General features: G+C 37.0%; 2 protein-coding genes and 1 long non-coding RNA gene across 5 annotated transcripts; 2 read left to right on the top strand and 1 right to left on the bottom strand.

The window, feature by feature from the left end:
- Positions 1–5713: 5713 nt before the first annotated feature.
- Positions 5714–18666, top strand: LOC113096013 (zinc finger protein 501-like). The gene is made up of 2 exons (XM_026261389.1): positions 5714–6267; positions 16580–18666. The coding sequence occupies exons 1-2, from the start codon at positions 5940–5942 to the stop codon at positions 17650–17652; spliced, it is 1401 nt and encodes a 466-aa protein (XP_026117174.1). The 5' UTR covers positions 5714–5939; the 3' UTR covers positions 17653–18666.
- A 4964-nt stretch (positions 18667–23630) lies between these two features.
- On the top strand, positions 23631–27738 carry LOC113096014 (zinc finger protein OZF-like). Its single transcript, XM_026261390.1, has 2 exons — positions 23631–24066; positions 26507–27738. The coding sequence occupies exons 1-2, from the start codon at positions 23721–23723 to the stop codon at positions 27547–27549; spliced, it is 1389 nt and encodes a 462-aa protein (XP_026117175.1). The 5' UTR covers positions 23631–23720; the 3' UTR covers positions 27550–27738.
- A 39833-nt stretch (positions 27739–67571) lies between these two features.
- Positions 67572–71284, bottom strand: LOC113096022 (uncharacterized). Of its 3 annotated transcripts, none has more exons than XR_003288441.1 (6): positions 71200–71284; positions 70639–70752; positions 70086–70226; positions 69530–69700; positions 69075–69171; positions 67572–68685 (listed from the first exon to the last, which is right to left on the bottom strand). It is a non-coding gene; the product is annotated as an uncharacterized LOC113096022 (long non-coding RNA). The 3 variants fall into 3 exon arrangements; XR_003288442.1 differs by having other exon boundaries at positions 69354–69700; XR_003288443.1 differs by lacking the exon at positions 70086–70226.
- Between the last annotated feature and the right edge of the window lie 805 nt (positions 71285–72089).

Here is a 72089-nt window from a genome sequence, read left to right on the forward strand (position 1 = left end):
AGTTTGTGCTAGATTTGTGCCGTTGAAAGAAACACAGCAACTAGATCCCCTCTTAAACGTAAAAAAAAAAAAAAAAAAATTACACACCCCACCCAATGCAAAACGTCAGCAAAATTGCCTCAATTGTTTGTGCTGCTTTGTGCTGTAAATATTTTTGTTTGTGCGTCACTCAACCACACACATACTCCATTTACCCAAAATCTTCTTTGATTGTGCTATGTTTGTGCTGGTAATATTTAGTTTTTTCCTAGTCAACTAGTCCCATGTTTATATTAAATAGATTAATATAATAACCTATTAAACCATCCTTTAATAAATAGGCATTTATAGCCTATTCCACGCTCACGCGCACATAAAGCTTGCCGCAAAGCACTGGAAAGTAGGCCTATTGACTGCGAAGGGGGAAAAGAAGGTTGGCAACACTGGGGTGTGACTGAGGCGGAGATGGAAGGAAGTTTCGTTGAATCAGGAAGTGATCCGAAAATGGATGGTATGGATGGCGGTGAATTAAAAAAGTTCGGCAAGTAATTGGAAATTAGTGGAAAATCGCAAAGAAAGAAAACGTGGTATCAAACATCTGGATCAGAAAATGAAATAGATCAACAGCAGTTTAGAAAACCGAAAGTAGAATTCAAAGTACCGTATTTTTCGGACTATAAGTCGCACCTGAGTATAAGTTGCATCAGTCCAAAAATACGTCATGATGAGGAAAAAAACATATATAAGTCGCACTGGACTATAAATCGCATTTATTTAGAACCAAGAGAAGACATTACCGTCTACAGCCGCGAGACAGCGCTCTATGTCTTCAGTGTAGACTACAGGAGCACTGAGCAGCATAGAGTGCCATCTCGCGGCTGTAGACGGTAATGTTTTCTCTTGGTTCATTTCTCTTGGTTCATGTCAAATTAATTTTGATAATTAAGTCACACCTGACTAAGTCGCAGGACCAGCCAAACTATGAAAAAAAGTGCGACTTATAGTCCGGAAAATACGGTAATGCTAAAATTGTTGTATAAACCCAGTTAAAATAACAAAGGCATTGAAAGAAGTGATTGGAAAAATTGTAAGTGCAAAAATGACAAGAGATGGAAGACTACTGACATTTTGTAAAGACAAGAATCAACAGAAAGCAGCTGTGGGATTAAAAACATTACTAGGAATAAAAGTATCATGTTCAGTAATGGAAGATAAGAAATGGGTAAAAGGAGTGATTTCAGGGGTTTCGACAGATATGTCAGTTGAAACATTTAAGGAAAACTTGTCAGGGGCAAGTGTGATTGATGTGAGGAGACTGAAATATGTAAAAGATAAACAAAAGATGGATAGCTTGTCAGTTATGATTCAGTTTGATGAGGAATAGTTGCCTGGTAAAGTGTTTATTGGGTATGTAAGTTACAGAGTTCGGCCATATGTACCACCACCAGTTAGATGCTTCAAGTGTAAAAGATTTGGTCATATTGCTGAAAGCTGTAAGGGAAAACATCGCTGTGCAAGGTGTGGAGATGATCATGAATACGGGAAATGTGGACATGGAGTTCTTCCAAAATGCTGCAACTGTTTAAGTAATCATAGTGCAGGATATGGGGGTTGTAAGGTAAGGAAAGATGCTGAGAAAGTTCAATGTCTAAGAGTATTTGAAGGAATTTCATATGCAGATGCATTAAAGCGAGTCCAGAAAAGCACAAAGACGTGTAACGTTACTGAAAACACAATCCCGCTGGAAGATCCATCGGTAGGGGTAGTACCACATGCAAACAGTAGTAAAAAAAATTAAAATACCTTGTTGGTTGATAAGATGTCTTTTATTGCATTTATAGCAGAAGAGGTTAATTGCTCAGCGCAAACAGAAAGGCGTATAGAAAAATCAGAATAATTCTAAGGGCAGCTGAAAAATACTTAAACGTAGAAGAAGTAACAATGGATCAAATAAATGAGAAATTAAAGGTAAAGGTAACAAATTCTCAGACAACATGTGGTGGATCTTAATGGTGTTAGCTATTCTTCAAAGGAATGCCAGAAGTTTGATATCAAATGGTCTAGAATTTAAGAAATTTGTGGAAGATATTAGTGATAAACCTCATGTAATTTGTATTCAAGAGTCATGGCTTGTGCCACATTTAAAATTTGAGTTAAACAGGTACTCCGCAGTTAGAAGGGATAGGGAAATTGGTACTGGTGGTGGAGTGATAGCGTTTATAAAATCTGATCAATCCATGTAAAAGATTAAATAATGAAGCTTTGACTAAAATAGTGGGATGACACAAGTCTAATCAGGTGTGGTGTGGAGATTTTAACGCACACAATACATCATGGGGTAGTATACAAACAGATAATAATGGAAGGGAAGTGGAGAAATTTTTGGAAACAAATAATTTGGTATGTATAAATTAATTTTCTGAAATAATTGTTAAATCTAAAACTGAATATTTCATTTGGGTAGTGATCATTTTCCAATTAATTGTAAAATTGATTTATGAATATCTAAAATGGATATTGGAATGATTTTCTAGATGGAAATTTAAATCAGCTGATTGGGACATATTTCAAGAAAAAAGTGAAAGGAATTAAATTAACTTAAGTTGTTTAATAGAAGATATAGAGCAATATAACAATAAAATCTGTGAAAGTCTTTGTAAAGTTGCAGAAGAAATAGGAAAAGTATAGGTAGATTAAAGTAGAAAAATGTACCTTGGTGGACTGTTGAGTGTAGTGAGGTAATTAAAATAAGGAATAGATTTTTAAAGAAAGTAAGGAAATCATATTAATTTGATGTTTTTATATTGTATAAAAGAGCACAGGCTATAGTAAGGAAAGTGTGCAGCTAAAAGAAAGTACTGGAAAGAATATTGTGACAAAATAGGTAAAAATATAAACATTAGCGAGATATGGGGAATGATTAGGAAAATGGGGGGGGAATACAAAAATCTAATAGAATTCCAGTTTTGATAAGAGAATATAATCAAATCATTAGTACTAAAGAAAAGGCTGAGGTGTTGGCAGAAGCATTTGTAAAGGTGCATAGCAATAGCAATATTTCAGATAATATGAGGGAATTAAGAGAAAAAATGGTAAGAGATAATCAAAAAATGTTAGATAAAAAAGAATTAACAGAGGGTACTATGGATGCTGTTTTTACATTATATGAGCTCAAGCAGGCCTTGGAAGGAGTTAAACATATGTCACCAATGAAAGGTGAAGTATGTTATGAAATGATTAAACATCTTTCAGATAATGGATTAAATGTTATTTTAAGACTTTATAATGAAATATGGAGGCAAGGGAGACTCCCTAGCTCATGGAAATGAGGTATAGTGGTGCCAATAGCAAAACCTGGGAAAGATAATAGGGTTCCAGCTAATTATAGACCAATAGCGTTAACATCTAACAGATCAGAGTGGGTTTAGGAAAGGACGTATAGCACCATAGATGCAGTAATTTGCTTAGAAAATGAAATAGGAAAGCTCAAGTAAGAAAAGAAATGGTTCTAGGAGTATTTTTTTATATCGAGAAAGCTTATGGCATGGTATGGAAGAAAGGGTTTTTAATTAAATTAGGTCAAATGGGCATTGATGGGAAGTTGTTTAATTGGATTATGGATTTCTTAAAAGAACGGAAAATACATGTAAGGGTAGGTAAAGGATACTCTGATACCTATGTAATTGATAACGGAACTCCTCAAGGTAGCGTTTGCAGTCCTGTACTTTTTAATATTATGATAAATGGTATATTTGAGGCAATAGGATCAGAAATAGGAAGGTCATTATATGCAGATGATGGAGCCTTATGGGGAAGAGGAAGAAATTTAAGATATTTAGAGAAGAAAATGCAGAAAAAGCAATAGATACTGTTGAAAGCTGGACTAACCAGTGGGGATTTCGTCTTTCAGTAGCAAAAACTCAAGTAATTGGTCCTCAAAAAAGAGGAAATCCCCTGAAGTTAAATTAAAGTTATATGAGCAAACTTTAGAGCAAGTGTCTATTATTAGATATTTGGGAGTATGGATGGACTCAAAGCTAATATTTGGAGCAAATATTCAAAAGGTAATCGATAAATGTAAGAAAGGAGTTAATGTGTTGAGATGTTTGGCAGGACTGGACTGGGGTGCCACAAGACACTCACTAAAGAAAGTATATTGTGCATTAATTAGATCATCGATTGATTAAGGAAGAATAATTTATGGATCAGCATCAAATACTTTGCAAAAAAAAAAACATTGATACAATTCAAAGTCAAGCATTAAGGGTTTGCTGTGGAGCTGTTAGAACTAGAAATGGGAGAGATGCCATTGGATCTACGTGAGCTACAGTTAGTAAAACTGGTCTACTGGACAAATATTAAAGATCATTTTTTAAACCATCCAGTTAAATATGTTTTGGGAAACTGCTGGGAATATGAACAATCACAGGTTAAAAGCTTTGGATGGATAATAGAAAAGCAAACTCAGTAAATAGGTATTAATAATGTTAATATTAGTCCTACAGTAGCATTGCCAGTATCTCCACCTTGGTTTTTCTCAATGCCTTCTGTGGATCTCCAGATATTTAAAAATATAAAGGATGAACAAAATCAAGTTCCTAAAGTGATAGTAGTACAGTAGCATTTTGAGAGTGAATATTTCAGTTTTTTACAAATATACATAGATGGTTCCAAAGACCCAGTAACTGGAAGACCAGCTGCAGCTATGTATATCCCTCTTTCTAAATATAAAGCTGCAAAAAGAATCACTAATTATATATCTGTATATACTGCAGAGATGGTGGCTATTTTGATAGCATTGAAATGGATTGAAGAAGTTAAACCATCTGCAGTAGTAATTTGCTCGGATTCATTTTCAGTTCTTACTAGTTTAATAAGTGGGAAATCAGATTCAAGACAAGATTTATTAATAGAAGTTTTACAAATTCTATATAGATTGTGTCAATTAAGACTTTCAGCAGTATTTTTATGGGTGCCAGCTCATGTTGGTGTGGAGGGTAATGAGGAAGTGGACAAGATAGCCAAACAGGCCCTTAAACACAATGCTATTGATTTAGAAATACCTTTGGGTAAATCTGAAATTAAAAGTTTAATTAAAAACGCTATTAAAAATATGTGGCAGGAGAGGTGGGATAAAGGAAATAAAGGTTTGACATCTGTATAAAATACAAAAACAAGTTGGTTTAGTTAGAATTAGTTATGACAACAGAAAGGAAGATACAGAGAAATGCTCTTCTAAGAATTGGTCATTCCGCCCTCTACAAATCACTTCAAATGATAGGAAAACATTGTTCTGTTCAGTGCAATAAATGTGGATTTCCAGAAACTGTAGAGCATGTAATAATCAATTATATAGCAAATGAACGGGAAAGAATTAAATAAAAAAACAATTTAATTATTGTTGGCATCAATTCTTTAACTTTGCCGAATATACTTAATAGTTCTTTCAAAAGATATGAAGCTCTTGTTTTGTTTTTGAAAGCAACTAATTTATATAAGAGAATATAGAAAGGTAGGGTATGTTTTTTTCTTCTCCTGTTTACGTCTGATATCAATGCCTCACACTCCATCCCAGTAGGTGGCGGAATATGCAACAAAGCTGGTTTGCTAACCGCCATTAAACATTAAAGAAGAAGAAGAAGACGTCATTTTCCCAGTATTTCCCATATTTCCCTCCTCTAACCACTTCTCTCTCTCCAGTCCAGCGTGTGGCGCTAAAACACATTCGTGTGTTTATCAAACATCATCAATCCTCAGAGGAAGAAGATTCGTTTCACCGCGCTCTCTGTTGTTTTAATGTGGTGCTGGGTTAATACAAACTTTTAGAAAATTATTTTAAGTAAACCAGTAAAATACAGTTTTTGAATCAGGTCAGTAAATACATGTAATATTCTCATCATCATAGTCGTTACTAAGTGTTGAAGCAAAGAGAAATATATAGGGAAGAATATCAGCTGAAGATGGTGTTTGTTGAAGAGGAGATTGAGGAGAACACGAGTGAAATAAAAGAAGAGGAACCAGAAACGTGGAAAATAAAAGAAGAGAAACCAGAAACTTGGAAAATAAAAGAAGAGAAACCAGAAACTTGGAAAATAAAAGAAGAGGAGCCAGAAACCTGGAAAATAAAAGAGGAACCAGAAACCTGGAAAATAAAAGAGGAACCAGAAACCTGGAAAATAAAAGAAGAGGAACCGGAAACCTGGAAAATAAAGGAAGAGGAATCAGAAACCTGGATAAAAAAACGAGAGGAACCAGAAACCTGGAGAATAAAACAAGAAGAACAAGGAGGTTGGTCTTTATTCATATTTAATGACTGTGTGTGGTACATTAGTCTTATGAAGCATTAATCCTCTGGGTCTGAGGGGGTTTGGTGGTCCTGGAGAAGTTTTGAAATGGCCTGGACAATTGTCCTCTTTCAGTATCTTAAAAAAAAAAAATGACTAAAATTTGATTACACTCTAATCAGCAGAAACTGTGATACAATAATATGTGAGCAGCATAAATGTAGCCTTCATGTGTTTTTGATAAAATGACATAGTGAAAAACTAAAACTTTTAAGTCACTAAAATAAGAACATAAAACACACTTTTGTTCACAGGACGTTTGAGAGTTTTTGCTAGGGCTGCTCGATCACGGCCATATGTCCAAAACTTTCTACGAGTGATTTACTTGAAGACAGAGGTGTGTTTGTGTTTGTGTGTATTGTTGGTTTAATTTAAAGTTTGAATTTGAAATTATTGCAATATAAAAGTAGGGTAAACATAACTATTATGCTCACCAAAATCTAGATTAAAACATTCTCAGAGCACAATATATTACAATACAATGTTTATTTATATAGCACATTTAAATCAAAGTCAACCAAAGTGCTACACAGAGAATGCAAAACAGACCAGTCAACAACATGGTAATAAACAATAAAACACAAACTAAAAAACACACACTGTAAAATGGATGAGTGTTTACTAACGGATCATTGCACAGTAAGTAAAAAATATATATATAAAATATGTAATGCCAAGGAGAAGGAATACGTTTTAAGAGTAGACTTAAAAACCGTTAGAGATGAGGAAATCCTGATAGGAACTGGGAGACTATTCCACAACTTAGGGCCAACAACAGAAAAAGCACGATCACCTCTGTTTTTGAGACGTTCCCTGGGAACTTGCAATAAACCAGAATCAGCAGATCTGAGTGCTCTTGCCTTAGTATATGGATGTAACAAATCGGATTGGTACTGTGGAGCTTGATTATGAGGACATTTATAGACAAACAGTAAGATTTTAAAATCAATTCTATATTTGACTGGCAGCCAATGCAATGTAATCAAAACTGCTGTAATAGACTCATATTTGTGTTTCCAATTAGGAAGCCGAGTCGCTTCATTCTGAACCAACTTTAGATGAGAAACGCATGAATGAGAAGCCCCGATATACAACGAGTTGCAGTAATCCAATCGTGATGTTACAAAAAAATGCATAACTATTTCAAACTTCTTTAAAGACAAAAAAATTTTTTCACCCTCATCAGAAGACGAAGATGACAAAAACAAGCACTTATCTGCCTATTAAATTTAAGATTATTATCGAACTAAACAACTAAGTTTCTTGCATATGAAGTTCTATATGGAGTAAGAAGTTCAGATTCAAAATCATGCATACAGTGGTCATTTGGGCCAAACAAAATAAATTAAGTTTTATTTTCATTGAGGCTTCCTAAAGGAAGCATATAAAGAGAAAACGGTACTGGACCAAGAATTGAGCCCTGAGGGACACCAGACTTTAAATACGTCTCAGATGAGGATTGGTTTCCAATACTAACAACATACCTCCTGTTGGTGAGATATGAACAAAACCACTGCAACACCGTGCCACAAACGCCAACACAAGTTTCAAGTATTGTATTCTGTATTGTATTGTAATATATTAAAATAGAAAAAGTTTAAAGATTAACATTTTATTTTAAATGACAAAAGCACTTCATTTAAGATATACATCATTAAATGCAAAAAGTCCGGCTGTGCTTAATGGTACATTTTACACCCCTGTTCCCATTAAGCTCACATCATGTTTTATTAAAAAATCTTGTTTATTTTAAACAAACTTTTTTATGTAAAAAAAAAAAGTTTTGACATGCCCTGGACATTTCTGCTTTTTCAGTATCTTAAAATACTAATGATTAAAGTTTCATTACACTACACATTACATTAAATAATTCTAAAACAGAATCCCTCTTGAGGAAAGTCTCTTCACTCGGCGGCCATATTTGTACATATTTGCAAGCTGGGGCCAGTTACATTTAGACTTTATTGTTGTCATATAATTTTTTGCACTGCAGGCATTAACATGCAAAATACCATGTTTATAACCATTCAACAAAGTATTTGCATTTTATATTTATTTTTGTATATTTGCATTACATATTCAGTATCAGTCAAAGCAGTTAGTAAGCAGATAAGTGCTTGTTTTTGTCATCTTCGTCTTCTGACGAGGGTGAAACCATTTTTTTGTCTTTAAGGAAGTTTGAAATAGATATCCATGTTTTTGTAACATCACGATTGGATTACTGCAACTCGTTGTATATCGGGGCTTCTCATTCCTGCGTTTCTGACTGAAGTTTGTCCAGGTACAGAAACCGAATAATTAAATGTAAAATAGCACTGTAAAAATTAAGCATACAGTCAAAACAAAATTTATTCAGACACCTTCAAGATTCCTCACATTATCAGTTTATATGCTATAGTTTAGAAAATGGTAATAAAATATGACAAGAACTCAGAGTTAAACTGTCAGAACAAATTAATCTTGATAATTTCAGATAACTTTGATTTGTAATCCATTACATGTCTTTCTATCAAACAAAACTTAAGACAACAGTCAATACTTTCTTGGCCAATTACCAAGCAATGATTAACTGTGTTAAGTCTGTGGTGTGAAAAGGTTGCATTAGCAATTCCGCAAATGAGAGCCCAGTTCAGTGTTACCGTCTGTGAGATGTGGCTCTCTCTCTCGTGCGCACCGAGCACAGAGCGAGTAACCAGCTGCTCATTTCAGCTTTTCCACGTCTTGTGTTTGAATGCTTTAAAGTTTTTTGAATGGTTAAATTGGCAAGTGGCAAGGCTTAATAACACATGAAAATGATACTATGAAAATGGTAGTATGTTTTTTAGGGGGAAGTATTAACAGGATAAAAAAAACGAAATAACTGACATGGGAAAATTAAGTCGGGTAGAGGTTCTGAATTTCAGTTTCGATTACATTTAGATTAATCATCAAGCCCAATATGACGCTAGTTTTACTCCAATCAAACGGTCAAATGCTCATGAAGTGACTGTCAGGGCAGTTCTGGAGATGTTGTTCATGTGTTCACGTCCTTATTTAGTGAGACAGCAGACGCCTAAATCACCGGAAACTCGTTCCAAACCCGTAAGACCGCCGTTCATCTTTGGAACACAGTTTAAGATATTTTAGATTTAGTCCAAGAGCTTTCTGTCCCTCCACTGAAACTGTCTGTACGGTATACGGTCCATGTCCAGAAAGGTAAGAAAAACATCATCAAAGTAGTCCACATTTGAAGCATCAAAAATACATTTTGATCCAAATATAGAAAAAACTACGACTTTATTCGGCATTGTCTTCTTTTCAAGGTCTGTGAGATTTCAAAACACAGCAGTTTAGTGATATCCGGTTCGTGAATGAATCACTCGATGTAACTGGATCTTCTATCTTCTACTCGATGTAACCAGTTCACCTAATCGAATTATTAACAAAATTCAGGAGGAGCACGATCAGATAATCATCCAATTTGGCACAAGTGCATCTCGTTTAGCTAATCATCTTAACTAGCACACAAGCATATACAGTCGTGGCCAAAAGTTTTTAAAATTACATCAATATTAGTTTTCAAAAAGTTTGCTGCTAAACTGCTTTTAGATCTTTGTTTCAGTTGTTTCTGTAATGTACTGAAATATAATTACAAGCACTTCATACGTTCAAAAGGCTTTTATCGACAATTACATGACATTTATGCAAAGAGCCAGTATTTGTAGTGTTGGTCCTTCTTTTTCTGGACCTCTGCAATTTGACTGGGCATGCTCTCAATCAACTTCTGGGCCAAACCTGACTGATAGCAACCCATTCTTTCATAATCACTCCTTGGAGTTTGTCAGAATTAGTGGGTTTTTGTTTGTCCACCTGCCTCTTGGGGATTGACCACAAGTCCTCAATGGGATTAAGATCTGGGGAGTTTCCAGGCCATGGACCCAAAATTTCAACATTCTGGTCCCCGAGCTACTTAGTTATCGCTTTTGCCTTAAGGCACGGTGCTCCATCGTGCTGGAAAATGCATTGTTCTTCACCAAACTGTTGTTGGATTGTTGGAAGAAGTTGCTGTTGGAGGGTGTTTTGGTACCATTCTTTATTCATGGCTGTAATTTTGGGCAGAATTGTGGGTAAACCCAATCCCTTGGATGAGAAGCAACCCCACACATGAATGGTGTCAGGATGCTTTACTTTTGGCATGACACAGGACTAGGGATGGGTACCAAAACCCGGCATTAAAATGGCCCCGGGGCTAAATTATGGAAGACCGTAGTATCAGTAAGATCTGATGGTATCGGTTCTGCTTTCGGTACTGAAGGTGAAAAATTAATGTACTATGTATTTTTGCTTAATAATGTTATCGTGCACATTTTATCTCACCAAACATTTCTAATGTGCGATCATATTAAGACGTTTGTCTGTGAGATCTGCGAGATCTCTCATGTGTGCTGCGGAGGCTGTCAGTCACACACACCGACACACACACACACCACAACGAGAGTGGCGCATGCACAGACATTACCGTATGAAAACTCCCGCTTGATAATAAAGAGTGACGATGGCGAAGAGATTTGCTTAATAATGTTATCGTGCACATTTTATCTAACCAAACAGTTCTAATTTGTTATATTATTAAGACGTTTGTCTGTGAAATCTGCGAGTTCTCTCATGCGCGCCGCGGAGGCTGTCTGTGTCATACACACAAAACAAGAACAAGCACGGCACGCACACACACGCATAAGGGGCCATTCACATATCATGTCTTTTGCGCGCTCAAGTCCGTTATGTCAAATGTAGGCGCGCGTTATGCGCGCTCATAATGGAAGCGTTGCGACGCGCACGCGGTGTGACGCACTCGTTTTTTCCAGGCGCATCCGCACCGCATCGAGTTAAAAACATCTAAACTTTTCAGAATGCCGCAAGCGCATCGCAGGTCATGTAACTTCCTCACCTTTTCCGTAACAACGTTGAAAGCTCAGCCAAGATGAAGGAACAGCTGATAGCTGTATGTGGATTTTTAAATTAATTTTGTAGCAGTGCTACTGCAAGCAGATTTTAGTGCTGCATAATCCATTTATCTATTGCTGAAATTTCCGCGTCTTCATGGAGAGATCAGGTCATGGTTGCTTAGAAACGGCAGACTCCTCGGGAGCGCAGGTGGCCGAAGGCTTTGGGGGAAAAAAAAAATCGTTTTTAGACGCGATATGTGAATGGCCACTTACAGCACGAAAACTCCTGCTTAATAAAAAAGAGTGACGATGGGCGGAAACAACAAAACGTTCCAAAGTGTGGTTATACTTTACTAGAGTTGATGCAGACAACACTGGTTGTCATAAGTGCAACAAAATCTTTGCATGTAAGGGCGGAAACACAAGCAAACTGTCAAAGCATCTTTCAAAAGTGCATTATGTGCAGACAGAGAAATGCAAAGTTTTCGACTGCCTAACACAACGCAAAGTACCGATAAGAATACCGTTAAAGTACCGGACCGTTAAGCAATATCGGTAAGAGTAGTAATACCGTTAAAACCTTGACTATACCCATCCCTACACAGGACTGATGGTAGCGCTCACATTTTTATTCTCCAGACAAGCCTTTTTCCAGATGCCCCAAACAATCGGAAAGGGGCTTCATTGGAGAATATGACTTTGCCCCAGTCCTCAGCAGTCCATTCACTATACTTTCTGCAGAATATCAATCTGTCCCTGATGTATTTTTTTGGAGAGAAGTGGCTTCTTTGCTGCCCTTTTTGACACCAGGCCATCTTCCAAAAGTCTTCGCCTCACTGTGCGTGCAGATGCACTCACACCTTCCTGCTGCCATTCCTGAGCTAGCTCTGCAGTGGTGGCGCTCCGATCCCGCAGCTGAATCCTCTTTAGGAGACGATCCTGGTGCTTGCTGGACTTCCTTGGACTCCCTGAAGCCTTCTTTACAAGAATTGAACCTCTTTCCTTGAAGTTCTTGATGATCCTATAAATTGTTGACTTAGGTGCTTAGTAGCCACAATATCCTTGCCTGTGAAGCCATTTTTATGCAACGCAATGATGGCTGCACACATTTCTTTGCAGGTCACCATGGTTAACAATGGAAGAACAATCATTTCAAGCATCACCCTCCTTTTAAACATGTCAAGTCTGCCATTCTAACCAAATCAGCCTGACATAATGATCTCCAGCCTTGTGCTCGTCAACATTCTCACCTGAGTTAACAAGACGATTACTGAAATGATCTCAGCAGGTGCTTTAATGACAGCTTTAATCACAGCAATGAAATGCAGTGGAAAGGTTTTTTTGGGATTAAGTTAATTTTTTGGTTGGTCAGATCGATTGTGCAATTGATTTTTGAACTGAAAGTGACAGCCCTATCCAAGAGAGCCGATTATTATTGCCTTGGTTATCAAAATATGTGTTGACTGGGAAAAACAGTATACTTTATACCATCATATAAATGCAAAAATGCAGCACTTGGTGTTCATGTATATTCATGTAAACTTTCATCAGTTATGTTTTAAATGAGAGTAAACAGTTAAGAATGAAGATTCAACTGTAACAGAAACTTTAATCTGTGAGGCTCTTAAAGTGGCAATAAGTAATATTCCTTTTGCTGTTTCTGTGCTTAATATGAGTCAAACAATAGACACAGACAAAATCACTCAATTCTATTGAATGAAGAAACCATTTTTGATTCTTACATTGAAGACTCTTACATTACACCCCCCACCCCCCAACTATAGTTATGATTTTTGCCATAATCAAGCAGACCTAACAAAAACATCTTTCTGGACATGGGCTCATCCTCTTTCAGCAGGACATACTTATGGAGCGCTAAAACAGTGGGCTCCCCAGTAACGGCTTTACACAAAGCAGTGCTGAGCTCATGAACACTACTTTACGACATATAGTGAAAATGACATCAAACCTTTTTTGAAGACGGTTTCTTCAAAGATACTTTCATATAAATCACCCACGTCATTTTATGATTTTAAAACATGTCGAGCTCATGTTTATTCAACAATGTCAAACTTTAAAAGCCTTTAGTGGTAAGACACCACAAATAAATCAGTGTATAAGAAACACTGATAATGTATATTGTAATATCGTAAAAACAGATTTCTGTTCAATCTGGTTTAAAGGGCCGTTTTAGTCCAATACTAGACTTGATCTCTGTCCGGGAACTTCCTCTCAGCACGCCGCCTACTTAAAACTAACTGTATCTGAGATTAACCTGTTTTTTGAGGTGACGTGGGCATTTACATATAATAATAATTTGTCACATTGGTAAAACTTTCTTTGAAGCCTGTATTTATGAAACATTATAAGGGAATTCTTAAGGTATTATAATGAATGCATAATGCATTATAAAATATGTATGACATTTTATATAAACTCATGAATAATCATAACGTCAATTATAATATGTCATAATACTAATGTATTTGTGCTTATAAGTTAGAGTATGATTATTTATAACACTCAGTGAACACCATAATAAATCTACTTCATTTATAGTATAATGGACTGTATCATATCTTGATATTTAATATCAGTACAGTATCTTACTACAGCTTGTGAGTGGTTAGATGTTGAGTGTTATTTGAGTGTTTCTTCGGAGCTAATGTTAACTAATTGATGTGAGCTTAACACCTCAACTGAAAAAAATTCAATGTTTTATATGGTTACATTTTATTTTGATGGTCCCCTTAATCAGTTGACTAAAAGCAATTTTGCAACTACATGCCAACTAACTCTATCATTAGAGTATCAGTGTGCTCAAGAATTGTTGAATCTAGTATTGTAAGCTAACATACTGGCAAAGACACTTATACTCATTTTATCTCTTGGTTGACCATCAAAATAAAGTGTTAGCATATATTTAGAATACTAATACTCTAATGACCGCTAGGTGATATGTAATTGCAGAGTTATTTATTAACAGCTGTCTAAAGGGTATCATCAAAATAAATTGTTCAAAGCAAATGTGTCATATCACACATTAATTTGATATCTGATCTTATGGCTGTTAAGAGGAAAAAAATGTAAGTAATTACTACTTACAAGTGGTCTTTGACTGCTTTAAGTAAAGTGGCATCAGAAAAATGGCAAGAAATGGGACTTTTCATACATTTATAACTATGAGAAATACAGGTGCTGGTCATATAATTAGAATATCATCAAAAAGTTAATTTCATTAATTCCATTCAAAATGTGAAACTTGTATATTCTTTTCATTGATTACACACAGCCTGATATATTTTTTTTAATTTTGATAATTATAACTGACAACTAAGGAGAATTCCAAATTCAGTGTCTCAGAAAATTAAAACATTGTGAAAAGGTTCAATATTGATGACACCTGGTGCCACACTCTAATCAGCTAATTAACTCAAAACACCTGCAAAGCCTTTAAATGGTCTCTCAGTCTAGTTCTGTAGGCTACACAATCATGGGGAAGACTGCTGACTTGACAGTTGTCCACAAGACGACCATTGACACCTTGCACAAGGAGGGCGAGACACAAAAGATCATTGCAAAAGAGGCTGGCTGTTCACAGAGCTCTGTGTCCAAGTACATTAATAGAGAGGCGAAGGGAAGGAAAAGATGTGGTTGGAAAAAAGTGTACAAGCAATAGGGATAACCGCACCCTAGAGAGGATTATCAAAAAATAAAAAATGTGGGGGAGATTCACAAAGAGTGGACTCCAGCTGGAGTCAGTGCTTCAAGAACCACTACGCACATATGCAAGACATGGGTTTCAGCTGTCGCATTCCTTGTGTCAAGCCACTCTTGAACAACAGACAGCATCAGAAGTGGCTTGCTTCAAAAAGGACTGCACTGCTGAAGAGTGGTCCGAAGTTATGTTCTCTGATTAAAGTAAATTTAGCAATTCCTTTGGAAATCAGGTCCCAGAGTCAGGAGGAAGAGAGGAGAGTCACACAATCCACGTTGCTTGAGGTCCAGTGTAAAGTTTCCACAGTCAGTGATGGTTTGGGGTGCCATGTCATCTGCTGGTGTTGGTCCACTGTGTTTTCTGAGGTCCAAGGTCAACACAGCCGTATACCAGGAAGTTTTAGAGCACTTCATGCTTCCTTCTCCTTACCAACTTTATGGAGATGAAAATTTCATTTTCCAACAGGACTTGGCACCTGCACACAGTTCCAAAGCTACCAGTACCTGGTTTAAGGACCATGGTATCCCTGTTCTTAATTGACCAGCAAACTCACCTGAGTTTTGAAATATATGAAACATTTGAAATATATCAGTCTGTGTGTAATGAATAAATACAATATACAGGTTTCACTTTTTGAATGGAATTTGTGAAATCAACTTTTTGATGATATTTTAATTATGACCAGCACCTGTATAATACATTGTAAGTAGATGCAACCTGTTCATTGTGTTATAAATCATCATACTCTTAAAAGCTATAAACTCAAATAAGTAAATATTATAATATGTAGTATCATCTCATGAATATTCATAGTTTTTTTTTTTTTTTTGAATGCACTATGCAATGATTATAATGACTTAAGAATACATTTATAATGTATTATAAATACAGGCTTCATAGAAAGTGTTACAGTTACATTTATATAGTGCTTTTCTGGGTACTCAAAGCGCTTTACATGAAAGGGGGAATCTCCTTGTCCACCACCAGTGTCCAGCGTCCACCTGGATGATGCGACAGAAGCCATATTGCAGTAGAACGCCCAAATACACACCAGCTTATTGGTGGAGAGGAGAAAGAGTGAAACCAATCAATGTATGGGGATGATTAGGAGGCCATGATGGTCAGATGCCAATGGGGAAATTTGGGATTTTTAACCTGTTAGCCAGCACCCCCCATTATGGGTCTCACAAATGAAAGTGCTCTACCTAACTTATAATTGTAACAGTTTCCTACTTTAGTGTGTTACAAACATAATTTTGGTGTCTTTGGAAAGAAGACCCTTTGGGCTTTACTTTTTAATCAACCAGATTTGATGGTGCTCAAAAATATTAAAAGTTATAGACACTGATATACATTAAAAGTTATACACACTTACATTTTTTTTATTTGATATAAAAATACATGAAATGAGTTGAATCTAGAAAAGTAATGGGTTGAAAGCCACATGTCTCATGATTTTCTTTTTCAAATCTGAATAAATAAATAGTCTCAAAAATAAGTTTTAAAAATGATATTTTTTATTTTTGCAGGAAGGTTTAGTTTATACAATTGTATCAGAAAGAACAAACTTTTTCAAGTTACTGACAAGTGAACTGTTTTTGCTTTTATTTCAGAGTTTATTGAAGAAAGTGAGGAGAACAAAAAATGGAGTGAAGTTGAGGATAAACCTTTCACCTGCACTCAGTGTGGAAAGAGTTTGACAAGCAAATATAATCTTGATTTTCACATGAGATGTCATACTGGAGAGAAACCGTTCACTTGTGATCAGTTTGAGAAGTGTTCCACACGCTTATCACATCTTAAGGATCACTTGAACATCCAAGCTGGAGAGAAACTGTGCTCATGTGTTAAATGTGATAAAACATTTTTGAGCGCTTCAGACCTGAAAAAACACCAGACAGTTCATACAAAGGAGAAGTCGTATTCATGTTATTCGTGTGGAAGGAGTTTTTCATGTTTTTCAATTTTGAATGTACATCAGAAAATACATACTGCTGTGAAGGAGTACAAGTGCTCAGAGTGTGAAAAAACTTTCACTTCAACGGACAGTTTAAAACGGCACGAGAGGATCCACACTGGAGAAAAACCCTTTGAGTGTTCACACTGTGACAAGAGATTCAATAGGTCAACAGACCTGAAAACACATGAGAGGATCCACACTGGAGATAAACCTTTTAAGTGTTCACATTGTGACAAGAGATTCAATAGGTCAACAGACATGAAAAAACATGAGAGGATCCACACTGGAGAGAAACCTTACGAGTGCTCACTTTGTGACAAGAGATTCAAACAGTCGTCACATCTAAAAACACATGAGAAGATCCACACTGGAGAGAAACCTTTTAAGTGTTCACATTGTGACAAGAGATTCAATAGGTCAGCAGACCTGAAAACACATGAGAGGATCCACACTGGAGAGAAACCTTATAAGTGTTCACGCTGTGACAAGAGATTCAATAATTCATCAAGTCTGAAAATACATGAGAGGTTCCACACTGGAGAGAAACTGTACACATGTAATCAGTGTGAGAAGTGTTTCACACGCTCAGCACACCTTAAGGATCACATGAACATCCACACTGGAGAGAAACCTTATAAGTGTTCACGCTGTGACAAGAGATTCAATAATTCATCAAGTCTTAAAATACATGAGAGGTTCCACACTGGAGAGAAACTGTACACGTAATTAGTGCGAGAAGTGTTTCACACACTCATCACAACTTAAGGATCACATGAACATCCACCGTGTTTCCACTATCGAGCTTAAACTGGGCGTGCTAGTGCATGCCAGGGCCAGTCGCGTTTCCACTGTCACTTCCGGGGCTTGATCGTGCCTCGCCGGGGCATCCTCGGGGCCAACGGCCAGGGTTTTTAGGCCCGACGAAAACTTTGGGCCAAAGCGGGCCAGTTTTTTTATTTGTTTTATTATTAGATTTGTTCATTACATTTATTGAATGTTCCTTTTCCTGTTAAGTAAACCTTTTGTACCTGAAAATAAGCCATTATTTGGTTTATTAGTAGTTGTAATGTGTATCTGTGATGGGTGCGTAGCCCACCTCACGTTTAGCTTCTACCATCATTTATTTGGTTATTGCTATATTTAAATTTACTTTGTTTAATGGTTAATGTTTGATTTAGTAATTTGTTATTTTTAAATTCCCTTATTTCTGATTAAAAAAAAACACACACACACACAAACACAGTAAAGATTATTTAATAGTTTATTAAACATAGAAGGGTGCACACTTCTTTTCTTTGTTTGTACCTTACCAAGAGTCCTAGAGTCTCTGGCCATGGAGTGAACTGTCACATTCCATGTGTCACCAACATTTAAGTAAATGTTAAAAAGCATTTTTTGTTGTGAATCTTTTTGTTATTTGGGATTTCTGTTAAGGTGTTATCTGATTGATTTCTTTTTAATTTTGTTTGGTAGAAGCTACATGGGTATATTTAGAGGTTGTTGGTACTACCCAGTCAGTCGGTTTATCATCTGAGCTGATTTCAGTTCTTACATTGTATTGTTACTCTGCTAGCAGGGCAGATTTATTCTTTTTGTAGGCCTGTTTAAGTTCAGTTATTTTTTCTTTGTTTTTGTTGAGTTTGCAGGAATTATGTTGAACTGGACTTTTGATATATCTGCTTCTGTGGATTTTTGTTATTGTTTAGATGGAAGAATAAATCAAAAATATTTTTCCCACAACTGTCCTGCTTGTTCTTGGCTACCACCACAGTATCTTTGTTCTTAATTTTTAACACACCGTTCACACGGCTTTTTGAAATCCTTGAAAGTTTGTTAATCTGAAAAATAAAAATTCAAGGCCCTGGAAAGTTTTTGAAAATAAACATCCATAGATACAGTTTCTTGAAAGTTCTTGAATTTTCCTGGAAAAAAAAATCTATATTCCCTCTGGTCCACTAATGTGTTATTTCACCAACACTTTGTGTGCTTAGACTCCCTGACTGCGGGTGTCGCTGTTGGACAGTGTTTTCTCTACTTCCTGTTGGCCTTCTGTAGCTAATCGTAGCTCCGTGTAGCTGTTTTTATTTTATTTTATTTTATTTTTTCGCTAGAATCTTTATCTTACTATCACTGTTTTTTAAGTGATAAATATAACTTAATTTATACCATATTTCTGATACTTTCGATCAATCTTTTTAGATTAATTTTGATCGTTCACTTTTATTTTATATCCATGAGTGCAGTACACCTGCATTGCATTAGCACTCATTAGCTTGTCATTAGCGTTTTCATTCGAACCTATCCCTGTTTTCTCCTCTCTCTCGCTCCAGTTTTTCACAAGTTCATCAAACAATTGCAGTAAGAATATTTCATCAAGCACGGTGAGTAATGGCTTCTCCTGGTATTGTTATTTGCACCTCTTGCCACATGTACAGTTTATCTCTCTCTCTCTCGCAGATGAGGGATTCACATGTGATAAATGCAGGGAAATAGTTAGGCGGACAAAGAAGATTTCAGAATTAGACACACGCATCCAAACTTTAATTGAGGACAGTAAGAATGTTAGGGCTCTGGTGATTCTATTGTACGGAACGTGAATATAGAGACACCAGCCATCATAGTCAAATGTTTACCGGGAGCCAGAGCGTCTGACATTTTGGCAAATTTAAAAGTGCTGGCTAATGCTAAACGTAAATACAGTAAGATTGTTATTCATGCTGGCGCTAATGATGTTCGACTTCGCCAGTCGGAGATCACTAAAAATAACATTAAAGAGGTGTGTGAACTTGCAAGCACGGTGTCAGACACTGTAATATGCTCTGGTCCCCTCCCTGCTTACCGTGGTGACGAGATGCATAGCAGATTGTCATCACTCAATGGCTGGATGTCTAAGTGGTGCCCACAGAATAACATAGGTTTCATAGACAATTGGACGAGCTTTTGGGGCAGACCTCACCTGTTTAAAAGAGATTGTCTTCATCCCTCCTGGGGTGGCGCCACTGTTCTCTCTAGAAATATGCCAAATAGTCTTAGTGTTTATACTTGACTAACTGGGGCCCAGGTCAGGAAGCAGACAGACTGGCTAAACCGACCGTCTGCTAGCTGCCACACGTCACAGAGGTCAGTTAATTCTCAGCACATAGAGACTCTTTCACCTAGATATCACACTATAGAGACTGTGTCTGTTCCCCGAACTAGAAAATACAAAAAACGTCCAAACCAAGTTAAGGCTAACAATTTAATTGAGGTTCAACAAATAAAAAACAAATGCACTATGGATAAACAAATGATAAAGCTTGGCTTATTGAATATCAGATCCCTTTCTACGAAAACACTTTTTGTAAATAATATCATAATCTAGATGTGCTCTTTTTGACAGAAACCTGGCTAAAACCTGATGATAACTTTATTTTATATGAGTCCACCCCCCAAGATTACTGTTATAAACATGAGCCGCGTCTAAAAGGCAAAGGAGGAGGTGTTGCTTCAATTTATAACAATGTTTTCAGGATTTATCAGAGGGCAGGCTTCAAGTATAACTCGTTTGAAGTAATGAACTCGTAAGAAACAAATGTTAATGATAAATCCCCTGTCATGTTTGTCCTGACTACTGTATACAGGCCACCAGGGCACCATACAGACTTTATTAAAGAGTTTGGTGATTTTACATCTGAGTTAGTTCTGGCTGCAGATAAAGTTTTAATAGTTGGTGAATTTAATATCCATGTTGATAATGAAAAAGATGCATTGGGATCAGCATTTATAGACATTCTGAACTCTATTGGTGTTAGACAACATGTTTCAGGATCTACTCATTGTCGAAATCATACTCTAGATTTAATACTGTCACATGGAATTGATGTTGATAGTGTTAAAACTAGGCAGCCAAGTGATAATATCTCAGATCATTATTTAGTTTCGTGCAAACTTCATATAGCCAAAATTGTAAATTCTACTTCTTGTTACAAGTATGGTAGAACCATCACTTCTACCAAAAAAGACTGCTTTTTAAGTTATCTTCCTGATTTATCCAAATTCCTTAGCATATCCAAAACCTCAGAACAACTTGATGATGTAACAGAAACTATGGACTCTCTCTTTTCTAGCACTTTAAATACAGTTGCTCCTTTATGCCTAAGGAAGGTTAAGGAAAACAGTTTGACACCATGGTATAATAAGCATACTCGCACCCTAAAGAGAGCAGCTCGAAAAATGGAGCACAGCTGGAGGAAAACAAAATTAGAGGTATTTCGTATTGCTTGGCGGGAAAGTAACCTATCCTACAGAAAGGCATTAAAAACTGCTAGATTCAATTACTTTTCTTCTCTTTTAGAAGAAAACAAACATAACCCCAGGTATTTATTCAATACAGTGGCTAAATTAACAAAAATAAAGCCTGAACAAGTGTTGACATTTCCCAACACCACAGCAGTATTGACTATATGAACTACTTTACTTCTAAAATCGATACTATTAGAGATAAAATTGCAACCACTCAGCCATCAGCTACAGTATCGCATCAGACAGTGCACTATAGACCCCCTGAGGAACAGTTCCATTCATTCTCTACTATAGGAGAGGAATAATTGTATAAACTTGTTAAATCATCTAAACCAACATGTATGTTAGACCCTATACCATCTAAGCTCCTAAAAGAAGTGCTTCCAGAAGTCATAAATCCTCTTCTGACTATTAATTCCTCATTGTCATTAGGATATGTACCCAAAACCTTCAAACTGGCTGTTATTAAGCCTCTCATCAAAAAACCACAACTTGACCCCAAAGAACTAGTTAATTATAGACCAATCTCGAATCTTCCTTTTCTGTCCAAGATACTAGAAAAGGTGGTATCCTTACAATTATTTACCTTCTTAGAGAAGGTATACGTGAGGACTTCCAGTCAGTATCATAGTACTGAGACTGCTCTCCTTAGGGTTACAAATGATCTGCTTTTATCATCTGATCGTGGGTGTATCTCTCTATTAGTTTTATTGGATCTTAGTGCTGCGTTTGACACAATTGACCACAACGTTCTTTTGCATAGACTTGAACACTTTGTTGGCATTAATAGAAGTGCATTAGCATGGTTTAAATCGTACTTATATGACCGCCATCAGTTCGTAGCAGGGAATGAAGATGTATCATATCGATCACAAGTGCAGTATGGAGTACCTCAAGGCTCAGTACTAGGGCCGCTACTATTCATGCTTTATATGTTACACTTGGGAGATATCATCAGGAAACATGGTGTTAGCTTTCACTGTTATGCTGATGTTACTCAGCTCACCAATTTAAAAAACTAATGGAATGCATAGTCGATATAAAAAACTGGATGACGAGTAATTTCTTATTGCTAAATTCTGAAAAACAGAGGTGGATAAGAGTCCTGCACGGGTTCGGGTACTTACGGGTGACCCGCAAATCGGGTCGGACACAGCAAAACACGTGCAAACGTAAAAATAGGCCAACGTTCCACTTTTTTAAAAAAATCACCACGGCGCGAACGGCTGCATGAGTCATTAGTTAACAGACGTTAAGATCAGTTAAGATCAGCCTGCTATACAGAATCTGAATTAAAATGTGTTTGATTGAAGCCTATTTCAAAATTTGTGTCATAAAATTATATTGCGCATACAGCTCAACTAACGCGATCGTTATAAAGGTGTTTAAACAACAATACACACATATATATATATATATATATATATATATATATATATATATATATATATATATATATACATATTTGCTTCTTCTACATTGTGCAGTAACTTGTACTTTTACTTTCAATACTTAAGTAAATTTAAGATAAAAACAAATACTTTTGTACTCGAGTACAATAAATATCACATACTTTAAGACTTTTACTCAAGTAATATTCTAAACCGTGGCTTCAACTTCTACCAAAGTCTACCTTACTCTGGTAAGATATTTGTACTTTTACTTGAGTATGACTTTCAGGTACTTTATACACCACTACATACAGCACCTTTAACTGATGGTCATTGTTCATGCTAATCAGCATCTGGGTTAAGTGTGAAAGTGATGCCTGTAGGTGTGACCTTCACTGATCTCTGTGATAATGAGTGTTATAGTTATGCTGATTGGATTACAGTTGGTGAACTAAATCTGCATACTTTATCTTCTAATGACAGCCTCCTGAAATCTGTATAAAACTACAGTGATGTAGTGCTTTAGTCAGTCTTGATGACTGCAGCGTCACACAGAACCATCTCAATCAAAACCTGATGAAGATTCACTCCGTCTCCTGATCCTCAATCTTGAGTTTACTACAGGCGTATTTGGATATTAAAGGTAAATATTTGTGTACTTTATTATACCATGTGAAGGATCTACTTCTACACTTTAAAAGTCTCTTTAAGTCTGCTTAATGCGTCTTATTTAGAAACTGGATATTGTTCACTTCTAACAATGATAGATGTAACACCTGAGTATGCTGTCATATTTTTGCTGGTTGATCAAACTGAACATGTACAGCTTCAATCAGTGAACCATGTTTCTTGCTTATGAAAAAAAGCTCATATAAAGATACGCATTTCTTAACTAAATACCACAAATGTTCCGGAATTAATAGTGAATTGATAGCACTTAACATTTGCTTATGTAAGATATTAGATCTGTGTTATTGCTAACTTTAGGAATCTGATTCATTTAGGAATCACAGATCCACGTGACACTTTTTTTAAAGATGCTGTTTTTTTAAAGAAGAAAGTAAAGACACAAAGATTGAAGCATTCTTGGTCAAATGTGAAGATACTGAAGAACAAACCAAGATGAAGTTTATTAAAGAGGAGAGTAAAAACATAAAGATTGAAGAAACATTCAGAGTCAAACATGAAAATACTGAGGAAAAAACAAAGATGGAGTTTATCAAAGAGGAGAGAAAAGACATAAAGACTGAAGAAACATTCAGAGTCAAACATGAAGATACTGAGGAACAAACAAAGATGGAGTTTATTAAAGAGGAGAGAAAAGACATAAAGATTGAAGAAACATTCAGAGTCAAACATGAAGATACTGAGGAACAAACAAAGATGGAGTTTATTAAAGAGGAGAGTAAAGACATAAAGATTGAAGAAACATTTAGAGTCAAACATGAAGATACTGAGACACGAACAGGTTGGTTTTCATTCTCAAAGGTTAACTCAACTGATCTTTATTAAAATGCATAACTCTACAGACTATAATATGTTTGAAGAATATCATATAAGTTTGAAATTAAAAATGTTTTAATTTATATGAAGTGGGTCCACTGATCTGGACAGATATGTTGAGATCACATCAAGGTTTGCCTTGGACATTACTGTGCACAAAAGAACAGGGCAACCCCAGGCGGGGCCACAGTTTCATGCCATCTAAACACTTTATTTATAGCTTTAGGTAACCAACATATTCATAATTTCTTAATTCCTAAACAGAGTTTTTTATGCTTGTAGGGAATGTGTTACAGATAATTAAACAATTGTGATTTTCTGAGCCAAAATTTATATCATTTTAATGTTAAGTAAATTGGACCCAGGATGATTCTAAAATAAATTCTACTGTTGTTGTATAGAGAAACTTTAATGTGCACCTGATTGACAGATAAACCGTATGCTCTTTTTTTCAGTTGTTATTCATTTGATATTTCAGCTAACTTTGTACATTCAGTTTAACAACATTTAGTTAAAGTCTGCTGTGATCCAATCACGTTATAACTGTCCCAGATTATTGTTACTGTACATAATGACTTCATCCTAGGTTGGAAGATTGTGTGTAGGTGTATCTTTCAGCACAGCATTCGTCTTTCTGTCGTATGATTAATATAGTGTTAATTTTGTCAGCTATTTTTAATTTAGTCTTAGTCCTGTCAAATGCTTTATATATATATTTCGTCTTACTGTAAAATGGTTAAAATGATGATGACAATGATTGATATCTGGCAACCGCAAATATGAATGCTCACATAATAGTCTTGTGCAGCACTCTGAAATGTTTTGGTTCCACCTTTTTCAACAATAATAAAAAGGTTTTAATAAAGTTTTTGTTATTTTAGCTACATTTAATCTAATCTTTTTTCGTCAATGATATTGCATGTTAATTTAATCTCAGTTATCGTTTAATGACCTTATTATCATCTCTTCATCTTCTCGCTTTCGTCAGGGGAAAAAAACATTGATGAACATTTTTGACATAGATTTCCTTAATGAAATTATCACTAATATAGAGAGCTAATAATATCCATAGATAGGGCTGTGTAAAAAAACAAAAAACTAATTTGATTTTCATGCGCATCGCGTCAGTAAAAGGCACTCCAGTGCACTTATGTCTCCGGCACATCTGTTCAGATCAGGGTTGCTAGGTATTCACAACAAAACCTGACCAAACTAGCCCAATAGCATTTCAAGGGCATTCCCCGATTAAAATTTGCTTTCAGAGGGATAAAATACACATATTTTGGTGGGGTTCACTTGGTAAAATTTGCATTTTAGGGGCTAAATTGCTTTCAAAATAGGCAATGAATTGCTGATTTTGTGTAGCTTTCCAGTGAACTATGGCTCTCTGTTGTAAATGTTGCAGATGTTTTTCATGTCCGCGGGTTGAAGTGACCCCAATAACGTGATATTTAGCCCTTAAAATGCTAATTTTACCAAGTCAACCCAGCCAAACACCATGTATGTAATCCCCTGGAACGTAATTTTTATCGGGCAACCCCTTCAAAACGTGATTGGGCTAGTTTTGAGAAGCAATTGGGCAGGTTTTGTTTTGAAAACCTGGAACCCTGATCTGATGCACATGCTGGAGATTTACTACTAATCACAGGAGTGCCTTTACTGACAAGATGCGCATAAAAATCACATTTGATTTTTTAGCACAGCCTTTTCCATAGATCACACTTTCTTTTTCTGTTTGCTGTTTTGTCAAACACAGTATTTCAAACTCATCATTACAACTTAATTAAATTCCTAAAGGGAACTTTTCTTTTAAATGTTTGACTGCCATTTTGAACTAAATGCGATAGGCAATAGAGTTGTTGTAAATGTGGTGCTTTTCGTCTGGTGAGCGACTGCCTTACGTTTTTACTCTGTCCATGTATTAAATGTATGTTCTTAAAAGTGTGCGGTTTTCTAGCGTATTTACTTAAAATTTGTGGGTAACTTCAATAGTATGAAACATTTCAGATTAATCCAAAATTACAAAAACATATACATATATTTAATTGTTTGACCAAAATGTATAGTTTCCAAAGGGACAGTTTGGTAATTACTGGATATTGGTAGGGACATGACCCTAGCATCACCTCCTAATTGTACACCCCATGGATCACATCCATAACCTCAAAAATGACCATTGAAACACGTGAAGCTATAATTATACAATACACATTGCTCTTTTTATTCATCATCAATTTTAATAGAGTTTTTTTTTTCATCATCAATTTGAATATATGGGAGTTTTTTGAGATTACATTTAATACCTCCTTTAATAGTGTATACGATATACATGTTGTTGGTTTTGGTGTTTGTTCTTTGTGCCATTAAAAATTTTGTTAATTTTGGATTTGTACTTTTTGCAATAGACCTGATGACACTGAAAGAGAAGAGTCAAGAATTCAGTAAAAAGGAAGATAATGTTCACCTTGAGAAATATGGTTCAATGACTGGAGAAAAATCATTTAGCTGCTCACATACTGAAAAGAATTCACGAAAAAAAGCTCAAAAGACAGCAAACAGAAGTTACTTCCCATGCCAACAGTGTGGGAAAAGTTTCAACAAAAAGGGAAATTTTGAAGTCCACATGAGAGTTCACACTGGAGAAATGCCTTACACCAACAAACTGTGTAGAAAGAGTTTCATTCGAAGAGCAAACTTTAAAAATCATGTGAGAGGTCACACTGAAGAGAAACCTTTTGTCTGCCAACAATGTGGAAAAAGATTTACTGAAATAGGGTACCTTAATCTTCACATGAAAATTCACACTGGAGAGAAGCCTTTCACCTGCCAACAATGTGGAAAGAGCTTTGTTCGAAAATATAATCTTAAAAACCACATCAGAGTTCACAGTGGAGAGAAGCCTTACACCTGCCAGCAGTGTGGAAAAAGTTTTACACATAAACAACAACTTGATGGCCACATAAGAATTCATACCGGAGAGAAGCCTTTTACCTGCCAACAATGTGGAAGGAGATTTGCTCAAAAAGGAAACCTTAGAGACCACATGAGAATTCATACTGGAGAGAAACCTTACACATGCCAGCAGTGTGGAAAAAGTTTCAGTAAAAGTGGAACCCTTCAGAGGCACATTAGAATTCACACTGGGGAGAAACCTTACACCTGCAAACAGTGTGGAAAGAGCTTCATTAGAAAATCAAACCATAAACACCACATGATAATTCATACTGGAGAGAAACCTTTTATCTGCCAACAATGTGGAAAGAGATTCGCTCGTAAAGGAAACCTTACAGACCACATGAGAATCCATACTGGAGAGAAACCTTTCACTTGCCAGTGTGGAAAGAGATTCACTCAAAGAGGAAACTTTAGAAAACACATGAAAGTTCACACTGGAGAGAAGCAGTTTACATGTGATCAGAGTTTCGGATGTGAAGTAGCACCAGTGTGATTGCTCTTACTGGTAGCAATATCCTTGCCTGTGAAATCCTTTTTTTTTTTGATGACAATGATGACTGTTAATCATGGTTACAAAAATGCAAAATGACAGTTAAAGGCAGTTCATCACTGAATTCATAAGACATGAGACCACCGAGCCATAAACTAATCCACTGCTCTAAATCCCGGTTTAGTGAGGAAAGTAAGGGTCTACCGAACGATATATCTCATTGAGCATGTTCAGTCCAAGAAAGAAATAACGTTGTAAAATGGATCATAATTCCTTTGTTCAGGGACAGAATTGTTTGTGTGCGTTATGGAATAGCTCACATTCAGAAAACTGCGTATTGATAGTAAAAAAACAGCTTATGGTTTTGTAGCGTACAGTGTCACGACCAGATTGAGATGATCCACAAAAAAAAAGTGAAAGATAGGCATAAGATTGTTTATTTGAATTCTGGCGCCCTCTCCAGACACACCTGATTGAGGTGGAACTCTTCGATCTGCTTTTTATTTCTTTCTTTTTTTTTTTTTTATTACATTTCAACATTTTTCATATATGTGTGAGTGTGTTTTATGTTGAATGTGGCTGTATCTGCATGATTACTATCTGTTTGAGTGCAAATCAGCTCGCTATTACTGTGTAATCACAACTACCAATGTGAACGCCATCTATATTAATCGAGAGTGATTATTGACTTTATGGCACATTTATATGATTACCATCTCTATAACTGGCCATCAGCAATCTCAGAATGTACTGTAGTTGGCACACATTAAGTATTTTTTATTTTTCTTATTTATTTTTTATTACTCAAATGATTCTTATTGTTTTTTCTAGTACTCAAATCAGCTATATGATGTAAAAGTTTGTCTATTGGTTTGTAATTGACAAACAATGCAGTGGTATGTTTAATGACTAAAATAGTTTGTAGAAGTCTTCAATACAGTTGTTAAATATTTTTAATATATGGGGAAGTAGGGGAGCTAACAACTCTAAAAAAAATAGGTTGCAGGAATTTAATTTTTCATGGTATCTTCTTCGGATTTGAAATGGAAACTCGTGAGACGTGACTTTCACACCATTACTTTTCTAGATTGTTCCAGGACTGATTTCATGATATTTTTATATCAAATAAAAAAATTTCAATGCACTTCAGTGTCTATAACTTTTCATATTTTTGAGGAAAATATTAAAAAGTAAAGTCCAAAGGGTCTTCTTTCGAAAGACACCAAAATTATTTGTGTAACAAACATAAGGAACTGTTCCAATTTTAAATTAGGTAGGGCACTTTCAATTGTGAGTCCCATAATGGGTGGTCTGGTTAACAGGTTAATGCAGCCTAAAAATCCTTTAACAGATTTGGATGTTAGAAGTGTATTAGTGTGTTATTTTTAAGCCAGGTTAATGTGATGAGTCTTTAATCTAGATGTAAACTGCAAGAATGTGTCTGCCTCCCGAACAATGTTAGGTAGGTTATTCCCGAGTTTAGGCGCCAAATAGGATGTAATAGGAACTAATTCAAATACTGAAGTGCTAACCCATTTAGGGCTTTATAAGTAATAAGCAATATTTTAAAATCTATACGATGTTTGATAGGGAGCCAGTGCAGTGTGGACAGGACCGGGCTAATATGGTCATACTTCCTGGTTCTAGTAAGAACTCTTGCTGCTGCATTTTGGACTAGCTGTAGTTTGTTTACTAAGCGTGCAGAACAACCACCCAATAAAGCATTACAATAATCTAACCTTGAGGTCATAAATGCATGGATTAACATTTCTGCATTGGACATTGAGAGAATAGTCTTAATTTAGATATATTTTGAGATGGAAAAATGCAGTTTTACAAATGCTAGAAACATGACTTTCTGAGGAAAGATTGCTATCAAATAGCACACTTAGGATGTATTGGCAATAGCAAGTCTGCTGCAGCAGTGTAGCAGATCTATTCCAAACACGTTAACATTGTCATGTACATTACCATGCCAATCACTCTAAAAGTTATCATGACGTAATTACAATTAATCCAATTTATTAGAAATAATTTATCTCAGCTGCCAGTAGTAACACTAGCATAATTAATATAACCAACAACTAATCCATTCGTCCAGCAAACATTGAGTGTAATTTCATATAAACCCTATTAATTAAATTTTCATGGCCACAGCAAATACATTTTTTACAGGACTACTGCATTAAAGCATGTTAAAATAAGGATTTGAGTGAGCCAATGAGGAAGGTTATCTTTGGAGGGAACTTTTATGACTCTTTGTCTTCAAGAATGTTATTTTGCATATGCAATTGGATTGATAAAAAGGGGTGACTTGTGGCCTAGTATGGTGACCCATAATCGGAATTTGAGCTCTGCATTTAACCCATCCAAGGTCGTAGACGCACACATACACACACATACACACACACACACAGACTCAGGTCTCAACTGCCCCCTACAAGTTCAATTGACCCTTCGCAGGGAGACATTTCGTTGATGCCGATACAGGATGGCTGCCTCTGTGATGTGCTCTGCAGTTGTTTTTGTGTTTTTGTTAGTTTGTCCTGTCTTTAGTTATATTCCTGCAATCAGTTTCACCAGGTTAACGTGTTTGGAATAGATCTGCTACACTGCTCACTTGACCTCACTGACTGGAGTATTTTTGAAGCTGCTGCCACCGATCTGGATGAACTCACAGAGACCGTAACATCATATATCAGCTTTCTGTGATATATGCATTCCTACCAGGACTCAACTAATGACAAACCGTGGTTTACTGCAAAACTCAGACAGCTCCGTCAGCCCAAAGAAGATGCTTACGTGAAGGGGGACAATGTCTTGTATAAACAGGCTAAATACACATTGGAAAAGGAGATCAAAATGGCAAAGAGGAATTATTCTGGAAAAAAAAGGACTCAGTTTACTTCGAACGACTCCGCATCAGTGTGGAAAAGTCTAAAGAAGATCACCAATTACAAGAAACCACCCCCCAGCACTGTGGAGAATCAACGACTGGCAGACGATCTGAACGAGTTTTACTGCAGGTTTGAAAGAACACCTATCACCTGCCCTGAACGCCTCCCCCAACAACCATTCACACCCTTCACAACTCCTGCAACCCATCCTGTACACCTCTCCAAACAAACGTTCACACCATTAACAGCTCCTGCAACCCATCCTGAACACCTCTCCAATCAAGCACTCTCACCATTCACACCTCCTGCATCCCCCCTCTCCCCACACCTGCAATTCAGATCAGCGAGGATTTGGTGCGCCAGGTCTTCCGGAAGCAGGAAAGGAAAAAAGCAACAGGCCCAGATTGTGTTACACCAGCCTGTCTGAAATCCTGTGCTGACCAGCTGGCCCCCATCTTCACAAAGATCTTCAACAGATTGCTGGAGCTGTGCGAAGTCCCTTCATGCTTTTATTCCATTTTGTGTTTTTTGTTCTGTCACTGTCATTTTGTTGCAGTGTGGAGCTTCTGTCACGAAAACAAATTCCTCGTATGTGTGAACATACCTGGCAATAAAGCTCATTCAGATTCTGATTCTGAGCTGATCAGTCATAACATTGAATTCAGACAAGAGAGTAGATTAACATGGGTGGCTTAAACTTGACAAATGGTGTGTATTTATGTCTTTTTGTTGTTGAAATAAAATGCCTTATGATGTTTTTTTTGTGTTTATTTCATGCTTTATATGAAAACATGTTTGGTTCATGTACCAGTTAAACTGAGGCACTAGTGACCTGTCACCACACATTAACACTAGCACTACCGGAATTCTATAACTACTAGAACTGCCAATAGCGGTCATTTTGACTGTTCATACCAGACAGCAGTGAATGTCATTTTTGTCATGTTATATTTACTTCAAAGCTTCTATGGTCATGTTTTATGAAAAATGTGGGGTAATTTAAGCATACATAATATAATATGTTCGTGATATTATTGTGTAAGAGCTACTAGATCTCCCACAAAAGTGCATGCCGAAATTTGCTTTCCGCAATTTGCATCCGGCAAGCTGGAGATCTAAGTTTTTCACCGCAGTTAAAATGTTGTTTTTGAAAGTCAAAATTTCAACAAATATAAAATGAAGCAGAATATTTCGTTAGATAAAAACATATTGTGAATTTTGGAAATGATTACTTCTGTCTTTATTCAATACATTTGGCTTTTGGAGTTTACAATGCTTTAGCATTATCGGAAATGTTTGGACCACACGAATCGGAACCTCAGTGACAGTCATTTTCTTTCTTGTTGCCAGTTTTAGCTTAGCAAAAGCATACAAAACTGCCAGAAAAAGGTTGCTAGGCAACAGCTACGCACATCTTTAACGGTGGGAAAAAGCGCTGAGGAGATACAACGCCTGTAAATATGTGCGGTCAAATTGACCGCTATGGCCATTTAAGGTAGAAATACTCAGAACTCTTTTGTGTTTTGTAATTTTAATAAAATAACAATGTTAAAAAAAAATGTACATTAAATTAAGAAAAGTCATGGAACTGTAGTTATATGGGTTTTATTTCAACAAAGTTATTACATTGCAAATCTTTAAAACAGTCAAAATGACTGACTTGGTAGTTCTAGTGTTAAAGAGCCACAAAGGGGTATTTGTTGTTTGAATTTCTTTAAAAAATAACAAAATGTGAAGGCTGAGACTTTGTTTCATACAAGAAGTAACCTGCTCTTTCCTCTCTGTCAGCACTCTGTCAGTAGCAGTTTCCACCCAGAGTTGGGAATTGAACCTATGTGCAAAATTTAAATATTGCACAAAACATTTGCGAACAAGCACTGTTTCCATCCAATGAGTCAAAGAGAATTAAATCGTCACTTACTGATAAACTGGCACAATAAGCACTAAGAAAATTGGAAAAAGCCACTGGATATAATCATTTTTCCTGTACAGGTGGTGGTCATATGATTATAATATCATCAAAAAGTTGACTTATTTCACTAATTCCATTCAAAAAGTGAAACTTGTATATTATATTCATTCATTATAAACAGACTGATATATTTCAAATGTTTATTTCTTTTAATTTTGATGATTATAATTGACAACTAAGGAAAATCCCAAATTCAGTATCTCAGAAAATTAAGGATATTACTTAGGGTTTTTAGAAATCTTGGCCAACTGAAAAGTATGAACATGAAAAGTATGAGCATGTACAGCACTCAAAACTTAGTTGGGGCTCCTTTTGCCTGAATTACTGCAGCAATGCGGCGTGGCATGGAGTCGATCAGTCTGTGGCACTGCTCAGGTGTTATGAGAGTCCAGGTTGCTCTGATAGTGGCCTTCAGCTCTTCTGCATTCTTGGGTCTGGCATATTGCATCTTCCTCTTCACAATATCCCATAGATTTTCTATGGGGTTAAGGTCAGGTGAGTTTGCTGGCCAATTAAACACAGGGATACCATGGTCCTTAAACCAGGTACTGGTAGCTTTGGCACTGTGTGCAGGTGCCAAGTCCTGTTGGAAAATGAAATCTGCATCTCCATAAAGTTGGTCAGCAGCAGGAAGCATGTAGTGCTCTAAAACTTCCTGGTATATGTCTGTGTTGACCTTGGACCTCAGAAAACACAGTGGACCAACACTAGCAGATGACATGGCACCCCAAACCATCCTGTGCCTCTCCTCTCTTCCTTCTCTTCATTAGAGAACATAACTCTGGATCACTCAGCAGCAGTCCAGTCCTTTTTGAAGTTAGATGCTTTTGACGCTGTCTGTTGTTCAAGAGTGGCTTTACACAAGGAATGCGACAGCTGAAACCCATGTCTTTCATACATCTGTGCATAGTGATTCTTGAAGCACTGACTCCAGATGCAGTCCACTCTGCATTTTTATCGATTTTTATCATGATTATTTGTTATTTTGGTTTTACTATTTTACAAGTTGTCTGAGCATGACAGCCAAACTAATTTCCCTATTATAAAGACAAAGTCTTTCAAGGTAAAAAAAAGAAAAGAAAAAAGAATGGCACATATTTAGGACACAGAGGGTGAAGACAAATATCTTTGTACTTATTTTTTAATAACAAAGATTAAAGAATGACAAATATAAACATTACAACAACACATAATATACAAATAAAACAAACAGTGCTTTATTTTCCGGTACAGTAAGTGTATTTAACAGGAGCATTCAAATTGAATGAATAAATATTAAAATAAAACACCATATAAACTGATTCCTAAAGCAACTGTATTAAATTTCATCAGTCAAGAGCAGTGAATGATGTTTCTCTTTTTGTTGTTTTATTAATTTCAAATAGTTCTCCTAAAAATAAAACTTCTGTCAGCTGTCATTTCTGTCATAGTGTTTTGTTTTTATACCTCCATTTACCCATTAAAAAGTGGTTTTAAACCTGAATAAGTTTCTTTCTTCTTCTGAAAATAAATGCTATTTTGAGGAACGTGGAAAACCAAACAGTTGCTGGTCCGTCCACAGTAGCAGCTTTTCTACTGTCGGGCCAATGCGAGCCAGGGCTTAAAACGGGCCGGACGGGGCTAATAGCCTTTGGCCAGTAGCACCGAGGCCAGAATAGCGCAGCATTTCCACAGCAGACACCTGAGTCCAATTAACAGTGCAATTATTGTGATGAAGGGACTAGGCTTTGTGGGAATTGTAGTGCCTGCAGTGAGGTGCCTATGGGGAAGTGAGCCCAACAGTGGAGACTCAGGGAAACAGAGACCAGAGAGCATGACACAAATGACCTCTTGCTGCTTCTGTCCAGTGAAGTGCGGCACGGTACAGCTCTCGGTCATTGTTGCTAATCAGCATCTGGGTTAAGTGTGAAAGTGATGCATGTAGGTGTGACCTTCCCTGATCTCTGTGATAATGAGTGATGAATAAGAGTTGTTGAAAATCTGAGCTAAATCCTTTACCGGCTTACATCATTTGCATACTCTATCTTCTAATGACAGACTCCTGAACTCTGTATAAAACTACAGTGATGTAGTGCTTTAGTCAGTCTTGATGACTGCAGCGTCACACAGAACCATCTCAATCAAGAACCTGATGAAGATTCACTCCGTCTCCTGATCCTCAATCTTGAGTTATTTGGATATCGCAGGTATTTTGTCTCAAAACTATAACTTCACTTATATAATAAAATCTATTTGTACTTTTTAATACCTAATGAAGGATATACTTTTACAGTTTGTGTTTTTAATAAACTTTTTTAATTATATTCTTCTTAATCTTGTATTTATAAACTGGACATCATAACAATGATGCCATAGTTTTGCTGGTTGATGAAAGCAAACATGTACAACTTAAATCAGCGAACCATATTTCTTCTGAAAATATCACAAATGTATGGAGCCCCTCTGGTCCCACTTTGTCAAAAAACTATCTCATGTGTAATATAGTTTGCTGCAGTTCTGCTTCTATTTATTTACTAGTACTGTTCATCACAATAAATTCAATTCTGTTAATACAGTAATGTAAATCTTGTAGGCTGCATATCCATATTTCTTTATAATTCTATATCTTATAAAGGCCACAAGGAACTGAAGATAAACTTTAAACAACGTAATTGAGGTCTAAGCAAGCTTTATTTTTGTACAAATTTTTCTCAAGATGTGTTTTACATTTTCACATTTCCCAAGTTCCTGTTTATATTATCTCTAAGGCAAAGTAGGAACTGATGTTAAGTTTAAATAACATAATTGGGCTAAAAGCACACTTTATTTTTAGTTTTTGTCATTTTTTTCCCAAGATGTGTTTTACATGTTCACATTTCCAATGTTCCTGTTAATAAGAGGCACATAGTTTGAAAGGCCCTCTTTGTTATTCCAGTAAAAGGATTCTACCCCAATTTGTCATGTGTGTTGATAAAAAATATATTTGTACACATTATATACAAAGCTTTCCTTTTTTGTATGTCTTTCCCATTGCAATTTTGGAACATGTTGTTGTGGGACAATTAAACCATTCCCTTGTTAAAACAACTATCTTCACTACTGACTGGTAGAATACAAATCTCAAATGTTAACTCTTCAATAAACACATTTTTTTTGGTTATGTGGCTCTAACTCACTGTTAATTAGCTCCCTAAGTGTTATATGTACAAGTCCACTGCAGCAAACACATCAATTTTAAGGTTCAAATCATGCTCTGACATAAGATGAACGTGTTAAATATGTCTTCATCGCATGGAATGTCCTTTAAAACACAATCTTCTAAACAGACTTGAACCCTCTCTAGATGCACTGGATGCATGTGGTCTGTGGCTCCATATAGATGAGATACCACATACATGATGGATGGTCGGCCATGTGGTGACTGTGAGTTGTGGACAGGCCATATTCTGTTATTGTTCCAATCTAAGAAAATCTCATCAAGCTCTTCCTGTAAGGAAACGTATTGAAACATAGTAGATGTCTGGGAATCTATGTGTCTAGCAGGAGCATGCATCATGGATCCAGGGTATTCAAATCACAGAAAATGTGCAATGAATAGAATTTGTATAAATTAGACATTTTTGGTATGCATAATAAAAGTTATTAAATTATAAAATAAAAAATACACTGAGGAGGCGCATTAATAAAAGAGGTGAACCAAGTTACTATTCCATGTTAGAATATAGGTGACATCTGGTGGACAGACAACATTTTGTGACATTTGCTCATATCGAATGGATGGACCGAATGTTATTTTACTTTTGATCTGACCTATTTCAGTTTATAATAACTAACTATAGTTAATTCTGCCCTTAAACACCAGGTTTATGCTATAGTTAAATCTAATAAAGTGTATTGAATATGATCAGGTTTTTGTTTGTTTGTGTGTGAGTGTGTGTTTTGAAGCCCTGTGTGGACAAAATCTCAAAGCCTTGCTCCATTCAGATTAAAGTAAAAAATGTTTTCAGATAAACACTTGCTATTTTTTCTTGTGTTAATCAGCTATATATTTTCAGTTCTCATAATCGAAGGAACAAAATGTGTAAATTATTGTTGGTTTAAACCACCTACACAGTATTCCTTTTTCAGTAAACATATTAAGAAAACTTTTGTAACTTTTAATGCCTAGACAAATAACTTTGAATACAGACATTATAAATTATGTCTCTGTCCACAAGTGGGTGAAATACTGAATATCAACAATAGATTCACAATATAGATTCACAATCCTGCCTGATTTAACGACGCTGATTTTGAAACACGGACTGAAAGAACGGAGCAAAGCGGCTAGTTGACAGACTAGCTAGCAAGCGGCTGGGGTAACGACGCTACCTCGAAGCGTCCGAAGAAGGCATTGACAGCCGAGGAGGGTGACGACATTAAAAAATCTTTGGACTTGTCTGAGGAGATTTCTGTTGTGAAACTGCAGCAAAAAGCCATCATGGACCTGGTGGAGGAGGTAAAGGCACTCAGGATCCAGAACGCGGAGAAGGACCGGTGTCTGGTGTACCTGGAGAGTCGAGTGGCGGAGCTGGAGCAGTACACCCGGATAAATGATGTGATTGTGACCTGTCTCCGGATTAAACCCTGGTCATACGCTCGGGCGGTGACCGATGACAATGGGGGTGAGCCCGGTGAACAGGAAGTAAATTCCATAGAGCAACAGGTGGCTGCCTTCCTACAATCCAAAGGGATTGAAATGGACTGCAACAACATAGAGGCTTGCCACCCTCTGCCCCGGAGAGATGGTAACGACAAACGAGCTGTCATTATGAGATTTATCAGCCGAAAACACAAAACAGCTCTGTTAAAACAAGGAAGGAAACTGAAAGGATCAAACGTATTCATTAATGAGCATCTGACAAAACGAAACACTGATATCGCCAGAAAAGCACGTCTTATGAAAAAACTGGGAAAAATTCAACATACATGGACATCAAACTGTAAAGTATTTATCAAACTTAATGGGACACCTGAACAAGCCAAAGCCCTTGTCATCAGGAACATCGAGGAACTGGAAAAATACGAATGATCATTACAATCCGGACAGTAAGGTATGATGACTCATACACAACACACCATAATGACTCGGTCTGACAGAAGTTATTCATCTACATCTGGAGGCATTGGAGATATAACACAGAGGATTGCTGATCATGAAAAACTTGAATTGAGAACATTTCAATACACTGATCATAATTTACTGGACATGGAGCATGACATAGACACGGACAATAATTTTTTCTCTTAATATTAACAACAACTGTTGCTACTACACAGATGAACAGTACAATTTGACCAATAAAAAGGATAGCAAATTATCAACGATCCATTTTAATAGCAGGAGTATGTATGCAAATTTCAATAACATAAGGGAATATCTAAGTCAGTTTATAAAACCATTTAAATTTATTGCTATATCAGAAACATGGATCAATAAAGATAAAGGAATGGATTTTGAACTGGATGGATATGAATTTAACTGTGTAAATAGAAAGAACAAGAGTGGAGGAGGAGTGGCTGTGTATGTAGATAAAATGTTAAATTATAAAGTAGTGGAAAAAATGACAACTGTGATTGATAACTTATTAGAATGTATAACAATTGAAATATATGAAGAAAAAAGTAAAAAATGTAATAATCAGCTGTATATACAGAGCACCAGGCTCTAGTATCGAAGCATTCAATAACTGGATAGAGGAAATGTTTTCAAAAACTAATCAAAAAGTTGTATTTATCTGTGGTGATTTAAATATTGACATGCTTAATCCAAATAAGCACAAAATGATTGATGAATTTACTAATACAATGTACAGCATGAGTGTGGCGAGTGGGGCGGGGCCGAGAGGCGTGGGAACGAGGAGTGAGGCCAGGTGTAGTGATTGGAGATGAGCTACACCTGAGCCCCACCGTCGGTATCGAGTCCCACGTAGGAGATGGAAGGATATAAAACTGGAGTGACGACCATGAAGGACGAGAGAGGACCAGGCCTGGGACATTAGTTTATGTTTGCTTTTTATTTATGCGCACCAGTCGTCCGTGAGGGGCTGGTGCGCCGTTTTGTATTTACTTTGGAATTATTAAAATGTATTTTGATTGTGCGCCGGTTCCCACCTCCTTCTTCCCGATGAATATGGAGATGTGACCATTGTTACAATGAGTTTATACCCCAAAATTACCAGACTGAGTAGAATAACACCCCATTGTGCTACATTAATCGATAACATATTCACTAATGATATTGACAATAATACAGTGAGTGGACTATTAATTAACGACATCAGTGACCACCTACCAGTTTTTACTGTTTATAATAACAATAGCCAGAGAAAACAGCCAGAAGAAAAACTAAAATACAGACGAGTAAGGACAGCGGAAAATATAACTGCATTTAAGAACAATCTACTAGCACTAAATTGGAAAAAGGTATGTAATGAAAGTAATATTGATAGTGCATATGAAACTTTTTTAAGTATATTCACGTCATTATATGATAAAAATTGTCCAATAAGACAGTACTACAGAAAACAAAAATACAAAGATCAACCATGGCTCACAAAGGGATTACAAAATTCCTGTAAAAAGAAAAATACACTATATAGAGAATTCATAAAACGAAGGACTAAAGAGGCAGAAAATAAATACAAAAAATATAAGAATAAGTTAACCAATATTATAAGGGCATGTAGGAAAGATTACTATAGTAAAATATTAGATAATAACAAAAACAATATTAAAGGAACATGGAACATATTGAATAGCATTATTAAAAATGGTTTGAAACAAAAGAGCTACCCTCAATATTTTATTGATAACAATATGAAAAAAGATAATATGGATGATGTGATAAACAGTTTTAATAATTTTATTGTAAATGTTGGACCAAGCTTAGCAGAAAAAATTCCTGATTCACTGTTATCCGTGGATTGGGAGGATAATCTCATAGTGAGAAATCCGTGCTCAATGTTTCTTACAGCAGTTGAAGAAAAAGAAATAATACATATTGTAAATAACTTTAAAGGTAAAACATCTACTGATTTAAATGAAATTGATATGAAAGTTGTAAAAAAGGTCATTGATGGGATTTCAAAACCACTTACATACATCTGTAATTTATCATTCCGAACTGGTAAATCTGTAATTTATCATTCCAAACTGGTAAATTTCCTAATAAAATGAAAATAGCAAAAGTTGTACCTTTGTATAAAACTGGGCATAGACACCACTTCACAAATTACAGGCCTGTTTCTTTACTTTCACAATTTTCAAAAATACTAGAAAAACTATTCAATAACCGATTAGAAAATTTCATAAACAAATAGAAATTACTTTCTGACAGTCAATATGGATTTAGAGCAAACAGTTCAACATCACTGGCACTAACTGAATCAATTCAGGTTATCACAGAGGCAATAGACCAAAGACTGCATTCATTTGGAATATTCGTAGATCTTAAAAAAGCGTTTGACACAATCAATCATGAAATATTAATCAATAAACTGGAACGGTATGGGATTAGTATTGCACTGGGTGAGAAGTTATTTAAGCAACAGAAAACAATTTGTGAAATTGGGTGAATATTCATCATCATGCTTGGACATTGCTTGTGGCGTCCCCCAGGGGTCAGTATTAGGTCCAAAACTGTTTTTACTTTATATCAATGATATATGCAACATTTCAAAAACATTAAAAATAGTATTATTTGCAGATGACACTAGTATTTTCTGTTCTGGGGGAGATTTGCATGAACTACTGGGGAGGATTACTTCTGAAATGTGCAAAATGAAAATGTGGTTTGATAGAAACAAATTATCATTAAACTTAAGTAAAACCAAATTCATATTATTCAGTAATTGCAATAAGAATACACAGGTACAGATACAAATAGATGGGGTGGGCATTGAAAGAATAAATGAAAATAAGTTTCTTGGGGTAATAACTGGAAGTCACATATAAAATATGTTCAGAGCAAATTGTCAAGGAGTATTTCTGTTCTTAGTAAAGCAAGACAAATTCTGGACCATAAATCACTCCACATTCTCTATTGTTCATTGATTTTACCATATTTACATTACTGTGCAGAGGTTTGGGGCAATACTTATAAATGTTCAATACAATCACTATTCATATTGCAGAAAAGAGCCATAAGAATAATACATAATACTGGTTACAGAGAGCACACAAATGTACTTTTCTTAAAATCAAAAATATTAAAATTCATTGATCTGGTTCATTTTCAAACAGCACAAATCATGTACAAAGCAATACACAAAAAACTTCCTGGAAATATACAAAAATTGTTTTTTAACAGAGAGGGGGGTTATAACCTGAGAGAGGAGCTTAATTTAAAACATCAGCGGGTACGTACAACAATAAAAGGTTTTTGTGTTTCTGTTTGTGGAGTGAGGTTGTGGAACAGTTTGGGTGTGGAGGTTAAGCTATGTCCAAGTATGACCCAGTTTAAGAAGCAGTACAAACATATTGTTTTCACAAGGTATAGGGAGGAGGAAGGGATTTAGCAATCGGTAAAACATAATTTATGTATTTGTTTTCTTAATTTATTTATTTTCTATTTTTTGTAGATAGGTATTATGTAAATATGTTCATTAGGGAAAACTGATTGTTTATTGAATAGTGGAGAAGGGGTAGGTTTTAATAAGCTTATGCTTCATCCTACTCCTTTTCGGACATGTTGGTTTCATATTATTATCATTAATTGTTTGGTTTGTTTGTCTTTTTATTTTCAGTTTACTTTCTTTTGTTACTTGTTTTATGCTTATGTTCGAAATAAAGCATTCATTCATTCAGTATCTCAACATAAATTTAGACATTTATTAAGCCTGCTTAACTCCACATAAAATTGGCAACTACAGAGTCCTCTTAAAGACATTAATCAATCAAGGCAGCTGCGATAAATGAGATCTCACCTGGATTTTGCCAAGGAAACAGAACTGGATCAAGGATTTGTCCAAATAATTGGCTGTGAAGTGCCCATCCTCTCTCAGTTTGTCAAAGAGGTCTATCCAAAATTGGACACATTCACTTCGCAGAGTGAGCCACTGTCTTTTGATGTGCTGGTTTTCAGAGCTTTGACCAAAAGTTACATGGTCAATTTCTGGTTGAACCTCAGAAAGCCAAAAATTTTGCATCTCAGCCAAATGAACATTTTCTGTTCCTAAATCTAGCCTTACTCTAGCTGGACACCCACAGCTTTAAATACTGAATCCATGAAGTATCCAGCTATAAGTCTTGGATAATCAAGTCAAGTCACCTTTATTTATATAGTGCTTTAAACAAAAAAGATTGCGTCAAAGCAACTGAACAACATTAATAAGGAAAACAATGTAAAATAATGTTAAAAAGCAGTTCATCGTTGAATTTGGTGATGTCGTCATCTCAGTTCAGTTTAAATAATAGTATCTGTGCAATAATTTGCATTCAAGTCAACGATATCGCTGTTAATGAAGTGACCCCAACTAAGCAAGCTGCTCTCTTTATGGTGCGAGTGTGCTCATTATACCATGGTGTCAGACTGTTTTCTTTAACCTTCCTTAAGCATAAAGGAGCAACTGTATTTAAAATGCTAGAAAAGAGAGAGTCCATAGTTTCTGTTACATCATCAAGTTGTTCTGAGGTTTTGGATATGCTAAGGAATTCGGATACATCAGGAAGATTACTTACAAAGCGATCTTTTGAGGTAGACGTGATGGTTCTAGCAAGAAGTAGAATTTACAGGTTTAATTTACAGTTTTAGCTATATGAAGTTTGACAAAACAAAAAAAAATCTAAGATATCATCACTTGGCTGCATAATTTCAACACCATTAATATCGATTCCATGTGACAGTATTAAACAGTATGATTTCGACCATGAGTAGGTCCTGAGAAGTGTTGTCCAACCTCAATAGAATTCATAATGTCTATAAATGCTGATCCAAATGCATCATTTTCATTATCAACATGGATATTAAAATCACCAACAATTAAAACTTTATCTGCAGCCAGAACTAACTTGGATGTAAAATCTGCAAACTCTTTAATAAAGTCTGTATGGTGCCCTGGTGGCCTGTATACAGTAGCCAGTACTGTATGGGATTTACCATTAACATTTGTTTCTCTGGATGATGTTATATGAAGCACCATTACTTCAAATGAGTTATACTTGAAGCCTGCCCTCTGAGAAATCCTGAAAACATTGTTATTAATTGAACCACGTGGCTCATGGGTAGATTTGTTTAAAATCAGGTTTTAGCCAGGTTTTTGTCAAACAGAGCACATCTAGATTAGGGACCTGATATTTAATAAGCCAAGCAATTAAATTGATACTCTTAATTGTTTTGGACTTTTTTTGTATTTTCTAGTTTGGGGAACAGACACGGTCTCTATAGTGTGTTATCTAGGTGAAGGAGCCTCTATGTGCTGAGAATTAACTGACTATTGTGACTTGAGGTCGGTTTAGCCAGTCTGTCTGCTTCCTGACCTGGGCCCCAGTTAGTCAAGTACAAACTCTAAGACAATGTGTGTGCGTTTGCTCAGAGCTATTCCATGCTATTCCACCAATAAAATCAAGAATTTTGCCATTAGTAAAACCACATTTAAAATACTCCTTAATATGTTCACAATTCATCGGACCCTCAGTGTTGTATCTTGTTAGATCATATGGCTGTAGGTCAGCAAGTCATAATTTAGATTTTTAAAATCTCATACACTCTAAAAACGGCTGGGTTATTTTTTAACCCAAAATGCTGGGTTGAGTCTGTTGGGTCATTTTGTTGGGTTATTTAATTTCTTTTTAAACACTTTTGGGTAGTTTCAATTTACCAGGTGTTGGGTTAAACCTGCTGGGTTGCGTCGCTGGGTTGTTTCAGGCCAGCGCTGGGTTATTTAACGCGCCTTGAAGATGTTTAAATCGCTCCCCAACTGTCACTTTGGAAGAACAACGGGGCAAAGCCACGGCTTTCAACTGTTTTAAGGTAAGTTTATTTAATGTTTTCAATAATAATTATTTTAAATTGGCAGAATTATAACTTTTTTTTGCAGCAACAATACTGTTAAACGTCTACAGGCCAACATTATTTACGTTAAATGATGAACAGTTTACCTCAAACGGCCAATCTACCTTACGCGACTCGCATAATCGTGTTAAGGTAACGTTATCTGAGACGACAGATTAATAAAGTTTTATTAGGTTTCAGAAAGTGACTGATGGCTGAAATATGCGAAAACCTGTGAAAATAGAGGAAAAAGTAGTTTCTGACACTGAAAAGCGAATTTGATATTTAAGTGAGTCAAATGAGTTCAAAAAGTGAATACGACTTTCTGCTCTAATGTAAACGCCTGCAGTTGTCCATATCGACATTTAAATCATAAAATTACGTACAATATAGTCGGACCGCAGGTCTAAAAGAACCGACGACCCAGTTCAAGTAAACCGGTTCAGTAATTCTCGAACAAAGTGATTCCCGGAAAAGAATCGACGTCTCAGGGCATTTCAAAGTACGCGCACGCACAGCGAGTGACGCTGGCCGCGTTAGTGAAGTGATTTGATGCTTTTGTGGTTTATAAAGTCTTTTTACATACAAATTATAATTCAAAATGTGTTTTTTTTCCTGTCAGAAAAGCGCATGGATACATTTGTGAGAGAAAAACTGGTCGAGTGCAGTCTTATTGAGGCGTCTAACGGTAAGTTCTTGTTTATTATACATTTTACATAATTGTTTGTCTGTGATAATCAACTAACGTTAACCCTCACGTAACTTAAACGCACATATATTTTTATTTCGTGCTATAGTTAAAGCTACACCAGAATGTACCTAATTTATTAATTTTCCAGATCGTGTTTTTGACTTGTCCTTATCACTTTGCTACATCTATAAGTTTTTATATATGGACTGTTTTACCTACGTGACTTGTCATAGAAATGTCTGTGTGCGCACATGCAGTGTGATCTCCCTTATCTGTGCCAGTGACTGTGTGTGTTTGATATAGTCATAGCCAGCATATTAACATAAAACTGTGATTTATAATAACTGGAACATCCCATTGATTAGACAGTTTGAAAGCACACCTTTCAGTCAATCACTATATCATATTCTGCTTCTGTAGACCAACTCATAGGTGAATTTAACTCATAATCATGATGGGTCAATTTCATGATTAACTTCACACAGTTAATTGAACTGAATCACTGTTATTAAAACAATTTGTATTTTTTCTTTTTTTTTCAACTTTATTTTAAAGGTTGGAACAAACATGAAATTCCTTAACTGAGCAGAGTCCACAAAACCCCATCCAATTGTCGTGGCGATTTAAAAATGCCAGCAGATCTCTCAGGCATTGATCATAATCAATGGACAGGTAAGGATATTCTGCACTATTTTCAAAAGGAATTGCAAATTGTATATTTAATTGTATTTTTCCACATGTGGACATATACATTGTGAAATAGTCCAAACTCAATTGAAAAGCATTTGTATTTCAGATGCCTTACACAGAAAGCTGTCAATTTGTGTCAAGGGTGGGACTATACTATGGGGCATGTTTGTATTGGGAGATATTTTGTAGTTTTTACCCCAAATCTCTCACTGTTTGCACTCTGATGCACGTCAGCAAACAACATTGCAGTTCTACTCTTATTTACCTAGTTGCATATTACCCTATATTTTATGCCTCCGGTGAAAAGCATTTGGTTAATGATGAATATTGACCAATAGTACCATGTGGATCTAACTGTTAGCAGGGGATAGTAGTGCCTTAACCTCCATTGTTCAAAGAATTTTGCACAGTTGTCTTTGAGTGACGTCACCTCCCAATACAAACACTCTCCATAGTATGGTCCCACCTCTGACAAAAATTGACAGTTTTCAATGTGAGGCATTGGAAATTCAGATGCTAAAGATTCCATTTGAGTTTTGGCAGGTAACATGTGCGACACAGTGAAAAAACAGACATGGTAATTCATAAAACCTCATGTACTTGTTCTTATGTTGCATCTATGCTAACATTAGTCTGTTTCTCTCTTATTCCAAGGTCACCGTAGCCACCAGATCCAGTCTGTGTCCAGATCAGAGGGTCACTGCAGTCACCCGTATCCAGTACGTATCCAGACCAGATGGAGATCATCATCTAGAAAGGACCTCTACATCCCTGAAAGACAGTTGAGACCAGGACAACTAGAGCCCCAGATACAGATCCCCTGTAAAGACCTTGTCTCAAAGGAGCACCAGGACAAGACCACAGGAAACAGATGATTCTTCTGCACAATCTGACTTTGCTGCAGTCTGGAATTGAACTACTGGTTTCGTCTGGTCAGAGGATAACTGGCCCCGCAACTGAGCCTGGTTTCTCCCAAGGTTTTTTTCTCCATTCTGTCAACGATGGAGTTTTTGTTCCTTGTTTTTCTTTAGTTGGGGACAATTAATATCAAGCGATATCATCGACTTGATTGCACAGAGGGACAATACATCACTGAATCAATGACGAATTGACTTTAACTGAAAACTGAGTGTTTACTTTTGTCCCTTTGCATTATTACACACTATTTTCCTATTCAATACTGTAAAGCTGCTATGATGCAGTATTTGATCGATATGACAGGCTTATTACTCATAATACATGGAAAATACAGCTACAAACTGACTTTGTTTTTCCATTTGAAATTTGGCAGTCACTAAACTGAAACCGTAATTTTTGTTCAGTGTTTTTGAAACAGTGTTTTTGTTCAAGATTTGCAATTGTGTTTGGATTGTCACAATTTGTCACAATCCAAATGTGGAAAACGCAATTGAAAATATAATTAGCAATTCCTTTTGAAAATTGTCCTTCCATAGACAGGCTCTATAATGGAGTACACTGCTCTGAGCTTCAGAGCTTAAGTGTTTGACAATAGTTCACCCAAAAATGAAAATTGTCACTAATTATTCACCCTGGTCTGAAAGCTCTCGAATATCAACGAAAATATCTTAACTTGTGTTCTGAAGATGAACGAAGGTCTTACGGGTTTGTAACGACATGAAGTTGAGTAATAAATGACAGAATTTTCATTTTTGGGTGAACTATATGTTGAACTACCCTAAGCAGTGGACATCTACCTATGTAGGAGTCTTTATATACTTGATATAAATTTAAGGACATCTTTAAATTATTTTACATTTAAATTTAAAAATGTTAATTGTCAATGTCATTTCACTGTGTATTTAAATAGCTAAAAATCTCAAAATGTAATAGTTAAACAGCTAGACACAGGTCATTCAGAAATAATTTTCTTATTTATTGCAACTGTATTTCTGTGATTTTTATTTATTTATTTTGCATTTGCTGGAAACAAAAAAAGGGAAAATTCCATGTTGTTTGTCATTGGTAAAAAAAATTTGAATGTCAGATGGCATTAAAAATATTTTTTAACAGTCTAAATAACCTGTATTCTTCATTATTTATTAATCCATGATTGCTTTGTTAAGCAAAAGTGAAATTATGAGAATAACCCAGCAAGAATAACCCAGAATCATAAAAATGCAAACCCACAAATGGTAAAAATGACTCTATCTTGGGTTTTCTCAATAACCCAGCATGCTGGGTTAAAATGTGTAAACCAGCATGCTGGGTTACTTTAACCCAGCATGTGTTCTGTCCAATATTTACCCAGTGCTGGGTTGCCAATTGGGTTATTTTTAACCCAGCCATTTTTAGAGTGTAATTGAGGTTTTTTTTTTTTCATAATTTCAACTTTTTTAATCTCATAATTGTATTTTTTTAAGTCAATTTCTATTTAACTAGTCATCATTTCAAATTTTTAAGTCATAATTCACTGCAATTTTCTGCCTAGTTGCCAGGGGGCAACCATGAGCAAGATCTCTGTTCTTAGCAATTATTGTTGATGACACTCACCTGTGTAGGGTCCTATATAAGTTTGCCTTTAGCCAATGCTTTTGGTTCAGTCTTGAGCCTACCTACCTGTTTATCCAAATGCATATTGTGAGTCTATTAAGCCATCGTGCTTGTTTTATTTTTCTCTTTTTTTGACATTTGGAAGCTGTGCTTCTGTATTTTGTTGGTACTTTGTTCCTTGTTTTGGGGATCTCTACAAGTAAAGCTACTTGGAGTTTATACCTCTCGTCTTCTTGTTTTTTTATTTCTCTGCACTTGCATCTCAAAAAAACCCAACCTTGAGTTAGCTCACTAAGGAAGAACACCAGCTCTGTGTTTAGGAGATCAGGGTACTAACCCTGCCTAAAACAACATTCAAGATTTTTATCTATAACCTCACAGTTTCTGCTTCTGTATTATTACTGCAAGACTGAACCAAAAGATGGACCCAGCAGAGAGTCAAGGCCCTTCATCAAATGTGGAGAGAATATTATCCAAGCTCACCCATCAAGTTTCTGCTATTCAACATCATGAACAGATACTCACACAAATACTTCATTGTTTGAACTCTATCCTTGCCCCAAAATCCTCTGGCTCAGGAGGTTCTTGAGTTACCCACACCACCTCCCATCCTTCCTCAACCTCAACCCATTCCAGTGGTTCCTCTTCTTGAGCCCAGACTACCAGGGGCTGTCGAGGCTTTATCACACAATGCTCTCTAGCCTTCCAACTTCAACCCAGTTGTTTTCCTACGGAGGGCAGTCGGGTGGCTTATATCATCACCTTATTAACTGGAAGAGCTTTGGAATGGGCTATGGCGCTCTTGGAAAATCGTTCACCAGTCACTTCTGATTCTGAGCAATTCCTAGCAGAGATGAAGAGGGTCTTCCATCATCCAGGAGGAGGAATAGGAAATGACCAATAATTATTTCAACTTACTCGAGCATGCAGTGTAGCAGAAATGGCTATTGAGTTCCATACTGTTGCAGCGGAGAGTGGCTGGAATTAACAGGCTCTTCAAGCTGGATTTAATCAGGCTCTTGCAACAGAGCTATAAGATGAATTAGCTTTCTTATATCCTGCACATTTGATTCTCTCATTGATGTCACCATCAATGAGTGGACAACCGAATTAGAGATCGGAGGTTTGAGAAACAACCTCTTTTCACAGAGGAACCCATGCAGCTTGGGAAAAATTGCTTATCACAATCTGAACAGGACAAATGTATGCGGGAGCGGCAATGTCTGTACTGTGGTGAACTGGGGCATTTTCGAACTCAGTGCCCTGAATTTGGGAAAAGTGATTTCTCATCCAGAGAGAGGGGGGCTGAGACGAGAGAAATAACTGAACCCCGTTCTTCTGCTGGATTTTCGTCAGTGATGCATTTCTACTGGGGCAATGGTTGGCATAAAGGTTCTGTGTTTATTGACTCTGGCGCTGCTGGCAATTTCATGGACAATACTCTGACCAAGAGCTTGAGGATACCACTAATAACTCTCTAGTATAAGCTCACTATAACATCTTTAGACTATAGACCTCAGGGGTCCGGCGAGGTAATGCACTGTACCATTCCTATTTCAGTTGAAATAGACTCCCATTAACAATCACTGTCTTTTCTCATTATAGACACTCCCGAGTTCCTGGTTATTCTTGGCTACCCTTGGCTTGTTTTTCACAATCCTCAGATTGACTGGCCAACTAGATGTTTCACCCGATGAAGATGTGAATGTCCAAGCGCCAGAATTCTTTCATCCCTGGAGTCTTTTGGGGGGCCTAAACCACCCTGGGACCAGCATGAGTCAAATATGTCAAGAACTAGGGTACTAGCCATTCCACAAGTCAAACACCTCCAGCTCTGATTGTTTCTTTTCCTGACCTATCCCGAGTTCCCCAGGAATATATCGATCTCCAGGATGTGTTTAGTAAATCCCGGGCCGATACTCTTCCCCCTCACCGACCCTATGATTGAGCCATTGAATTGCTACAAGGAACTGGCCCTCCAAGAGGTAGACTCTTTTCGTTGTCATATTCAGAGACGTAAGCAACGGATTACTACATTTGTAAGGCACAGGAGAATGGATTTATAAGGCCTTCCACTTCACCAGCAGAGGCTGTTTTTTTTTGTGGGTAAGAAGGATGGAAGTCTTCGCCCATGCATTGATTATCATGGCCTAAATAACATCAGGGTGAAGAAACGATATAACCACTTATGGCTACAGCCTTTGGACTTCCCCAGGGCGCTACCATCTTCACTAATTTATACCTCCGTATTGCATATCACCTGGTGATAATTCGAGAGGGGGATGAATGGACTGCATTAACCCTCTGGAGTCTAAGGGTATTTTTGGGGCCTGGAGAAGTTTAGTCATGCCCTGACATTTGTGCTTTTTTCAGTTTCTTATAAATACTTCTTATAAATACTTTGGGGATTGTGAATGACTTCCTGTTTGTTGTTGGCGCCTGTACTGTGTTTGAGCTCCGTCACTATATTCTCTTTATCGACTATTTTTAACTTAAAAATCTATTTTATACACCATCATTTCCGTTTATATAACGTGTGAATATATATATATATATATATATATATATATATATATATATATATATATATATATATATACTCTATTGTATTCTACAACAAAAACAATTAGAGCGCCTCGCTATCACTAGTTTATTTTGATCTCCCAGGTCCTACCTTAATTATTATAAGGTAGCTTATAGCCCGTTAGCATCAGTGGTGCTTACATTGCTAATACTCTATTCACACACATTACCACTGTTGTTCACTGTTACTTGCTTTAATGGCAGATGAATGTCTACCTTTGATTGCAGGTGGGGACTAGTTCGGGCTACATTCGGTGCAGCTCAAGCTCGAGGCCATGGAGAAGCAGATTCACAACCTGTAGGTGAGGCAGGCCCAGCTGAGAGAGCAGAGAGACGCGCTGGAATCATCCCGGGCTGACGCGCACAAGTCTGGGGTAAGTATATAGCGTGCTGTTAACAGTCCCACCACGTCTACTCCGTGTGTTTTTCTGCACAGGCCCGGTGCACCCAGGATGCGATCTTCCCAAATGTCCTTCACTCCGGCTCCGGAGACTCCATCATCTGACACGTCCGTGCTACGTTAGCCGAAGGTAAAGTGCACACTCATTGTTTCCCTGATGCTCGTGTTTTCGATGTTTCTATGCAGATACCCGCGATCCTGAAGGCCGACGAGAGCCCCAAAGCAGTTGTGCTTCACGCCGGGGTTAACGACACCACGCTGCGGCAGACGGAGACGCTGAAGAGGGACTTCAGCAGCCTGATCGAGACGGTTCGCAGCACGATGCCCGCGGCGACAATCATCTTGCCAGGACCACTGCCCACGTATCGACGAGGACACGAAAGATTCAGTAGACGTTTTGCTTTAAATGAATGGTTGTTGTCATGGTGTAAAGAACAGAAACTGCTATTTGTTAATAACTGGAATCTTACCTGGGAGCGTCCTAGGTTTCGCACTGATGGATTACACCCCAGCAGAATCAGAGCGGAGCTTCTCTCTCTCAACATCTCCAGGACACTTCGCTCCATGTGACTAGTAAGACAATTCTCAAATAAGTATTATGATGACTTTTGTTCAACCCGCTTAAATGATAAAAGTTCTTGCGCTGTAATAACTATTCAGACTGTGTCTGTTCCCCAAACGGTGAGGTCAAAATATAAATATAATGTAGGATCTAGAAAAAATCTTATCGTGATTAAACCAGAAACATGGAAAGCAAATGAACAAAAACAATTTTTAAAGTTTGGGCTCATAAATATTAGATCACTCACACCCAAAGCAGTTATTGTAAATGAAAATGATCACAGATAATAGTTTTGATGTACTCTGCTAGACTGAAACCTGGCTAAAACCAAATGATTATTTTGGTCTAAATGAGTCTACTCCACCAAACTACTGTTATAAGCATGAGCCCCGTCAGACTGGTCGTGGCGGAGGTGTTGCAACAATATATAGTGATATTCTCAGTGTTGTGGAGCTCTCGGGCCCACTCATCGTTTTAATCATACACTAGATTTAATTATATCTCATGGAATCTATCTTACTGCTATAGATATTATACCTCAAAGTGATGATATAACAGACAATTTCCTTGTATCGTGCATGCTGCGTATCACTGATATTAACTATATGTCTCAGCGTTATCGTCTGGGCAGAACTATTGTTCCAGCCACCAAAGACAGATTCGCAAATAACCTGCCTGATCTATCTCAACTGCTATTTGTACCCAAAAATACACATGAATTAGACTAAATGACTGACAACATGGGCACTATTTTCCCTAATACATTAGAAGCTGTTGCCACAATTAAATTGAAAAAGGTTAGAGAAAAACGGACTGTGCCATGGTATAACATTAATACTCACTCTCTCAAGAAAGTAACTCATAGTCTTGAACGCAAATGGAGAAAAACTAACTTGGAAGTTTTTAGAATTGCATGGAAAAATAGTATGTCCAGCTATAGACAGGCTCTAAAAACTGCTAGGGCAGAGCATAAACACAAACTCATTGAAAACAATCCAAGGTTTTTATTTAGCACAGTGGCTATATTAACAAATTACCAGACGCCACCTGATTCAAATATTCCACCAACATTAAATAGTAATGACTTTATGAATTTCTTCACTGATAAAATAGACAACATTAGAAATACAATACCGAATGTAGATTCTACAGCGTCTAACACTTCAGTTACATCCATCGCACCCAAAGATAAACTGCAGTGCTTTACAACAATAGGACAGGAAGAGCTAAATAAACTTATCACTGTATCTAAACCAACAACATGTTTATTAGATCTTGTTCCCACTAAATTACTGAAAGAGTTGTTACCTGTAGCCGAAGAACCGCTTCTCAATAATATTAACTCGTCGTTATCTGTAGGTCATGTCCCAAAACCATTCAAGCTGGCGGTTATCAAGCATCTTATTAAGAAACCAAAACTAGATCCTAGTGTACTGGCAAATGATATGCCTATTTCAAATCTTCCATTTATGTCTAAAATTTTAGAAAAAGTTGTGTCTGCTCAATTGAGCACTTTCCTGCACAAAAATGATCTGTATGAAGAATTTCAGTCAGGTTTCAGGCCCCACCATAGCACAGAAACTGCACTTGTTAAAATTACAAATGACCTGCTTCTTGCGTCAGATTAAGGCTGCATCTCATTTCTAGTCTTACTTGATCTTAGTGCTACGTTCGACACCATAGATCATGACATACTCATACAGGGAGTGCAGAATTATTAGGCAAGTTGTATTTTTGAGGAATAATTTTATTATTGAACAACAACAATTTTCTCAATGATTCCAAAAACTCAATATCAAAGCTGAATATTTTTGGAAGTAGTTTTTAGTTTGTTTTTAGTTGTAGCTATTTTAGGAGGATATCAGTGTGTGCAGATGACTATTACTGTGCATAATTATTAGGCAACTTAATTGAAATGGGTATATATTTGTTTTTTTGTTATTTATTTTCAGCAGTGAAACCAATATAACATCTCAACATTCACAAATATACATTTCTGACATTCAAAAACAAAACAAAAACAAATCAGTGACCAATATAGCCACCTTTCTTTGCAAGGACACTCAAAAGCCTGCCATCCATGGATTCTGTCAGTGTTTTGATCTGTTCACCATCAACATTGCGTGCAGCAGCAACCACAGCCTCCCAGACACTGTTCAGAGAGGTGTACTGTTTTCCCTCCTTGTAAATCTCACATTTCATGATGGACCACAGGTTCTCTATGGGGTTCAGATCAGGTGAACAAGGAGGCCAAGTCATTAGTTTTTTTTCTTTTAGACCCTTTCTTGCCAGCCACGCTGTGGAGTACTTGGACGTGTGTGATGGAGCATTGTCCTGCATGAAAATCATGTTTTTCTTGAAGGATGCAGACTTCTTTCTGTACCACTGCTTGAAGAAGGTGTCTTCCAGAAACTGGCAGTAGGACTGGGAGTTGAGCTTGACTCCATCCTCAACCCGAAAAGGCCCCACAAGCTCATCTTTGATGATAGCAGCCCAAACCAGTACTCCACCTCCACCTTGCTGGCGTCTGAGTCGGACTGGAGCTCTCTGCCCTTTACCGATCCAGCCACGGGCCCATCAAGACTCACTCTCATTTCATCAGTCCATAAAACCTTAGAAAAATCAGTCTTGAGATATTTCTTTGCCCAGTCTTGACGTTTCAGCATGTGTGTCTTGTTCAGTGGTGGTCATTTTTCAGCCTTTCTTACCTTGGCCGTGTCTCTGAGTATTGCACACCTTGTGCTTTTGGGCACTCCAGTGATGTTGCAGCTCAGAAATATGGCAAAGCTGGTGGCAAGTGGCATCTTGGCAGCTGTACGCTTGACTTTTCTCAGTTCACGGGCAGTTATTTTGCACCTTGGTTTTTCCACACCCTTCTTGAGACCCTGTTGGCTATTTTGAATGAAACGCTTGATTGTTTGATGATCACGCTTCAGAAGCTTGGCAATTTTAAGAGTGCTGCATCCCTCTGCAAGATATCTCACTATTTTTTACTTTTCGGAGCCTGTCAAGTCCTTCCTTTGATCCATTTTGCCAAAGGAAAGGAAGTTGCCTAATAATTATGCACACCTGATATAGGGTGTTGATGTCATTAAACCACACCCCTTCTCATTACTGAGATGCACATCACCTAATATGCTTAATTGGTAGTAGGCTTTCGAGCCTATACAGCTTGGAGTAAGACAACATGCATAAAGAGGATGATGTGGTCAAAATACTCATTTGCCTAATAATTCTGCACACAGTGTAGATCGATTACAAAACTATACAGGTATTCAAGTGCAAGCTCTAAGATGGTTTAGTTCCTACCTGTCCGATCGCTACAATTTTGTTTACTTAAATGGGGAGTCATCGCATTTATCATCAGTAAAATATGGAGTGCCACAAGGATCTGTCCTAGGTCCCCTTCTATTTTCAATATACATTTTGCCCCTTGGTAATATTATTAGAAAATACGGAATTAGCTTCCACTGTTATGCTGATGGTACTCAGCTATATATCTCAACGAGACCAGATGAAACCTTTAAATTATCTAAGATAACAGAGTGTGTTAAAAATGTAAAAGATTGGATGACAAATAATTTTCTCAAATTAAATTTGGATAAGACAGAGATATTAATTATTGAACCAAAAAAACACTATACAGAATCTTGTAAAAAAAAGCTAGTTCATGCATTTATGACCTCTAGACTGGACTATTGTAATGCACTTGTAGGTGGTGGTCCTGCATCTTCAATAAACAAGCTACAGGTAGTCCAAAATGCAGCAGCTTGAGTCCTTACGAGGTCAAGAAAATATGATCATATTACCCCAATTTTACAATCTCTGCACTGGCTACCTATTAAATTCCGTATCAGTTACAAATTATCATTACTTACCTATAAGGCCCTAAATGGTTTAGCTCCTGCGTACCTAACTAGCCTTCTACCACGCTACAACCCATCACGCTCCCTAAGGTCACAAAATGCTGGACTTTTGGTAGTTCCTAGGATAGCAAAATCCACTTAAGGAGGTAGAGCTTTCTCAGATTTGGCTCCCAAACTCTGGAATAGCCTTCCTGGTAATATTCGGGGTTCAGACACACTCTCTCTGTTTAAATCTAGATTAAAAACGCATCTTTTTCGCCAAGCATTCAAATAATGTATCTCTTAAATTGTGAGTGTAGTTGCATCTGATCATATGTGCATTCTTATTCTTTAGCTTGGGTTAAACTAATTAATTTAACTTTGCTGGAACAGCATTTATGCTAATGATGTCTCTATTTTGTTTCTATGTTTTGCCATGGAAGCTCCAGTCTGGATCCAGAACACCTGAGAAGAGATGATGCTGACCCTCAGAGGACCTCAGATGATGCTAACCCTGAATCAACAAACAGAACTAACAAATATTGCCACAAGTGTGACTGCATCACATAATAATTATTAATTAATAATATTAATGTTCATCGTCTGGCTGACTACGTCTTGTATTATTTTTTCTAAAAATCCTGTCAAACTGACAGTCACCACCATAAGCTACTACTAAATATTGTAGAAACATAATTTTCTGTAAAGTTGCTTTGTAACGATTTGTATTGTAAAAAGCACTATACAAATAAACTTGAATTGAATTGAATATCTAAATGGCTAAAGTCTAATTAGCATATGACTGATCTAGCCTAAGTAAGATAACGGTGCTGTCGTTAGCTGCAGGCTCATCCACCTGAGGCGCTGCCGTGGTGGTGCGGTTAGCTGTATGATCATCCACCTGAGGCACTGCCGTGCAGAGATGTATAAAGTACTAGAGACCCATACTTGAGTAAAAGTACAAGTGCTCTATCAAAAAAGTGACTTGAGTAGAAGTTGAAGTGCTCTTTAAGCACCACACTTAAGTAGAAGTACTGAAGTATTCAACATTTTTTGTACTTAAGTATTGCATGTAGTCTATTTTAAAATTTACTACTCAAGTACTGAAAGTAAAAGTAGAAGTATTGTGTTATGTAGCTATTAAAGAAAGTAGTCAAAAGTTTGAACATATTGTTTTTACTATTTCAAATGATTAACCTAAAGGACAATCACAATTCCTTTGACTGTAACTTCTTGTAAACAAAAAACGGTTACTAGGGTTCGTTAGCCCAATTTGCAAAATTATGTCATTAATAACTTACCGTCATGTTGTTTCAAACCCGTAAGACATCAGAGGGTCATTTAGAATTTTTTGAAGCATCGAAAATACATTTTGGTCCAAAAATAGCAAAAACTATGACTTTATTCAGCATTGTCTTCTCTTCCGTGTCTGTTGTAAGACAGTTAAAAACAAAGCATTTTGTGATATCCGGTTCGCGAACGAATCATTCGATGTAACCGGATCTTTTTGAAACAGTTCACCAAATCGAACTGAGTCGTTTTAAACGGTTCGCGTCTCCAATACGCATTAATCCACAGATGAATTAAGTTGTTAACTTGTTTAATGTGTCTGACACTCCCTGAGTTAAAACAAACCAATATCCCGGAGTAATTCATTGACTCAAACTGACTGAACTGCTGTGAAGAGAGAACTGAAGATGAACACCGAGCCGAGCCAGATAATGACTCGTTCACGAGTCAAGAACCGTTTCTGTCAGACGCGTCCGATTCGTGAACCGAGGAGCTGATGATACTGCGCATGTGTGATTTAGCGTGAAGCAAACCGACACACAGAGCGTCTGAAATGAACTGATTCTTTTGGTGATTGATTCTGAACTAATTCTGTGTTAATGTTATGAGCCCAGGTGCAGTCAACGCCAATGACGCCATTGCTTCGAGCGCAAAAGAATCGGTGAACTGTTTTCTTCAACCGGTTTATTGAATCGAACTGTCATAAAGAACTACCGGTGATCCGAAAACCGATGCAACCGGTTCTTGACTCGTGAACGAGTCATTATTTGGCTCGGCTCGGTGTTCATTTCTCTCTTCACAGCAGTTCAGTCAGCATGCGCAGTCTTCTTAATCGCTTGATTCGCTCAATGATGTGCCAGCTTCAAAAACCTGCCATGCCAATCTACAGTTCTGGCAGTGGTTTGTAATTTTTATAATTGTAACGAGTAACGATGCAGCACATAAAAAAAATATCGGAGTAAAAGTATTAAACTCAGCGAAAATATGTACTGAAGTAAAAGTGGAAGTAGGAGAAAAAAATAATACTCTAGTAAAGTACAGATACTGCCTTTTAGTACTTAAGTACAGTAGTGAAGTAGTTCTACTTCGTTACTATACATCTCTGCTGCCGTGGTGTTGCTGTTGGCTGCAGGCTCTTCCGCTGAGATGCTGCTGTGGTGGTGCCGTTAGCTGTATGATCGTCCACCTGAGGCACTGCTGTGGTGGTGCTGTTGTAGCTGTGTGATCGTTCACCTGAGGCTCTGCCGTGGTGGTGCTGTTGTAGCTGTGTGATCGTTCACCTGAGGCGCTGCCGTTGTGGTGCTGTTGTAGCTGTATGATCGTCCACCTGAGGCACTGCCGTTGTGGTGCTGTTGTAGCTGTATGATCGTCCACCTGAGGCACTGCCGTTGTGGTGCTGTTGTAGCTGTATGATCGTCCACCTGAGGCGCTGCTGTGGTGGTGTTGTTGTAGCTGTATGATCATCCACCTGAGGCGCTGCCATGGTGGTGCTGTTGTTAACTGGACATACCGTCTTTCCAGGAAATTCTAAAAATGTTCAAGTTATTTTTTCTCCATTTGCGCTCAAGACTACAAGTTTCTTTCTTAGGAGAAAAAAATTAAAAAGGTAGGAGAAAAACGTACCTGTGCCATGATATAACATCAATACCCACTGTATTACTGTTATATCATGGCACAGGTATGTTTTTCTCCAACATTTTTTAATTTGATGGGGGCTAGAGCTTCTAATCTATTAGAGAAGATAATGCAGATGTTGCCAATCATGCAAAGATCTAATTAAGGCTAGACCATCACTTCTGCACATTATATTATTTTTCTTTTCTAAATGTGCAACGTTTTGATTACTTGATGCTAAATCTGGTATATTGTCTTCATGTTCTTCCACTAGTTGTTTTTTGTCTTTTCATTTTGTCCTCACACACTAAACTTTCTAACTCTAGCTCTGGACATAGCTCACACCAACCATCTTCTGTTACACCGTCACTATCAATTGTATTCTGAATATTATCCAGTTCATCTGCCTCTAATTCAAACTTATTTATATTTAAGTCAACAACTGACTTAACTGAGTGTGTAGATTCATAACTAAACAATGCATGACCATTCTTGTAAAATTACTCAATTGATAAAAAATTCTGAGGTTTCAGCTTGATATCTGAACGGTATGGCAGAAACAACAGGATAATACTTTGATAAAACGATTCTGGATTAGTTTCTTCAGAAAAGCGTGCATAAACAACTGTGTTCGTGGTCTTTTGGTGATAAAACCACAACCATTGTTTAATTTAAGATTGTTCATTTTTACTTAAAACATGATATTCTGATGCAAATGCTGCCATACATCATGGGGCACACATCTCTGTTATGTAAATAAATACTATACTGTAAACTGCAATAAACACTTCCTAGGTTTTTCTGTGCATCTTTTGCACCAATATTTCCCTCTTTACATGCTTTTCTTTGTGCATTACCTAACAGCAACCCCATCTCCCTTTCTGACTTGGACATATAAGAAATCATATAGACCACACAAGCATATGTATCAGCAACATACTAGGGGTGTCCCCGACTAAGGATTTTCATAGTTGAATCAGAATTTTCAAATCTTGCTGATATTCGACTGATAGTCGAATCATATGTTTGGGGGGGGGGGGGGGGGGGGCAAAATAAATTACCAATAGTCAAGTCAGACATTCAACTAACATAATTACTGATGTCAACACAAAGGGAAAATGTGTAATGAACACCTTGCAGATTGGGTAAATGTTTTATGTTTTGATGAACCGATAGGTAACAATTAACATCGGTGAAACCATAACAATTAACAATTTAATTTTTTTACAATAGTGCTCTCATTCTAACATTAGTCTAAAATGTTAGCATGTTCTGCATTTCTATTTTGATCTGCGCACACTGAAGATGACCAGTAGAGTGACGCATTTAATAGCAATTTTTTAATTAATGGGATCCAACTCATAATTTCATATAGAATACACTTTGTTATTACAAAATAATGTTAATATTAAGACTTAAAGGGTTAATTCATAGAAAAATGAAAAGTATGTCATTAATAACTCACCCTCATGTCATTCCAAACCTGTAAGACCTCCTGTCATCTTTAGGACACAGTTTAAGATATTTTAGATTTATTCCGAGAGCTCTCACTCCCTCCGTTGAAACTGTGTGCACGGTATACTGTTCATGTCCAGAAAGGTAATACTCGAGAAGAGTCAATCTTTTGTTCATTATCTGGCTCAGGTCGGCCTACAGTAACACTGTAAGGCTGAATGTCTTTACAAATAAAAAAGGCGATCGCGTTGGTTATTGCTTTGGAACGAGCAGAGGTGACCGCCAGCAGGGAGTGAAAAAAAGATGTAATTGTTTGCTCACCTGGCGTCCTGCTAGTGGTACCACAGCTGCTAGTACTAGCAACAGCGGATTCCGAAGGGGAGGGAGTCTCTGCTGCACTCATATTGTGTCGGCGCTTCAAGTGTGTTGTCAAATTAGTCGTACTGCCTGTATATTTTATTGCGGCGCAACATGTTTTACAAATTGGCTGGGTTTTGTCAAGATTTCCATCTCGCTTATAAAACCCAAAGTGTTTCCAAACACTCGATTTAAAATGACTTGGTGGAAGAAAGAGTTCCGAGTCTGCCATGTTAATCCCTTCTAGGTGGTAACTCTCAGGAGGAACCCTCTCGGTCTCCATAGTGTTGTTGTGATATGTCATAATCACGTAGCAGCTGCAGTGGTGATGAGAGAACGCGCTTTCGAAACAGTTCAAAAAGGAGAAGTCAATCTAAAAGTTACATGAAAAAATTTTTGTTCGCTTTATAAATAGTAAAAGAATAGCGCATCTACTAATAATTATATATGTATCAATCGTTTTTTACCAATGCAAATATGTTAGAAATGATGCATCGCAATATACAAATGCCAACTGTATCTGATGTAGGCTTATTTAAATCGATGCATCGCATCGTAAGCTTAATGCCAATTTACCGATGCAAATCAGTGAATCTTACAATCCCTAATATCCACGACAGGAAAAAAAGAGTTCAATCTTTTGGCGGTTCTGATATATTCCAGGTTCTTGTGATCGGTCCAGACAATAAAGGGTACCCCCGACCCCTCTAACCAGTGAAGCCACTCCTCCAACGCTAACTTGACTGCCAACAACTCTCTATTACCAATGTTGTAGTTATGTTCGGCAGGCGATAAACGACGGGACAAAAACGCACAGGGATGCATCTTGTCGTATGTAGGAGAACGCTGGGACAGCACTGCTCCTACCCCCACCTCTGATGCATCGACCTCCATCACAAACTGACATGATGGATCAGGGGCTATAAGGATAGGGGCTGAAATGAAATGGCCGTTCAGTTAGGCAAACACAGCCTCAGCTGTGTCTGACCACCTGAACGCTGTTCTGGGGGAGGTCAAGGCAGTCAGAGGTGTGGCTAGTTGGCTGAAGTTGCGAATAAAACACCGGTAGAAGTTGGCAAACCCCAGAAACCTCTGTAGGGCCTTAGGGGGAATCTGGGCTTGGCCACTCCACCACAGCCTTAAAGGCCATGTTGCAGGTTAACCACCACCTTCGATTAATGGGTACATACATCACTCAAGATATGTATATCATTTTTAAAATCCCACCCGTGAACTCGTGTCTCATACTAGATCGATGTACTTCGAGTTCTGAGGTCACAGCAAGCAAAACAACGATGGCAGCCCCTACAGATAATACTGCCTACAGATGCAGTGTTTATCCAAGTGGTACACGTTGAAAAAAATATTTTAGGTCAATGTAACGTTGCAATAAAATAAATAATCTAGTTACAATTCCTTGCGCTCAGAAAGTTTAGCGCAACTTGCCTGGAACGGTACAAAGTTTTTAGTTGTTGCAAACGTAGTCGCGTGTGTGTCGCTGTGTTTGGCAGGTGCTTGTGTGGGTGCCGTCCCATGGAAACTACGATGAAAAGCTTGTGCTGTAGGGAAGCGAGTGTGTTTGGGTCGCTGTTGGTCGATATCTCTCTATCTATCTGTCTGTTTATCTATCTAGTCCATCTATATACATATATATATGTATTTATCTATAATCTGCGCTATCTGAATACTCTCGTCTCTGTAGTCACTCTCAGTGCCCTCAAGGCGGGCTTTGGTAAATTCTCTCCCCAACATGACGTGATGCAATGCATTGTGGGGGAAAGGAGACCGCTGTAAGATATTACCTACTTTTTCGTATTATAATCCTTTTTGTGAAACCCAACAACATAAAATACAATGGATAACAGTTTAAATGTTTATTACCAAAAAAAATTAATCCTACAACACGGCCTTTAACCTTCTCAGGGTCCATTCGTATTCCCTCAGATGAAAAGATGTACCCTAGGAAAGGAACAGACTGTGCATGAAAAGCGCATTTCTCTGCCTTGACAAAAAGCCCATTTTCTAGCAACCTCTGAAGCACTCGTCTGACGTGTTGAACGTGCTCCTGGAAAGATGAAGAAAAAATCAATATGTCATCCAGGTGAACATATGTGAACTGATCTACCATGTCTCTCAACACATCATTGATGAGTGCCTGGAAGACCGCCGGGGAGTTGGAAAGCCCTAACGGCATAACCAAATATTCAAAGCGCCCCCAGGGGCTGTTGAATGCGGCCTTCCATTCATCCCCCTTCCGGATGAGAACCAAATGATGTGCATATGCAATGATATGCGTAAATCCAATTTTGTGAAGATTGATGCTCCCTGTAACCTCTCAAAGGATGAAGACATCAACGACAAAGGATAAGTATTCTTTACCGTGATGCTGTACAAGGTCGCAGAGAACCATCCTTCTTACCCACAAAAAAGAATCCCGCCCCGGCTGGAGAAGAGGAAGGGCAGATGAACTCCGTTGCTAGAGAATCAGAAATATATCTCTATATAGCCTCCCTTTCTGGAACAGAAAGTGAATAGAAATTGCACTGGAGATTTACCTGGCAGTAAATCCATAGCACAGTCATAGGGACGATGCGGGGGAAGAGAAGCAGCCCGGGACTTACTGAACACTTCCTTCAGGTCGAGATACTCCGGTGGCACGTTGGACAGATTCACTGGCTCCTCCTGCAACACAGAACAAGAAACATACGGAACAGCAGACGAAAGACATGAGGCATATCATTGAGTACTCCAACTGGACACTGAGTTCTGACCCCACTCTATCCTGGGTCTGTGTTTAGCCAACCATGGATGACCCAGGACAATGGGGGCATGAGGTGACTGGGTGAGGTAGAGTGAGGTCCTCTCAGTGCGGTTACCCGAGGTAATGAGCCCAGTGGTTTGAGTAATGCCCAGGAGTTCCTGTCCATTTAGTGCATGAATGGTGATGGGGTGTTCCAGCGCTGTGATGGGGAGAAGTTTGTGAGCCAAAGAGAAGTCCATCAAATTACCCTCCGCTCCCGAATCCACCAGCGCCTGGCCATTGAAAGAGCTGCCTGCCCACTGGAGTCTCAGGACCGACAGGAGGGTAGCGTTGAAGGGTCTGGTCATGGAAAGCCAGGGAAACAGGCGGGGGCGGTGCTGGCGCAGTTGGACCTCCCAGACATTGTAATTGAGAGGTGAGCTCGGTCGCCTGCGTTACCAGAGCCTGTATCGACTGACCCGAGGCTCCAATCTGTTCATGCTGACGATCCATGCGGGCGTGGTTACTGGCGAACATCTGTTCGAGACTGGCTGCACTCGCTGAATCCAGGGTGTGGTCAGATGGTTCTGTCATGACTCGAAAGAACAGTCAAGGATTCAATAGCAAGTGAACAGTTTATTAATGACACAAAGAACAGAGGTAGTGTAGGTCCAAAGACCGCAGGCAGAGTAGAAACCAGGCTCGGCAACACAGGACTCAGGGGCAGACAGCAAGCAGGAGACCAGCACACGATCCTCCGAACAAGACAGAAATCCAAACGGACACCGGGAACTAAGGCGAGGAGAATTGACGGAGCGTGCCGACCAGAGAACCTCCACAACCATCTGACAAAGACAAGTCGGAGTGACAAAAAATATATAGGACATACTCATTCAAAACAGCTGGCACTGATCAGCTCATCAGCAGAACCTGAGCCGTGCTGATGAGCCACACATATTCAACCCACGTGCAACCACATAGCGAGGGCGAGTCAATGAATCCATGAACCGTGACAATGTTAGAACAAAAACGGTTTGGTTACCCGCAATCTCTCCTAGCATCCAGATATAATTCAGGCTATACTTTCAGATCTTGAATATATCCTTTATAATTGTAATAATTCTTTGGTGTTCTATAAAAGAGTGTAAATTAACACTAGGCAGCATTTGAACTTTTAGTGATTCATCTAAATTAAAAAAAATTATACACAGGACAACTTTTTTGAGCAATGTTGTTAAACACTTTCCCATTGACAGTGGGCAACAAATTGATCTTGATACTTTGGGACGTGATCAACTCTATCCCCTTGGAGTTGAAACTCAGGAAAAAGCAGGGCACATGTGGGCCATTATGTAGTAATTTTAAATGCACTGGTCAAACAAAGTTATGTAATTCCCTCATTATCTTCAGCTGGCATGTTCCCTTGAAAACACAGCACAGTGTCTGTCAGCAGAACCTCTTTTGTCAGTTTAAATAAAGCTCTTTGAGATTTTGTCACTTTAATCAAACTAAATAAGCTCTTTTGCATTAGAATTATATCTGCACTGTCTTTTTATACTTCACAGGTTTACTTCATCTGCCATGTGCCTTGTGCTGCTTTACTTATCTTTTTTTTTTACATTACCTTATTTGTATTTTTCCATTGTTCTGTTTTTATAATTTAGCTGTATTTATTTTTCTACTGTTAGTTTTATCTGTATGCACCAAGGGTCTGAGAGTAATGCAATTTAAATTCTCTGTATGTGTACTGTAAATGTGGAAGAATTGACTATAAAGCAGACTTGACTTGAGAATGCACTGTTTTACTGTCATTATTGTCTTACATTGTTATTAGCATAACTGTTGCAAATAAACACAAATTTTATATTTTAAAGAGTTTTTAAACTATGCTATATAGAATTTGCCCGTGAACAATTCAGTACCGATACTCATACAGGCACACCCTTATTGCCTGGTCTATCATAGGCTTAAGCAATATAATCACTTACATCCCACATCTTGAGAACATTGGAGTCATCCTCAAGCATAGATGGAGGGAACAAGGATGACAGCAGCTCAACATACGTGGATGCCAATATTTCCTTGAGAATTAGACACTTGAGAATGAGTACCATGATTAAACATGGAATCTAATTAGCACAGCCAAACAATACTATGCATCACTGAAGATAAACTTTAGTTTCTTTATCAGCCATCAAGAATGGCTGATATCACAATGAAATGATAAAAACACATATACATTCAGTACAATTAAATTAGCTCACTATTTAAGTGAATTGTTTTATTTATTTTTTAATTAACTTTTATTGAAAAAGCATTGTAGCCGATCTGACTCGAACCAGACAAATTAAAGAGTCGATCAGGGCTGTGGTTGAAACATGAGCCAAATTCCTCAGTAAGGCAACAGGAAGTCATAAAACATTCTGTGCCACAAGTCCCAAGCAAGATAACCAACCAATGCTTTCACAGAACAGCTTTCAACATTAACACCACTAGAACAATTATTGACTATTTTAATTCATGGAAGAGATTGTCAAATTTGTTGTTTCGTAATTGATAGGCAACGCCGGACATCAAGTGTAAACCCATGAGAGTACTACACAAGATCCTTTGACTTCCCCCAACTAGCAGAACCAGACTGAAATTCCTATGGGGGGGGGGGGGGGGGGGGGCTTTTAACCTCTGGTCTCCACAGAACATCCCTATGTCAGATAATGGCACAGAAACTGTCTTTTCTACATATATATGGACCAAAATGAACTCAAAAAGACTTATAAATGAATATCAGTCCATCACGTGATGGTCAGCTGGTCAGGCTGGTTTTAGCTGGTCTCCCAGCCTGGTCATAGCTGGTTTATCAAGCTGGTTTTAGAGGGGTTTTGTCCACTTTTTTAGCTGGTTTCAGCTGGTCTTAGCTGGTCTAAGCTGGTCTTAGCTGGTTTTAGCTGGTCTTAGCTGGTTTTAGCTAATCAGGCCGAACATAGCTGGTTTTAGATGGTCAGATTGACTGGTCTTAGCTGGTCAAGCTGGTATTAGCTGGTTAGACTGGCTGGTCTTAGCTGGTTTAAGATGGTTTTAGCTGGTCAGGCTGGGAGACCACCCAGATAGCAAACTGACATAGTGAACATACATATAATCAATGTTTCTTTGGCACTGACACAATGTTGATTTTCTGCTTGTTTAAAAAAAAATCTCACATACTTAATAATAGATACATTAGTAATAATTAATTAAACACACATCACATTTAATCAAAATGTCTTTATTTATACAAAATATACAGTTACAAATGTTTAGAGCATCATACAAACCTGTATACAAAGCTTCTATACGACTAATATCGAAAATGCCTTTACACTCAAATACACACAAAGAGGTATAACGTAAATTATATGCTAATTTAAATAGTCTCAAGTTACAAATTAAAAGAATTTACTTAAGAATTAAACTTATGTTATTTTGTACCAAATATGCCAGTGTCCGACAGCTTATCAGAATTACTGGCCTGAGTCTGTATTTCCCCCCTTCTCCCAAAAAGCTTATACTACTGTTCCAGCTATTAAAATAGTTCCGTTTTGTATGTAATAGCAAACTGATTGTATATTTTATAGTTTTTATTATTATTTTTATTATTAAGTTAAGAAAACGTTTGTTAAATATAAAGCAAAAATGAACTGGAACTTACAATAGAAAGCTTTAAATTATAATCATTCTGTTTTATTAATTTAAATCATAATCATTCTGGCCCGAAGCCTAGTCCGAGGGACATAAAAAAGTTGGGGTGAAATGCAGGGCTCTAGACCAGCCTATAAGTTTAACTTTTAAAAATTTTGTCATCCTAACAACAAACAGCTTTACTCATTCCTGTACACAGAGTCTTATACAGTCTATCAGCTATGACTATTTTAGTCTTTCAAAGGACAAAATGGGTGAAAAAAAAAAACAGTAATAAAAATTAAACATAAAATGCAGGCCAGGAGCGAGGCCCTTTAGAGGCACGCACACTTGGCACAGCTCTTGCGACGGTATACTGAGTGAGAGAGCGGCATGGCTTATCAGACACATCAACAGTAACTAAGGAGGGTGGGGTCAATCATAGCAATTTAGGAAGTTACTCAGAACATTTGATCAGATTCACTCCTGTAATTGGGTAAATTTGGTTGTCACTGTTCTCCTAATTGTGAATGGATTATACAGTGAGTGCATAATAGATGATAGTCAGTGAATATGCGTTCTTTTTTTTTTTTTTTAAGCACATTTTACAAATTTAAAGCCACAAATATATGCACAGGAGCGTTTGAAGGTAGTCATTTTCAGCAGGTACCTAAATTAAATCGATACTACTTTGAATCACTATTTACTACACACATTTTCAAAAACTCTTTGGACTTACATAAATCACGCAAATTATCTATTTTAGATTCAAAATTAAAATTTTCACTTAAAGATGATAAGTTTGCATCCCTGAATATTCGGTTGTTTATGTCCCTTTTTTGTATTTGCATACAGAACATTTATTGTATCTAAAATTATTGTAGCAAAAGTGAGCACCTGACAGTAGAATTTGTAGAGAATATTTCAATTATTTTATATATCATCAAAAAATGTTTTAGGAGTTGCAATCTTGTATTTTGTTTCCTTCTCTCTCTCTCTCACAAAAATAACAAACCAGTTACACCTTCTCAAAATATTTAGTATAAATCCTATTCTACAAATTACAAATTAAAAACTTCACAGGCTGTAATACCAGATTTATGCAGGGATATATTTCATTTTTATCAGGAATAATCTGTAATATTATATTTCATTTTTATTTATTGTAATCTTTATTTTTTCCACATTTTTACAGACTTTCTTAAAATGTAACTGTGGTATTTGTGGATTCGATCATGGACAGGCAAAACCCAAAAAAATAAAATAATAATAATTATGAAGTTTGTAAAGAAATATCCATAAAAGTGACCTATATCCCTTTAATTTAGCCTAGAATATTGAATATGAAATAGTAGCACTCATTAAAAAATATTTTGCCATATATATCTTATACTGTAATAATACATACTATTATCTTGTAAAATTAATAAAACAGCATTTCAGAATCATGAAAATATTATAATATAGCAATAATAAAATATAAATGGAAACATCTGGAAACATTAACATAAATTATTAATGATTTTGAAATAAATCTCTTCTGCTCATCAAGGCTGCATTTATTGGATCAAAATATTGTAAAATATTACTACAAATAAAAATAAAAAAGTGGAAATGTGTTAAGATTTTCTAGTTTAGTCTATTATAAAATGTAATGTTATTCCTGTGATTCAAAGCAGAGTTTTCTGCATCATTACGCCAGTTTTCAGTGTCACATGGTCCTTTAGAAGCCATTACAATTTAATTTCATGCTTAATAAATATTTCTGATAATTATCAATGTTAAAAACATTTCCCTTTCAATACTTCACTCGTACTGCGTCTAAGATGCTATATATATTGGCCGCTTCGACACAGGAATTCAGGTTACTTCGACTGAATTGTAAAGCTTTTTAGCACGGCAAGGAACGCAGTGCTCCTTCCGTATTTCAGGGAACCGAGGTTACGTTAGTAACCGAGTACGTTTTGCTGCTTCATATTTTGTGTGGAAATGCTGATACATTGTATTTTTCAGGATTCTTTGATAAATAGAAAGTTCATTGAACAGTATTTATTTGCATGTATCAAATATATTTATTAAATTTGTTAAAGCATTTATTAAATATAAATCTTTTGAAACATTTTAAATGTCTTCACTCACTTTTCAGCACTTCAATGTACAATATGATGAATTAAATTATTTTTTTCTCTCTCTTTTTAAATCTTTCTACAAATTTTTGAGTGGTATCATTGTTTCCACAAAAAAGTTAACCAGCAAAAACTGTTTTTAATATTGCTAATAATAAATAGTTAATGCTTCTTGAGCAGCAAATCAGCATATTAGAATGATTTCTGAATGATCATGTGACACTGAAACTTCTTTCTGTAAACAACAACAGATTTATAAACGATTCTAATTATGAATGTCGAATTCCCAAATGCAAATTAAAGTGACACTAGCACAGCTTTGACAGTAAATCGAAACTGAAAACAGACCTGTGTTTTGCCCCACATTCACTACAGCAGCTCTGTCCAAACTGTGAGCATATGGTTTCTTTATTTTGTGATTTGTAGAATATGATTTGTGCACCTCAGAATTTGAAATGGTTACTCTTGTGTTGTGTTTATGAGAAAGAACGAGTAAATAAAACATTTGCAACTCCTAAAAAAACTTTTGTGACTTCAGTTTACTGATATGCATTTGCTACTTTTACAGCTGCAGATTCCACTGTCACAGGTGATCAGTTTTGCTATAATAATACCTTCACAGAACATGGTAGTAGTCAGCTATCTGTGCAAAAGCAGAGAGGTCAGTGTGATGTACTGTAGGTGCAGCTGTCCAGACCAACATCTGATGTTCTGATGTCTTCAAGTGGGATCCCAGAAAACCTGCAATAAATATAGTACAGTTCAAAATCAATCATACATAACCAATATAACATGGCTGCCCATTCCTGTTCTTGGAGATCTTCCTTTCCTGCAGAATTCAGATCTAACCCTGATCTGGCTGAAATTGTCAACTGTTCCTGAGGAGCTGAAAATTTGCAGAAAGGTAGAACTCCAGGAACCGGACCCCTGTATTATGAATTATCACATCTGGTATTATTAAGTATCAATCCAAGTTTAATTTTAAGATTAGCTAAATAGAAAATATTTGTGGTATAATACTGGGATTCCGTGAGAAGTCCAGTGACCTTGTCATATTTTCTTTTTCATATAATTTTCATACAATATTAATGATGCAAAATACAGTATAAACCCCCCATAAATTTACAAACCTGATATGGATAAATACAAGAGTGGAAAACCGTGTTTGTTACATAGGAAAGCCTTCCATTGATGCGCTGTGAAGTGAATTTGTTGAGAAGTTCCTCACTAAAGTAGAAAAAAAAGACTTTTTTCAACTATTTTCAATGGGTTATTTTATTTTATTTTTTTAGGTAAACATGGTAAAAAGATGCCCGAACTAATTAATAATTGAATAGTAGTAAACAAGTAGTATAGTAGTTTGAGTGCAAACAAACAGTGAGAATACAAAGGCAGAAAACGCAGCTAACCAGGACACACAAGTGAGACATGAAGTCAACCTTTTGCATCATCTGCCAAAGTTCTGCCTCCAAATAAATGGTGATATTTTGGTACATGTAATTCAGAGAACATGTAATCATTGTTAATTTACATATATTACCAACACTGTAACAATAGAAAGCTGGTTAACAATCTGTGAACTTACTTTTTAGGGCAATGATCACAATATAAGGATAATATTTGGCAGACTTGTATGTTCATCTTTAGTTGTCATCATCTGAAGTCATCGTGAGTCTTAGCATCTTCTGAAGTCATAGTGAGTGTTAGCATCTTCTGAAGGCTGGATTCAAACTGGAACTGGCGTAATGTCTAGTAACTTTGAGATGGGCATCCCAAGATAGAAACAGGAAACCAAAAGGAGAAAGATTAGCATAGCTGCTGTTCGTATTATTTCATACAAAAGATGATTTATTTCATCACATATAACTGTAGTGCACGGTTATGAGATGTGTTATGTGTGAATTATGTTAAAATGTAATGGATCACTGTGATCCAAGCTGAATTTTCTGAATAGCGGTCTTGTGTGTGAATATAGTAAAATGTAACTTATTTCTATTTTAAATAAACCCAAAACCTTTGAATGGTATTGTACACTAAAAGTTTATGTGGCAAAGTGGTGTATGGTTCAGTAAGGTCTGCAGCAGCCAGCTGGACAGATATTTGGGAGACGAACACTGAGTAAAGTGCAAAATGATAAACACCTGTGTCTGATGCAGTAACTGGTGTGGAGAGATTGGGTAAAAAGCCACCGGAGAACGGCAAGGTGAAAAAACAGACTGGACTGAGAGCTTGTGCATGCTTCTCCAAATAACAGGTGGATGAACCAAGCCTGCTCACTACAGCTTAATAATTTAGTTAAAAACAAAAGAAAACATTTTTTTTTCAGCAATGATGCATTAAATCGATGAAAAGTTAGTGTCACTTTTTTTTTCCCAGATAAATGCTGTTCTTTTGAATTTTTTTCCTTAAAAACTAAAAAGCTTTGGTGAGCATGAGATGTCTTTTCAAAAACATATCTTACTGAATTTTGAACAATAGTGTATATTGGTGGTTATTAACTGTATGGTTCAGTGTTCAGGGTGTAGCAGGCCATTAGCATTGAAGAATATAGGAACATAAGCAATTTGTCACAGAGACAACCATATTTATATGCCAGTTTTATTACAAGGAACCAAGCTAAGGAAAAGAAAAAGAAGAAAATAAAGAAAACATAACAGAATTTGTTTCTAGGTTTTCTTATTTAATATTGCTTACTTATGGATGTCAAAGCCTTCTTAAAAAAAGAAGCTTTCCCAGTTCTTCTGCCTTCAGAAATAGCTAAATCTTGGAGCTTCCCCTGTTGCTGAGGTTTTTTCCTCTCCTGAAAGGCTGAAATCAATAGTTTTTGTCAATATTTGTTTACCATGAGAGATTAAACACATGATTCAGTTTATTGTCGCGCTGATATAAGTGATGTCACCGATTAACGGTTAACTTACAGTTTAGATGTTTAACTTTAGGTTAAATAAATGAGCCTATTTCCAATCACCCATTTAAAATAAATATATAAAACACAGCAAACATTTCATAGACCTGTCAAATGCTCTCATGTACACATAAAGATGTAATAGAAATCCCAAAATTTAATAAAGAGCTCCGTCTATGGAGTTAGCCTAATGTTACCTCCACTGAAACTGGTAAGATGCTAACGGACTGATTCGAAGACATTAACCATTTCTATGAAGTAAATTCAACGGAAGCGAGTTAAAAAAAAGCAAGAGAAATGTCTGGAACAGTTGTATGTAATATCTGTGTGATTTTAGGGACTAAACTTACCGAAAGCTTTGAAAACAGCAGCAAAAGTCAGTGAATCCCTGCTTGTCAGTTGTTGTGTTAGCGCTCCGTTTCCATGGCAACTCCCTCCGCTCCAGTGTTTGAATGAAACTCGAATGTTCAGCACGCACAGGCATTTAAACACGTCACAGTCACGCAGAATTTACATAAATAAACATTTAAAATTAGAACATAACTTAAATAACTTAATTAATTATTAAATCATCTATTATTTTTAATGATTTATCACATTATGGGGACCAAATGTAAATATAGTAAGTATAGAATAGTAAGCCTAATACCAGTACAGTTTGACCTTGTAGTGACATTTTTTTAGGTCCCCATGGGGAAACAAGCTTATAAATCACACAGAATGGAGTGTATTGTTTTCATGTAAGGGGTAGGTTTAGTTGTAGGGCGATAGAAAATATGGTAAAAATTAGAGACCAGCTAAAACCAGCTTAACCAGCCTGGCCAAGCTGGGAGACCAGCTAAAACCAGCTTAACCAGCCTGGCCAAGCTGAGAGACCAGCTAAAACCAGCTATTTCCAGCTAAAACCAGCCAACCAGCTTAGGCTGGTTTTAGCTGGTTTTTTCAGCAGAACTCAATGCGAGGGCTAATTAAGTGATTGATGGTTGTTCATGTCTATGCAATTTCACGTATTGCTGTAAACTTGGGATTCCACATTTCCATTCTCTTAAACTCATCTTTCCCTAACTTTCGATCTTCCTGCAACTTGTGTGAATGTGTGTGTGCGTGCGTTCATGTGTTAGATTAGTTTATATGTCTTAGATTTATCTAATAAAGCCTTATTCATATTGAAAAGAGAAGTATCTTGTGTTTTGTGCTTACAAGTTAATGTCTTAAACTGCTGATCTTGTTACTGTGCTAA

Source organism: Carassius auratus, unplaced genomic scaffold, assembly GCF_003368295.1.
Source record: "Carassius auratus strain Wakin unplaced genomic scaffold, ASM336829v1 scaf_tig00215844, whole genome shotgun sequence".
Taxonomy (NCBI): Eukaryota; Metazoa; Chordata; class Actinopteri; order Cypriniformes; family Cyprinidae; genus Carassius; species Carassius auratus.

Excerpts from the sequence above, each read along its gene's own strand:
- LOC113096014 (XM_026261390.1), top strand. The coding sequence starts at position 23,721 with ATGAAGTTTATTAAAGAGGAGAGTAAAAACATAAAGATTGAAGAAACA. Across the intron at positions 24,067-26,506 it reads AGATACTGAGACACGAACAG|ACCTGATGACACTGAAAGAG; the intron begins GTTGGTTTTCAT and ends TTTTTGCAATAG.
- LOC113096013 (XM_026261389.1), top strand. The coding sequence starts at position 5,940 with ATGGTGTTTGTTGAAGAGGAGATTGAGGAGAACACGAGTGAAATAAAA. Across the intron at positions 6,268-16,579 it reads AAAACAAGAAGAACAAGGAG|AGTTTATTGAAGAAAGTGAG; the intron begins GTTGGTCTTTAT and ends CTTTTATTTCAG.